Here is a 72,089-nt window from a genome sequence, read left to right on the forward strand (position 1 = left end):
GGCCATATGAAGGATATCAGCAGAGACAGAGAAAGTACAAGAAAGGACCAAATAGAAAGGCTAGCGATGAAAATCATGTTGAAAGACTAAAAACTTGGATGACTCATTAGGAGACTTTATTCAATAGGAAACATAAAGATAGGTCAGTAGAAATTGTCCAAACACGAGTACAAAGACTAGAAAGGAAGGAAGGAAGGAAGGGAAGAAGGAAGGAAAGAATGGAGAGAGAGAGAGAGAGGAGGGAAGGAAGGAAGGAAGGAAGGAAAGAAGAAAGAAAGAAAGACATAAAGAAAGAAAGAAAGAAAAAAACAAAGAAAAGAAGGAAGGAAGAAGGAAAGAAACCCAGAGGAGTTCATCTAAGAGTTGTGGGACACACTGAACTAACTAACCATCATGTAATTGGAATCCCAATAAGAAAAGAGGGACAAGGTGGCAGAAGAAATACTTAAAGAAATAATAGAGTGAGCCTTTTATCCCTCCTGAAAGAATGGAAGACTTCGCACTTTTCTTCGCTAGACTGAGATGACATTTGCAGTCTGATTCTTTCACTAATCTGGGCTACTTGGACGTAGTTGCCTCTTCAATTCTAGAAACTGAAGCACTGGCAAAGAAGCACGGATGTCATGTGTTACCCCCGACACAGTGGGCACTCAGCAAATGTTAGCATTCCTTCCATATCTACCTAAAGTCTCCTCCAGATTACAGTCTTTGCCAGACGCGGCCCTGGCATTATAGCTGATTTCCTTTTTGTTAGGCCTGGGGGTGGGGGAGTGAGTGGAGATGGAAGAGAAAAGATCGACTCAGAGTGAGTCAGAGCCAGGATGGGCTGGAGCTGCCTGAGGCTTGTTTCCCAGGAGTGTAGGAAGTTAAACCTTTATTTATTTAAAAAAAATTTTCTTAGGGATGCTTGAGTGGCTCAGTCAATTAAGCGTCTGACTTCGGCTCATGATCTCATGGTTCGTGAGTTTGAGCCCCGCGTAGGGTTCTGGGCTGACAGCTCAGAGCCTGGAGCCTGCTTCAGATTCTGCATCTCCCTCTGTCTGCCCCTCCACTGCTTGCACTCTGTCTCACACATTGTCTCAAAAATAAATAAGCATTAGAAAATTTTTTTAAATAAAAAAAATAAATGTTAAAAAATTTTTAAGTTTATTTATTTTGAGAGAGACAGAGAGAACAAGCAGAGGACAGGCAGAGAGAGAGAGAGAGAGAGAGAGAGAGAGAATCCCAAGCAGCCTCCACACTGTCAGCACAGAACCCAATGTGGGGCGCGAACTCGCAAAGTGAGATCATGACCTGAGCAGAAATCAAGAGTCAGATGCTTAACCAACTGAGCCAACCAGGCACCCTGGAGATTAGACCTTTAGAATCCCTCTCCTCAGCTTCTCTCAGCATCTGGAGACTAGGGACTTGAACTCAAGGCCACACACTTCTGCAGTATACTCTTGGCCAAAACAGATAGTGCTTCTCATTCCTCTGAGACCTAATTCAGTCTTTCCTCTGCCTCACAACAACCAAGTGCTATTTTGTTGTTGTTGTTAAAACATATACTTTAGTATATGATGGTATAAGACATAAATAAACCTACTTTTCAAAAGTCCTTGAATTGGCAAAATTTGATAATTAACTGGTGAAGGGGGCTGGATGATAGATATGTTCATATATGATGGGTTCACATATTATTCTCCATACTTTTGGACATTTAAAAAGAGTCCTTGTTGGCTTTCCTTTGTTGTCTGTATTGAATTTTACCTTTGACAGAAGAGTGATCTTGTAATATATTCTTACCACTCATAGGGAGAGGTATCCTTGAACTTGGCCAGTTTACCAACTATCACATATGAACATTGCAAAAGGATTTGGCTAATTACAATGAGTTAACAATGTAAAAAAAGTATTTAAACTTCATTTTAGTATATTTGAATGCTTATTCTATTTTTATTTGGGCTTTTTTTTTTTTTTTTTTTTTTTTTTTTTAGTTAAGTAGACTCCACACCCAATGTGGGATTTGAACTCATGACCCTGAGAGCAAGAATCTTGTGCTCTACAGGGGTGCCTGGTTGGCTTAGTCAGTTAAGCATCTGACTTCGACTCAGGTTTGTGAGTTGGAGCCCCACATCAGGCTCTGTGCTGACAGCTCAGAGCCTGGAACCTGCTTCAGATTCTGTTTCTCCCTCTCTTGCCCCTCCCCTGCTCACACTGTCTCTCTCTGTCTCTCAAAAAAAAAAAATAAATAAACATTAAAAACATTTTTTTAATAAATAATCTGTGCTCTACAGACTGAGCCAGCCAGTTGTCCCTGTTTGGGCTTTTTTGAGTTATTTTACTGATAGTCGGTGAGATAGATGATTTTTTTTGGGGGGGGGGGGTTTGGGTGAATCTGAAGGAATGTAGAGGTTTTTTGTTTTGTTTTGTTTTTGTTTTTTACTTTTTACAGCATTCACAGATTGAAGCATAGATGTAGTTTTGTGGTTGTATACTGAACCACTTGAAAGCACAGCTTCTGGGCAGGGAGTGGTAGCTCCCCAGCTCTGTGAGTTCGACACATCCCATCCTAGTAGAGTAAATGGTTTTCAGAGGCTGGAAACCACATCTTATGTTGTGGGAGAATAGAGCTAATTACTGGGGAGCTCCTGTGGGCCCCAAGCAATTTGGGTTATGGTTCTTTCTTTGTCTACCAGGCCACTTTGTTAGATTAGATTTAATTATCTCTCAAGAGGTAGTTGAGGGTAAATGGAAGATGAGACCTTCTTAACTGACACCTGGAAAGGGATGTGGTGGGGTCCCAGGGTGCCCTGGGCAGTGGGATGTCGGGTGAGGTGTAGAGGGACGCTGTGGATTGCAAGAGAGTGTGTGTACGTGTGTGCAGTAAGCTGACCATGTATTAACGCAAAAGCTTGATTAAGATGTCTTTAGTTAGGGGCGCCTGGGTGGCGCAGTCGGTTAAGCGTCCGACTTCAGCCAGGTCACGCATCTCGCGGTCCGTGAGTTGGAGCCCCGCGTCGGGCTCTGGGCTGATGGCTCGGAGCCTGGAGCCTGTTTCCGATTCTGTGTCTCCCTCTCTCTCTGCCCCTCCCCCGTTCATGCTCTGTCTCTCTCTGTCCCAAAAATAAATAAACGTTGAAAAAAAAAAATTAAAAAAAAAAAAAGATGTCTTTAGTTAGAATGAAAACTTTGAACTAACCTGAGAAAATAATGAATGGGGTAGTTTTACTAAGATGTTCAGTAGGCACATCTCCAAAGCGGCACTATTTTTTAAGAGTAAGATGGAAGAGCAGTTATCATATGGCTGACCTGTAGGAAAGAGCTTGTCTTTAATAATAGCTACTATACATGCTGCTGTGATTATCTCTTGCAATTTTCTCAACTATCCACTTTACACATGGGGGAATCTGTTCCCTAATAAGGGACTTATTATTATTATTATTCCCTAATAAGGTGAAGGAACTTGACACAGGTAGTTAATTCTGTGCCTAGAATGCAAATCCGGGCAGACCCCAGAGCCCATTCTCTTATCCACTGTGCAACAGCAGTGTCTCTGCAAAAGCATCTGTGCAATAGAAAGGAGTGTGCATAGGTGACGTATATGTGACAATAAAGTTTGTGCAAAGGTGATGTCTGTGCAAGAGCGCTTGTCTGTACAAAAGTGATGTCTGAGACTATCTCCCTGAAATGAGAGAGCTGGTCAACTTAAGTTAGCCGTGTTTACAGTGGTGGGGAGAGCAGCAAAAAATCTGGATTCTAGCCCTGACTCTCCCTGTCCCTGTGGATTGCCCCCACAGCAACGCATTTATCTTACCTGGCAGCTCCAGTTTCTATCTCTTAGGTAGGCGTATACTCACACTTGGAGGACTTGTACTACCTCTGAGGCTAAGCGAATGCCTTGCAAAATTAACTTGCAGAGTATAGTTTTGGGCAAATATACACTAGTCTACATTTTCTTTGTGACTTTGTCCTGGGCAAAGTGAGGGAACATCTGAGGAAGTGTGGAGGGGACCCTGCAGTCCAGGGGACAGGGAGGAACCTCTGGAGGGAGTGGCTGAGCACGTGCCTGAGGGGGACGTGTCTGTCTTTGGCAGAAACTGGCCAGTAGACTGGCAGTTAGGGGAGTTTCCTGCAGCGTGACTTGATTCCAGGGCTTGATTACAGCTGAGTGACAGCATGTTGACGGAGATTCTGAGGCAGTGGTAATGGCGGATGTCTCGGGGTGATGGAGACACCTGGTGTTTGTTTTGAGGAAGACACAGAACTTTTCAGTGCTTTGAATTCAAGTGCCCTTGTGGGGGGTGGGGGTGGGGAGCATTCCAAGGTGTGCCATCCCAGTTTCCTTCTTGGAACCACAGGGCTCCAGGGAACAATTGGAAAAGTTGTGATCTATACTCAGCCTCCTTAACTGGTGGATTCTGGGCTTTCATGTTTGAAGTGACTGTGAGGCACGGGGATGGATGTGTACAGAGAGGGGCCATGGGCCTTACTGTTTCAGAGGCTCAAGGGCTAGAGACAGAGGTTTGAAGATGATGACATATCCTCCCATCATAGCCTCTATTTCCTGCAGAGGTGAGAGGGGCAGGGCAAGGCCTGAAGCAGGAGCGTTTGAAATACTAATGGTTGGTGGCACAGCTTTTTCCAGGCTTGCTGGGTTTCTCTGATAGGATTTCATGCATCCATCCATAGGTTTATTCATTTATTCAGTAATTTGTGGGATATTTACTGACTTCCTATGATGAGAAAGATGCTATACTAACATTTTGTGTGGCCGGAGTGGGTTCTAAGGTAAATCAGCAAGAGACCCTTGTTTTGAAGGAGTTTAGTAAGGGAGATAAGGTAAAAATATCAATACATAAACTACAAGGTAGAAAATGCTAAATGCCAAAAACTGGACATCACTAAAACACTATGCGGTTCTGGAAGAGGAAGGAATCATGTGACAACTGTGAAGGTTAGGTAAGGAATCATGGAGGAGAGGGTTGGATTTAGACGTGTGGAGATTGGAGAGAGAGGGCAAAAGGGTCCTCCTGGTGAAGGAAAGCTCATGCACAAATGCAGGGAGGTGGGAAAAGTGTTTTGCGAATAGCAAGCTGTTGAATTTGGCAGGAGCATGAGGTAACTGGGTGCAATTAGAAGACTTTCCTCTCACTGCCTCCCCTCCCTCCCCTGCCCCATTCCACACCTTTAAGAATACAGAAGAGGACATCAGGCCTAAATCTTGCCTCAATTAGTACTACAGAAAAAGGAATTAGAGGGCCACCTGGGTGGCTCAGTCAGTTGTGACTCTTGTTATCAGCTCAGGTCCTGATCTCACAGCCATGAGACAAAGCCCCACATTTGGCTCTGCTCTGGGCATGGAACCTGCTTGAGATCATCTACTCTTTCCCTGGTCATGCTCTCTCTTACCCTCTCCCTGAAAGAAGAAGAAGAAGAAGAAGAAGAAGAAGAAGAAGAAGAAGAAGAAAAGAAGAAGGAGGAGGAGGAGGAGGAGAAGGAGAAGAAGAAGAAGAAGAAGGAGAAGTAGTTAGGGATGAAAGCCATGTCTGTCCTGGAGTCTTTAGGATCCTACCAAGGAGAGAAGTCAGTCAAAACAACAACTTGAAGTCTGCCTTCCTTGATGGTTTCCCGAATGGATTCTGACAGCAATTCTGAAGAGGACTGGCTAAGCCACTCTCAGCACAGACACCACTGGCAAACCTGCCCTGCCAACTCTTTCTGGATGTTGAAAGTCCTAGTTTCTTAAGCTAACTCCCTTCACAAACACTAGAAACATATAAAAGTAAGTGAACTGTATCTTAGAGGGAGCACTGAAACAAAAACATTCCATTTTTGGGTCTAACACTGCCTTTATTCTGGCATGAGGAAGATCTTGGGTGTGTACCAGTTTAGAGTAAAGATGGGGAGAAACAGTATCCCCACGATGGCTATCGCTAATGTATTTTCACAGGCTCTAGATGCTAATTTCCAGAAACTACGTATGTACTGCATGGCAGATGTTGAGAAACTTAATGAACATCTTTCAGAAAAAACTCATCCAGTTTGTTGCATTTAATAGTACTTCATTCCTTTATTTTTTTAAATGTTTATCTTGTGAGAGAGAGGGGGGTAGAGAGATAAAGAAAGGGAGAGGGAGAATCCCAAGCAGGCTCTGTGCTGACAGTGACATGGGGCTTGATTTCAAGAACTGTGATAGCATGACCTGAGCTAAAGTCAAGAGTTGGAGACTTAATCGATGGAGCCACCCAGGTGCTCCTAATTCCTTTATTTTAAAAAAATTTTTAAATTTTGCAGGATTTTTTATTGCAGTAAAAAAATATATGTAACATAAAATTGACCATTATAACCATTTTTAAGCATGCGGTTCAGTGGTAATAAATACATTCACATTGTTGTGCAACCTTCACAAATATCCATTTTTAGAACTTTTTCCACCCTTCCAAATTGAAACTCCATACTCATCAAACCATAACTCCCCATTCCTCCCTCCCCCAGTCTCTGGAAGCCACCATTCTACTTTCTGTCTCTATGAATTTGACTACTTTAGGTACGTCATGTAAGTGGAATCACAGTCTTCATTCTTTCATAACTGGCTTCTTTCACTTAGCATAATGTTTTCAATGTTTATCCATTTTTGTAGCTTGTGTCAGACTTTCTTTCCTCAATAATATCTCCTGATATGTATGCACCACATTTTGTTTCTCTGTTCCCCCACTGATGGCCGCTTGCTCTGCTTCTACCTTTTGGCTACTGTGAGTAATGCTGCTGTGAACATGAGTATGTGAATATCTGTTTGACTCCCTGCTTTCAATTCTTTATGTGTATACCCAGAAGTGAAATTACTGGGTCATATGATCATTCTATTTTTAACTTTTTGAGGAATCATCATACTGTTTTGCATACTGGCTGTACCATTTTACATTCCACCAATAGAGCCTAGGAGTTCTAATTTCTCTATGTCTTTGCCAATACTTGTTATTTTCTGCTTCTTTGATAGTAGCCATCTGAAGGGGTGTGAGTTGATATCTTATTTTGATATTTATTTGCGTTTTGAAACCAATTTTTTAATATGAAATTTCTATAAAGAATAAGGTCATGAAACTGGCTGAATGCTTTTTTACAATGTGACTCAAAAACTGTACACTCCAGGGGCGACTGGGTGGCCCAGTCAGTTGAGCATCTGACTCTTGATTTTGGCTCAGGTCGTGATCCCAGGGTCATGGGATTGAGCCCCACATCAGGCTCTGTACTGAGAATGGAGCCTGCTGAAGATTCTCTATCTCCTGTGCCCCTGTCCCCTGCTCATGTGTGCTCTCTCTCCTGCTCTCTCTCTCAAAAAAGTACATTCCAACAGATATTTTCATTAAGAATTAATCCTAAAGATTTTAAGCAAAGAAATAGCCCCTACATAGATCACACACTTCAATAAAACTGTGAAAAAAACTTTTAACCAAAAATGAGCATGCTTGATGTACTGTGTATGGCAGGTTGATACTTATCTTCCAGTAGTCAATCTACATCTCTGTCATCAAAATTAGGCTTGAAATGAGCATTTGGCCACTTAGCTAAAAGCTGTTCTTGTTAGGTGAGAGACGGAAGGAAAAGGAAAAGCATCAGACTTTCACCACCAATGGATATCCTAGTATCATCTGGCATTACTCACTCAACTCTTATTCGTGAGAAAGAAAATAATACAATAAATACAATAAATACAATAAATAATACAATAATAAATAAATAAATACAATAAATAATACAATAAATAATAAAATAAATAAATACAATAAATAATACAATAAATACAATAATACAATAAAATAAATAAAAATAATAAATAAATAAGAAAATAATACAATACGAATAAATAATACAATACAATAAATAAATAAATACAATAAATAAATAAATAAATAATACAAATAAATAAATAAATAAATGAGCACATTCTTTAATTCATTCAATTACAAAATTTAAGCTCTTATTAATTAACTAAACAATTAAGTTCTTATTGCCTAGCTTTCATGACCATAACATTAACCTTGGGCGTTTCTAGAATTCAATTTCCCAGACCTCCATTTCTTGGAAATTTTGATTGTCTAAAACAGAAAGGACCCAAGAATCTGTATTTTTGTTAAACACTCATGTAATATATTACTTGTTCACCTCTGAAAATTGTTTTGATAATAGTTGCCAAAAGTATGCACATGTCTTAACTCATGGCTCAGTTAAAGAAAGGGTATTTTATTTTATTTTATTTAAAAAAATTTTTTAATGTTTTATTTATTTTTGAGAGGAAGACAGAGAGAGAGCAGGGGAGGGGCAGAGACAGAGGGAGACACAGAATCCAAAGCAGGCTCCAGGCTTTGACCTGTCAGCACACAGCCCAATGCTGGGTTCAAACTCCCAGCTGTGAGATCATGACCTGAACCGAAGTCATATGCTCAACTGAGTGAGCCACCTAGGTACCCCAAGAAAGGGTATTTTAAGAAAGACAACAATTAAACATTTTAATGAGTTAAACATTTATTTTTTTAATTATGCTACTTTTTATGCTCTCAAACATGCAATTAAGACATTAGTTTTTCAAATTATCATTGAATAATTGAACATAGAGAATTAAAAATCCTGAAATGACAGGAATGTAGAGTTGGAAAAAAGTTTAAATGCTCTGTATTTCATCTTCTGTTCATAGGATGTACCTGGTCACCTATGAATTGAAGGCTCTGATTGAGAATATTCTAAATGGCTGTGGAATGTATCACAAAATGTGATGACAATGAAAGCTACAGTGTGATCAATATTCAACAGTAACCAAAATGCACAAAATCAAATTTGTCACCATTTTTCCTGTAGAGAAAGCAAGAGACAGGGGGGAGAAAAAAGTAAATTAAAAAGTTTTAGGAAAGAAATAAAGTGTGCCACATTTAAAAAATGTTAAAAAAAAAGAAGTACATTAATGGAAAAGGTTGTGGAATCCAAATAAATCCTGTAGGTTAGTTAATAGTAATATAACAATGTTAATTTCTTAGTTTCGAGAAGTTTGCCAGGGTTCTATAAGGTATTAACCTTAGGAAAGACTGGATAAAAGATATAGAAAATGATACTATCTCTTAAATTTTTCTGAAAATTTAAAGTTATTCTAAAATGAAAACTTTATTTAAAAGAGATCTTTTAAACTCCCCGGGTAGTATCACTGAAGACAATACCTTCATTGCTATAAATGTGATCATTGGTTGCACAAATTGAATCCATTTCTATGGTGCAGAAAGTCAGATGATATGCATGCAGAATATAGTTTGTATGTGAAACATGATGATAACAAAGCACTTCTCAATAGGAGGGGTTTGAACATGGAACATGATTCGGAGCCTGTGCACCACTTCCGGAAGCAGCTGGGTTTGGCTACTAGGGTCTGGCCCATGTCCTCTTCCCCTATCGGGTTGCTTGACTCTTCCTACATTCTGAGTCAGTTTTGACTCAGTCTTTGGGGATGCACCCAGATCTGAGAGAGGAGATAATGGAGACTGTCTTAATAGTTCTCTGGAAACAGAGGCCAATTTAGGGGCTTAAATGTGCAAAGATGTGTGAAAGCAAACACTTATGAGAGAAAATGAGGGGGGGAGGTGGGAAGGTTGGACAAACCAGCCATCAGACGGCAAACTTTTTCAGAGTGAGGGGGACAGGAAGGGAGATTTGATGGGAGTGTTCTAGAATGCCCTGCCCTCCAAGGAAGATATTTGGAGGCTATCCTGGAGTTCATGAGACAAACTTGGCCATCAGAAGAGCTTCTTTCTAGATGAATGGGCCCATTTTGATGGATTTCAAACTGTAAAGGTTAGTTCAGTTTCTTGCATGACTATGCTCCCTGCAGATAGAGGTCTGCAAGTGTCAGGATCATGGCCACCTCAGAGATCTAGTGTTCTGCATCTGGGCTTTGGAATTACATCATAGTGATTGCTAGTCTGTCATTAGTAATTCTCAATTAAGTTCAATTAATTGATTCATACCTTTGCACAGTATGAAGCAAAATTATAGTGAGAGCTCACATACAAAATTAAATTTCAGAAACAAGAACTTCAGGGAAAGATACAAGTGTGGCCCCTAATTTTTTACAGGCATCTTACAGTTACTGTCTATATATGTTGTGCCTAGGTTACTGTCAACATGGATTTTGCGATCCTTTTGTGATGGTTTCTTCATGCTTTTGAAGAGCAAATATTCACTATTGTGTACTTACTTCTTTTCCCTGCAGAAAGCACATGTATTTCCATAAGTTTTTCCATTGTTCGCACAGATTGGATCCCATTCTCTGGTGCAATAATCTTGCTCATCTGAATATGGTTTACATTGTGGCTGTTAAACATAGAGACACAATAGAACTTATCAGGGAAAGAATTTCTAAAATTTCCTTTAATCTTCATATGAAATGCTACACATTGGGATGCCTGGGTGGCTCAGTTGGTTAAGTTTCAGACTCTTGATTTCAGCTCAGGTCATGATCAGAGCCCGTACACCACTTCCGGAAGCAGCTCAGGATCCTCTCTCCCTCTCTTCCTGCCCCTCCCCTGCTTGCATGTGTACACTCTCTCTCCTCTCTCCCTCCAAATAAAGAAATAAACATAAAAAAGAAAGAAATGTTATGCATCAAAATAAAAAATTATAGTCTGTAGGTAGTTTTGAAAACAAACATCTATAACACTAACACCTATAAGAATGAAGACATGACACTTAAAAAATAAGATATTAAAATGTCTTTACAAACGTGTAAACAAAGTTTACAAACTTTTTTTAAAAGGGTTTAGAACTGGCTGAATGTGGTTTTCTAATTTAGTGACCACCATCTTCACTTCCCTTCACGTATTTCTCCTTCCAAACTCTAGAAGAAATCATGAAACTGAATTTTTCTATTTATCACTCCCCTGTCTTTCTTGATAATTTCACTATGTATGTGTGTGTCTGTGTGTGTGTTTGTGTGTGGGTGTGTATAAACATATGAATATAAACGGAATTTGTTTAGTATTGACAGTATTATAATTTACATAAATAAACAATATGTGTGCATGCTTATATCTGCTTAAATTTCTGTTTATTCATATACATAAATCTGTAGTTTAATTTTTCACCTCTATTTGATATTCCACTAAGTATATATATAATTATTTGATCCACCCTTAAAGTGCATATTTTGGTTATATATTTATTTGTGTCTTTAAAACCATCGTTTTGCTAAAATGAACACTTCTACTGTCAACACCATTTGACCTTTCTCAGATGCTTGTATGACATATTTGTGCACATTAACTGAATTTTTGTGTAAAGGGAGATGAACATTTTTGTGTTGTCTAGGTAATGGTTTTATGTGGCTGCTACGTTTCTATTTCTTGACTTCAGTGCAATAATGATACTTTTTTTTTTTTTTACTTTTTGAAAGATCTCCTTGTACATTTGTTTGATGAATTTTGCTATTAAAATTTATAATAAAATAAACTAATTATTTACTTTATTTTTTCCAACTTCCATCCTTTTTCACTTACCATACTTCTGGCTTCTGGCATAGGTGCCAAAGTAGTTTCTGCAACCAACAAATAGATGAAAAAATTAAAAATTAAGAAGAGGAAGAGGAGAAGGGAAAAGAGAAGGAGAACAAGGAAAGAAGAAGGAGAAGGCGGAAGAGGAAGATGCAGAGGAAGTGGGGTGGGGAGGAGGAAGAAGCAGAATGGTCTGTGGTAAACAAAGCCCATCTCTTAATAGCAGACACCTATGTGAATTGCTACTCAACACCCAGCAAGTAATGAGGCAAGACTTTTGTGCCATTAGCAAAATAAAAAATCCACTGAACATTATCACATTTGGAAATTGTTTGAAATCCCCAATTATTCTCACTCTTTGAAAAATAATTTGATGTATAATTTTTAATAATCCCTGACATCCTTTTTTGAAGATAGCATTGTTTTCCCCCCAAGTTTTGTAGATGACACATCCAAGACCGAGAAGACAATGCGTTAGAGTATGTCACTTAAATATGAAGAAATCAGTTAGTGCTTAATTAATCAGTACTCTGACCTAAATGTGTGCATCTATCCAATAGAACACAGATGTCTTCTTCTGAAATTCATGGTCTATCCTGAGCTTTAAGAAAGATAACTTTTACCAGAGGAGTCAACATGTCTCTCCTTAAACAAAGGCCTATATTCAGGAACTCAGTGAGCGGTCAAGAAGTCAGGATGTTAACCAACAGCAGACCCAGAAGAGATCATTCCTCCTCACAGTTTGTATTTATCAACCATGGAATTTGACATCCAAAAAGGGGGGAAAAAAAAAAGGATTTGGGTCATGGTCTTTAGTCATAGATGAATGAAGAGCGAACTTCTGCTGCCCATTCTAACCCATTATTCTGTCTTCACCTGTCCAAAATAGGAAGTGAGGAAAAACAATACACTGATGCAATTTTTAAAAGACATTTGTAATGTGCCTTTTATCGCTTCCTCAGTTTAGATGTTTCCAAAAAGCTCCTTCATTCCTAGATTACAGCGGTTATTTCCTGCATTTTTCTAAGATATGAAATATTTCACCTCGAATTGGAAAATATACTCACCAGAATAAAGAGGAAATGCCAAGGCAATGATGAAAATAGCTTTGATCCACGATGAGAAGAGAGACATTTTATCAATTCTGTGGAAGGAAACTTTGGCAGGTTTATAACACATGGCACAGGGATAAATTTCCTATTTCCAGATAAAAGTTTCTGACTGACCCAGAAACCCCTCCCACCCACTGAATTCCTAATTAATTAATTAATTCTTAGATTCCTAATTAAGGTAGACCATGCATTCTCATTTTCCTTTGTCCAACTCTCATATTCAGTAGGACATATATGTGAAAAAAAGGCCTTCTAGAGACATGAGAGCAATCCCAAGAAAAATCCTCTTAGCACATTCAAGAAGGAGCTGCTTATTCCCAGATGCTTTGGCACAGCCCACAAGGAACCTGGCTGCCATTGAAGGGAAAAGGTACTTTGGAGTCTCAGTTTTTCCAGAGAACATGGAAATAGTTATTACAGGAAGGAGTGACCTGGAACAATCCTCACAGCAATGCTGTGGACCACGGCTACCTTTATACATGTCCTACCTCACTGACCGGAAGCAGAGAAGGCAGTGGAGAGAATAAGGCCCACATCTCTAGGGACTGTGTCTATTTTGCTCATCTTTTTTTTCTCAACCACTGCCACCCAGCAGAGGAGTCTCCCTTATAAGCCTATTGGTGAGGAGCCAGATGGGCTAAAACAGATGATCCCTAGTAGGTAAGACCTTGAAGTATTCTGTGTTCTGTGTCATAAAGATGTCCCAGTTGTTCCCTCAGCAAGAGGCTTGGGACAATTTGATCTTGATGAATACACAAGTATGAGGATGGGAAAAGGTAATAAGAATAATCATAGATACTAAGATAGAGAAAATACATGTAAGCTTTCCAAGCTATTGAGTTGGAAAGGACAGGAGAATCAAAGCCAGCAAAGACAAGAAGTTTTGTGAACTGTAATTTGATACTTGCCTAGACCCTCAGTATTTTGCAACACCAGAGCACATAGACTCAATTGGAGATTTATTTTAAATTTAGGCTCTCCTGAAAGTTTAAATTTAAGCTTTTTGTTTTGACATACTTACAGAGTCAATACAGTTGTAAGAAATGATACAGAGTTCTCTTACATTCTCTAACCAGTTTCTCCCAATGAAAGCATCTTGTGAAACTATAGTACAAATTTCCAGCCAGGAATTGATATCAGCTGGAGACCTTTTATCGCTGTTTGATCTCACCGCCGACAGTGTGAATCAACTGTTTGTACCCAAAGCCTGCGTGATGGTATGTTTGAAAAACTGCCAGAGGAGCAATGGTGTAGCCAGCTTTGGACCCTCGCCTAAAGGATAGGTTGTGTATAGGAGGCACAGGAGAGACCGACTTCCTGTGTTAATCATTTCTCAATATATATTTGTATCCAATCATCACATTATACATCTTAAACTTACACAATGTTATATGTCAGTTCAATCTCAATAAATCTGGAAAAAAATAAAGAATATTCACAGGAATGAAACTGAGACCACTTGGGGCAATGCCTTAAGTTATATAAATAAGGTAAGTGGGTAACATTGGAGGTTTTGAAGTAGGGTAAGATTTAATCAGCCATTGTCTTCCTAATTCACTAATCTCCTTCACAATCAGATTTCTGGAGTCTTGGCAATTGAAAGACTTGATTTCAGTTCCCATCTACCATTCAGTAATCATGACACAATATTTAGATTTCCTAATATACAACTTCTTTATTTTAAGTGTGGGAGTAACAATCCCTGTGTCTCAGATGTAAAGAATAAAATGTCAAAACAGTTTGCATTCAGAATTGGGTGTTAGGCTTGCCTTTGCCACCATAATCGAACCTGCCTTTCTTAAACAGTGGCAGGGGCACCTGGGTGGCTCAGTCGGTTAAGCGTCCGACTTCGGCTCAGGTCATGATCTCACGGTCCGTGAGTTTGAGCCCCGCATCGGGCTCTGTGCTGACAGCTCAGAGCCTGGAGCCTGCTTCACATTCTGTGTCTCCCTCTCTCTCTGACCCTCCCCTGTTCATGCTCTGTCTCTCTCTGTCTCAAAAATAAATAAACATTAAAAAAATTTTTTTTAAACACTGGCAAAAGCTAGGACTCAGAAAGGAAACTTCAAGTGTAGCACTGTTCAGTTCCAATTTAATGAAAGAACATAAAATCTGGCGAGTGCAGAAAGTGCTCCATTATTCTAGTTAAGTGAAAATTATTCTGACAGTGGCTCTTTGAATTATTGACATAGACACCATCAGATGCTTCTGTGACAGATCAATTCTTCTGATGCAGGACATTTGAGGAAAAAGGAAACTGAAGCCTACAGTTGAAATTATTGTGAAGCCCTTCATGTCTCTTACACTAGACCTCTCCTCCTATATGTATTCATCTCCTGCTATTAAGAGCAGGAGAGACAGCCTGTAAATCCCAGAAGGCCACAAGACTTTTTTTTTTTTTTTTAAATTATCCAGTACAAGGGATGTTAGATGTGTGAGTTAAAAGTTCCAGTAAAAAAAAAAATGAAGATATTATTCAACTTGCATCAGAGGTAAGACAGGAAGGAGAAGACTGTATCTTTAACATAATAGAGATGTTAAGGGAGAAGGAAGGAATTAATGAGAAGTAAGAGCAATTCTCAGTCTCCCAGTGCCACAGCCCTATAAATTGTGGGCAAAGAAATCCACTATTTTGGGCAATAACAGCGAGTTACCTGAATTTTACATAAATATGTAAAACACCAACTGAGACATGTACATGAACTCCACCACCGGGTCGCTGAATAATGTTGTGTGTGTGTGTGTGTGTGTGTGTGTGTGTGTGTGTGTGTGTGTTTAAACTTCATACTGTTGAAAATAGAGTAACAAAAGTTCACATTTGCCCGTATTTCAAGGAAGACTGAATTCCTCCAGTTCACCTTCTGTCTCAGAAGAAACCGAAGGCATTTTGCAACCTATACCATACTTTAAAAGATGTCTCTGGCAATGATCAGTACAAATGTATCTGGGCCAGAGCATTCTAGTCTAACTTGTCCAGGACAGAAAACTCTTCAAATGTTAGGAGAATATTTGTTTTAATACCATGCTATTGTAATTCTAAGCCCTACATTCTTATAAGAATTTTATTTCTTTCTTTCTTTTTTTTAATGTTTATTTATTTTTGAGAAAGTCAGAGCACGAGCAGGAGAAGGGCAGAGAAAGAGGGAGACAAAGAACCCAAAGCAGGTTCCAGGCTCCGAGCTGTCAGCACAGAGCCTGACGTGGGGCTTGAACTCAGAACCATGAGATTGTGACCTGAGCCAAAATCAAGTCACTCAACCAACTGAGCCACCCAGGAGCCCCAAAGCCAAAACTTTTAAAGAGAGGTGATGACCTTATTTGGCCTGTTGAACAATTTATATTCAGTTATAACAACATCTAATCTAACACAGGTGAATCATTAATTATAAAAATACCAAAAGAGTATTACTGAACAACATTTTACTTTAAGCACATTTGGGACATAATTTTCTTGTAGGGGTTCAGAAGTGCCATCAAACACTTGTAACTGTATAGAGCCACAACTTTGGGTTGTTACACCATGAAAGTTTATCTGATAAAATTCAGCAGGCCTAGAACTTTCAAGTCTATTGCTCCAAGCTTAAAAAATTGGGGGCGCCTGGGTGGCTCAGTCGGTTGAGTGTCAGACCTCAGCTCAGGTTATGATCTCATGGCTCATGAGTTCAAGCCCTGCGTGGGGCTCTGTGCTGACAGCTCAGGGCCTGGAGCCTGCTTTGGATTCTGTGTCTCTCTCTCTCTCTCTGCCCCTCCCCCACGCATGCTCTGTCTGTCTCTCTCTCAGAATAAATAAACATTAAAAAATTGGTCTTTTTATATTAGATATAGAAAATATACCGATAGAACTCAGTCCATGAAAGACTTAAGTTGCAGATGGAAGGGCCCCATCCAGCCCAAGTCTATCCATTCATCTTGGAGCCATTGCATTAAAAAAAAAGTAAAATCACAAATTATTTAAAGCATATTTAAGTGCTATACTCTTTTTTGCCTCTGAAATGTTGGCTTCACCTGTACCTTAAAAAACACAGCAACTCCTGCCCAAACCTCTGTACAGAAGCTGTATTTCTTTCAAATGTCAGCACTTTTTAGGACTAAAAGTGTCTGTCAATGTTTGCCTTACTATGGGTTCTTGCTAAAATTTTAGGTGCAGGACATTTGTCCTGGAGATTTTGATACAACAGAACAAGGATGATCTAGGTTATCTATACTTTTTATATGTGCCAAAATCAAGGGTGGAAAACGTTGCTTTAAGTAATGTAGTCTATGTTGTGCATAATTTCCCTTCCTCCATGTTGATAGACTCTAGAAAACTCAAATCAGACAAGGGTACATTCATGTTCCTTGAGTGTAAGGCCTTTATTAAGAATAACCAAATGGGCTTTGAATATTTTTAAATGGTTATTAATCTCCTGACAGAAGCTCTAGGGGATTTTTCTCTAATTTTCATCCTGAGAATCTATTGGGTCTCCTGGAAGTAAAATACATGACAGTATGAGAGTTCCCATATGTGTGGGCACTCAGAGTTTTTCTTAACTCAGAGCTAGTTAACATTATCTCTAGCAATAAATAGGCCAATTATCCTTAGAGACCTCTTGCTAGGTGCCGGGTCCAGCAGTGGCTTTTGCCACTCAATTACAGTGGCTGTAATTCTCTACATCAGCCAGTCTTTTTGCGTTTCAGTCAGTGGTTTCCCTGTGATCTCTGACAGACCTAAGTTATTCATTTTCAGTTCATTCAGATTCTTTTCTTTTTTTTTTTTTAAATTTTTTTTTTTCCAACGTTTATTTATTTTTGGGACAGAAAGAGACAGAGCATGAACAGGGGAGGGGCAGAGAGAGAGGGAGACACAGAATCGGAAACAGGCTCCAGGCTCCGAGCCATCAGCCCAGAGCCCGACGCGGGGAGAACTCACGGACCGCGAGATCGTGACCTGGCTGAAGTCGGACGCTTAACCGACTGCGCCACCCAGGCGCCCCATTCAGATTCTTTTCTTGTTGTGAAGATGTGGGTGACACCTTCCAAGCTCTTTACATGTTGGAGCAGAATCCATCACTGATGCAATTTTTAAAAGGGTTTTTGAAGCACTCTCTTTTGTTAACCTATTGAAAATGTCAGAGCTAAGCATTACAAAATGGAACCCTCACCGCACCCCACCCCCGGTCATTCTCAAAGAATTCTGTAAAGAAACTCTTTAAAATGTTTATGACACACAGCCCCACTGTCTGTTTTTTTAATGGGCAGAAGACCTGGAACCAAAGACCATATCCTAGATCTTCCCCTTTGAGAAAGAACAACTATAATTTCCTAACTTCTGAACTCCTTATTCTCCAATATAGAAGATTTTACCTTCTTTACCCTATCTCAGAAATCATCAGAAAGTAACATGTTAACAGATATGTGTTGGCAAAGCTAGGGGATAATAATCCTATATGGAGCATTTAAAAATGCCTGTGATTTTGAATATTCAATTGATCCTTCAAAGAAGCAGGAAGAGATACTACTAGAAAGATCAGGCCTAGAGCAGTCTGGAAAGCCATCTTTTATATTTCATAATAGTGTAACATTAGATTCAGGAATACAGTTGACTGATTCACCATTTATATATAACATGCAGTGCTCACCCCAACAAGTGCCTTCCTGAATGCCCATCACCCATTTAGCCCATCCCTGCCCACCTCCCCTCCAGCAACCCTCAGTTTGTTCTTATTGTTAAGAGTCTCTCTTATGGTTTACCTCCCTCTCTTTTTTTCTTTCGCCTATGTTTATCTGTTTTGTTTCTTAAATTCCACATATGTGTGAAAATCTTACAGTATTTGACTTTCTCTGGCTGATTTATTTTGCTTAGCGTAATAAACTCTAGTTCCATCCATGTCATTGCAAAGGGCAAGATTTCATTCTTTTTTATGGCTGAGTAGTATTCATTTGTATATATGTATATACCACATCTTCTTTATCCATTTATCCATCAATGGGCATTTGGGCTCTTTTCATAATTTGGCTATTGTTGATAAGGGAAGCTATCTTACACACAAAAGTCACCATAACCTACCACAGATTGCCCATTCAGGAAGAAGAAAGGACAAAAGAAGACTGTGACTGTCTCGTTCACTCTTGCCTCATCAGCTAGCTCCACTATGTTGAGAAATCTCCTCTAACTATATTTGTGTAAGAAACTAGATGTAAGATAAACGATTATAGATAAGGCACTGGAAGTACCTTTCATCCTGCCCAGATTGTGGGAACTTGCCTTATACAGATGGCATCAAATCTATTCATGCAGCATGCAGTAGGGGACAATTTGATCTGATAGGCACAGATGAATGGGGAGGGGAGAAAATAATGTGTAGTTATAGATCCTATAACAGATATGTAGAATCTGTCCAAGCAAGTGTGTTGTGTAGGCTCAAAAGACCTAGGGCAAGAGAAAAAGAATTCTAGATCTGTAATTGCTAAGTATGACCAGATATGAGAATCATCTGAGGAGATTTATAATAATATCTGGGTTCCTTCCCTGAGATGGTGATTCAATTGTTCTACGTTAGACCCTGGGCATTGGTGGGTTGTTTTTTTTTTTTTTTTGGTGGTGGTGGTGGTGGGTGGGGGGGCACTGGCATTTTTAAAAGTAACCAAGATAGGGCCACCTGGATGGCTCAGTTGGTTAAGCATCTGACTCTTGACTTTGGCTCAGGTCATGATCTCATGGTCTGTGCTGATAGTGCAGAGCCTGCTTGGGATTCTCTCTCCTCTCTCTCTGACTTTTCCTCTCTCTCTCAAAATAAATAAGTAAACTTAAAAAAAGTAATCAAGATAAACGTGCAGCTACAGTGGGGGTAACTGGGACTTTACTCCCACAATTTTCTACTATTCCAAACCAGAACTTTTATATTTCCTAGAAACATTTTATAAACTTTTCTGCAACTAGTTTTATTTACTTAATATCAGCTGAGCTAATTTTAATGTCATTTTATGCAAATCAGTTTATTTTGAAACACTGTATGATGCATAAAGTATTAATTAAAGGATATTTATTGATAGAAATTTACTAATTTCTCCCATGCTCAGAATGATCTAATTTTTTCAATTGCCTCTAGAAAGAAATAAAAATTCTTTAAATATCATTAAAATTGTACATACAACTGCCCCTGGACTAAATTTTCTGGTGCTTCTACAAGCTCCATGAAGTCCCAGAAAATATTTACTATATCAGAAAACGCATGCCCCTTACGGTTCAAAGCCTTTGCTCATATTATTTATTTGCCTGAAAATTTTTGTCCTCTTTTTTTTTGGTATGTGATAAAGAATTACTTTTCCTATTCTCCTTTCCTTCCCCACCCCTGTGTCTTTCTGTCCTTGTCTTCCCATGACCTCTTACTGGGAAATTATTTTTTATGGAACTGGCTCATTTGCTTCTTATTAACTGTGCCAAGACTCTAAGCTTATCATTCGCTCCCAGATAGCCCTTATTAGGCAGCCCTAATAGTTGAAAGTTGTAGAGTTCATACTGTATGAGGCAATCTCTAGGTGGCAGGTTAGGGACTAGGACTTCTCAGGGCAAGGGTGATAGGGATAATGTAGAACAATGGATTGTACTGAGGTCTCTTCCAATCTTTGGGATTTTTCTAACATCTCTGTAATTTCAGTTATCCCGAAGAGAATTAATCAGGGAGTAGTGGTGTCAGTAGGGGGGACAGTACCATTCAGAAATAACTCAGGGGATATAATCTAGGCAGCTAAGTATATTTACCTAATCCTGGACGATTTCCTATCTAAGGGGACTCTTTGGCTAAAACTTCTATCTCTATCGCTTGAAAATCAATGTTATTAGGTTTTCTGAAGTGTTCATAAACACCGAACTAAAATTTGTTATTTAAAAAAAATTTTCACCTGTTTCTCTCATCCCAATTCCCCCACTTCAGGCAAACATCAATCTGTTCTGTATATCCATGAGTGCAGGGTTTTTGTTTTTGTTTTAGTTTAGATTCCACATATAAGCGTGATCATACAGTATTTATCTTCTTTTGTTTTATTTCACTTAGTAAAATTCTTTCAAGTTCTATCCATGTTGTGGCAAATGGCAAGATTTCATTCCTTTTTATGGCTGAACAATATTGTTTAAAGAAGTTAATTTGAGAAATGTAACAGAACACCATGGGGAAAGGGAAGGGGAAAAAATAGTTTCAAACAGAGAGGGAGGCAAACCATACGAGACTCTTAAATACAGAGAACAAACTGAGGGTTGATGGGGGTGTGTGGGGGAGAGGAGAAAATGGGCATTGAGGAGGGCACTTGTTGAGATGAGCACTGGATATTGTAAGCGATGAATCCTGGTAATCTACTCCCAAAGCCAAGAGCGCACTGTATACACTATATGTTAGTGAACTTAACAACAAATTATATTAAAAAAAAATGTTCCAGTTACAATCACACATGAGAATAAAAAAATGCTTCCTTCTCATGGACATGATTCAAACCATCATGGTTTTCTGTAATACTCAGGAGCACGTAAAGCTCTGATGGATTCTTTGGAAAATGCGGAAGGAAAGGGATTGTGAAAATATACACTCAGTACTTCGAAAAAGAAGCATAGAAAGGAGAGACAATACCGGGGTTAGAAACACCAGGGAAATTGAGTTCAGCATAATTGTCACCAGAGAGAGTGTCACAGAGAACTTACAGATACACCAGGCAGTGTGAAGAAATGGTCTGTCCTTTTCCAGAGGTGACCTAAAAAGCAGGAGAAAACCTATGTAAGGAATCCCGGAGGAGAAAGTGTTCAAAATCTGGTTGAGTGCAGCGTTGGTGGTATAATGGTAAACATAGATGCCTTTCAAAATCTGGTTGGGTTGCCAAGAAACCTCAAGTAAATCTTACCAGGATCTTCCTCAATATCTAGTCCCCAGTGTAGAGCTTTGTAAAGCCACAAAGCCCAAATGGATAGCAATTATCAAGATCAAGACAGAAGGATACAGGACAGAAAACTATCAGACTTTACAGACCTTAAGTAGGCAATGACATTACTTGATTTTGAGGCAGAGAAGGCTGGCTTTTATTCTCACAAGCACTCTTTTTTTCTGGTCAAAATGTGTGCTTTTCTAGAAGTGCTTTGAGCAAGCAAGTATGGTTTAAAGAAAAGAAGGATAACTATCGAGTCTGGACATAGGCAGTTCCTGATCTTTTAAAAGATTTCGGGTGCATCTGGCTGGCTTATTTGGTGGCGCTTGTGACACTTGATCTCAGGGTTGTGAGTGTGAACCTACGTTAGGTGCAGAGTTTACTTAAACAAATATAAGAAAAAATAAAAAATAGATTTCAGCATGTGTAGGTGCTTAGATAAAACCCTCCTTTTGGGGGATCATGGTGGGCTCATGCATGATTTCTTATGTATTAGCCTACATGCTTTCTTTCTATTTTTTTAGACAGCATCATGACAACCTTAAAATAAATTATTCTTCATGATGTTTGCTTGTTGTAGCTTTATATGAAATGACTCCTCTTGTCCTTCCTATTTTGTTGAAAGCATCTAGGGTTTTTTTCATGCTTTTTACATATGGTAAAGAAAGTCAGCACACATAAAATCAGATCTGTATGTTCTTTGGATATTAAGTTCAGAAATTTTTAAAATCAGTGTATTTCCTTTATATATTTTTAACAAATCTCCTGCTTTAGAAAACATAGGACATAAATAATTTTCTATGAAAACAATGATGCGATAGATAAAAAGGTTTAGCCATGCAGAACTTTCATGTCTCTTGTATATTTTTGCCATTTCACTCTGGCTTCCTAAGTGGCTGAAGAATGCCATGGATTCTTAAGAGATCTGTCTACAATTAAATGAGAACCAGTCTTTGTACACAGCTCTTATGAGAAAACAATATTGAAAAAGGACTTCTATTTCCAGAAACATTATAGTCATTCAGAAAGCGATACAAATGAGTTTTGTAGTAATGAATGCTATAGATTATTGAAGTTCTATTTTATGTTAATCACTAATATAAAGCCATGAATCACTTTATCTCAGGGTAGGAAAGTAGTGCTCTGTTACCTTTCCGTTGTATTATTTTGTTATGGAAACTGGTCTGGATCGCCCAGTGGAAGGACCAAGTGGCAATCGTAATTCTTGGAAGGCAGAAGGTTTATTTTACACTGGCGGGCTCAGAGGACATTGCTTTCCAGAGGCCTGAGTCCCCAGCATAAGAAGAGGGGACAATTTATAGTCTGTTCTTGCGTGGCAAGTGGGGTGGGAAGAAAAACCTAGAAGGGGAGTCTTCAGGCAGGGACTGGAATTCCCCTATCAGTCCTGTTGGCCATCTTGTAACATATTTTTCCCTGTCACTTTGCCTTTAAGAAGGGGTAGTGCCAAAAAAAAAAAAAAAAGTAATGTTTTTTTAATTTAATGTTTATTTATTTCGAGAGAGAGAGAGAGAGAGAGAGAGAGAGAGAGAGAGCGCGTGAGCAAGGGAGGAGCAGAGAGAGGGAGACAGAATCTGGAGCAGGCTCCAGGCTCTGAACTATCAGCACAGATCCCAACGTGGGGCTCGAACCCACAAACTGTGAGATCATGACCTGAGCCGAAGTTGGGCGCTTAACTGACTGGGCCACCCAGGCGCCCCTTAAATGTTTTTTTTAAACAAAGGTAGGGAAATTCTTGTTAATTAATATGTAATAAGTTAATGTAAGAAATAAATCAAATGAAATTAATTGATGTGATGAAACTGTGCTGAGCCTTTTGAGACTTGTTATTTCTCTTAGTCTTCATTCATATATGTATTAGGTTAAATAAAAACTGTTTTCTTAAATAATGAAGAGTTGAGTCTTAAGGATTTTAAATATACTAAATGTGGCGAATTAGCTTAGGAATTCCCTGAACCTGCACTGATGGGTTAACAAGGCATAAAAAACTACAAAGCCATAGGATGCTCACACCCAAGTTTGGGTAAACAAGATTAGGTAAACAGGTATGGAGAGGGCGGGGCAAAGTCCCCAGTATAGAACAAATGTATATAAGGTAAACAAGATTAGGTATTCAGGGCGGAAATGCCCCCCAACTTAGTACTATAGCAGAAAGCTGCTTTCACAGGAAGGAAGGACCAAATTAGATAAACAGGTAAATAGGGCTATAGACCACTGCAGGGCAAAGTTGACTAGAGTGGAGCTAATTAACAAAAGAAAGGTGCCTTGTTGACCCTGAGGTAGCTTGCTCAGTCTTGTCCCCTAGAGCAGTTTAGGGAAATAGAGGTGGTGTCTCTTATCTGCTGTAAAAACCTTCTGCCCACCAGTGCCAGGATTTTGCTTTTATTAACCCCAAACCCTAACCCCGCATATTTTCAAAACCCCCTTTCTCTCACGTCCATGAGTTAATGTTCACGTTTCATTGTCTCTTTGTGCACGTCCATCACTATGTTTGTAAGCCTTCTGATCCTAATAAAAATGGAGCAAGGACCCTTAATTGGGGCTCTTGTCTTCTCCCGGACATTAGCCATCTCTCGAATTTTAATCCTGCGTCCTGCTTTCTTGCTAGAAAAGAAAGAACTCTAGACCCAGAGTCCACTACAACAAAAACATTCTATTCTGGTATGAAAGATAATTTTCTTAGCATGACTCCTCCTATGAAGTTAAGGAGCAGAAAGGCTTCCCAGAATGAGATTCCAGGTTGATCAGCTGAATGCCTTAGCAGGGAAATTATGCCAGAGTGTGCATACAGGAGCAGAAGGAAGGTTCATATAGAGCCTCTTTAATGAATATTTTTTAATTTAAGGAGGTTTTTATCCCCCCACCTTAGTGATTCAGATAAATACTTCAATGATCTCTTTTATGCCATTTTAAATTTTTTTTTTCAATGTTTATTTATTTTTGGGACAGAGAGAGACAGAGCATGAACGGGGGAGGGGCAGAGAGAGAGGGAGACACAGAATCGGAAACAGGCTCCAGGCTCTGAGCCATCAGCCCAGAGCCCGACGCGGGGCTCGAACTCACGGACCGCGAGATCGTGACCTGGCTGAAGTCGGACGCTTAACCGACTGCGCCACCCAGGCGCCCCTCTTTTATGCCATTTTAATTTTCTTTTTTCCCTCATCTTAATCTGAAATGGCATTTTTCTTCAGAACCCCATCACTTCTTGCACAAACCCAAAAGGCATAATCATCAAACTTGCCTTTAGATCCACACATACTACTTCACTTCCTACAAACTGGATTCCGCTTAGCTGGGCCTACAAAGCCATTTCTTCATTCCCCAGCTGGCATCTGTCTATCTTTCTGGCCTACCAGAACCTTTCAGGGTACAAGATCTCAGAACATTCACTGTGTTATAGCATTCTAAGATATGGGGAAGGTGGAAGTATTCAGTCTTCTGTTTTCCAAATTTTCTGCAGTCCAGATATTATGGAGACAAGCTGAATCCGGGTGTGGGTGGCAAGCAAGAGGCTAAGGTTTTCTCAGCTCTGCTTCAAGCAGAGCAGACTATATTTTGTTTGTGTATTTTTTAAAAGTTTTTTAAAGTTAATTAATTTACTTGTGGGAGGGGGAGAGCATGAGTCGGGGAGGGGCAGAGAGAATCCCAAGCAAGCTCTGTACTGTCAGTACAGAGCCCAACACAGGCTTGAACCCGTGAACCTTGAGATCATGGCTTGGGTCGAAATCAAGAGCTGGATCCTTAACCATCTGAGCCACCTGGGTGCTCTGCTTTGTTTATTTTAAAAAATATGAATCTAGGGGCACCTGGGTGGCTCAGTTGGTTGAGCATCTCACAATTGATTGTGGCTCAGGTCATGATCCCAGGGTTGTAGGATCGAGCCCCACATTGGGCTCTGAGCTGAGTGTAGAGTCTGCTTAAGATTCTCTCTCTCTCTCTCTCTCTCTCTTTTCCCTCTGCTCCTCTCCCCTGATCATGCTGTCTATCTGTCTCTAAAAATAAAATAGAATAAAAATATTAATCTAGTGTGTGGCTTCCAAAGTTGGATGCTTAAAGATGGTCCAACAGAGACACAAGATTTGGGAAAGTCTAGAAAATAAACAGTACCAGAAATCAGAAGTAACTCTGGAACTGACTTTATTTGTTATGGAACAAACTTGAAAATTATGTAAGATCCATCATATCTGTAAGACTCTTGCTGACCTCAGTGGAACTTCCAAGGAAATCCATGGTTTAAAGAAAACTGAAAGTAGGTTTTGAGGTTCCAGGTAATGTGGTTGCTGTCAATGCTTAGCATTTCCCTTCATGGTACAGATTTAGTTTTCCATTATTTATCCTAAAAACAAGGTAATGGAAGACATCAAGGATCAAGAAACTGTGGCACCAACATAGAAAGAAAATGGGATTATTTAAAAATAACATGGGAGGAACCTCCACACTGGTTTCCAGAATGACTGCACTGGTTTGCACTCCCACCAACAGTGCAAGAGGGTTTGCTTTTCTCCATATCCTCACCAGCATCTGTTGTTTCCTGAGTTGTTAATTTTAGCCACTCTGACTGGTGTGAGGTGGTATCTCAGTGTGGTTTTGATTTGTATTTCTCTGATGATGGGTGATGTTGAGCATCTTTTCATGTGTCTATTAGCCATCTGGATGTCTTCTTCGGAAAAGTGTCTATTGATGTCTTCTGCCCATTTCTTCACTGGATTATTTGTTTTTCAGATACTGAGTTTGGTTAAGTTCTTTATAGATTTTGGATACTAACAGTGTGGAGGTTGCTCAAAAAAATAAAAATAAAACTACTCTACAATCCAGCAATAGCACTACTAGGAATTTACCCAAAGGATACAGGATTGCTGATCCATAGGGGCACATGTACCCCAATGTTTATAGCAGTGCTTTCAACAATAGCGAAATTATGGAAAGGGCCTAAATATCCATCAACTGATAAATGGATAAAGAAGATGTGGTTTATATATACAATGGAATACTATTGGGCAATGAGAAAGAATGAATTCCTGCCATTTGCAGCAATGTGGGTGGAAGTGGAAGGTATTAAGCTAAGTGAAGTAAGTTAGTCAGAGAAAGACAGGTATTATATGGTTTCACTCATATATGGATCTTGAGAAACTTAACAGAAGACCATGGGAGAAGGGAAGGGGAAAAAATAGTTACAAACAGAGAGGAAGGGAGGCAAACCATAAGAGACTCTTAAATACAGAGAACAACCTGAGGGTTGATGAGGGGTGGTGGGGCAGAGGGGAATATGGGCGATGGGCATTGAGGAGGGCACTTGTTGGGATGAGCACTGGGTGTTGTATGTAAGCAATGAACCACGGGAATCTACCCCCAAAACCAAGTGCACACTTTACACACTGTATGTTAGCCGATTTGACAATAAATTATAATTTTTAAAAAAGAGAAAAAAATCACATGGGTAAAAGCAGCTGTAGTCTTGGGCTTGCCTGTTTCACACTGACCAGCTTTGAGAATTGTGACTTTCTGCCACTACTTTCTTGGCTCAGATCTAGGTGCCTTATATATAAAGTGAGAGAATGGGTATCTGATGTTTTTTCCAGCTCTAACTTTTATGGCTACAGGGCACACTTACCTTTAACATTCATTTATTTCTGCAGTAATGGTTTATTGAGCTCTTAGTATAATACTGGCACTATCAAAAACAAGAGAGGTATAATTTTTACCTCCTCACTACCTTAAGAGGTGAGCAGTCATTAATTTTGAAAGCGGAGACGTCTAACTCTTTCTTAGTCACACATTCTAATTTTAAGCAGCCTTATAATCATCTTATTTCTTGTGGATGGACAGGAGTTCAATTCTTCAATGTTTGCATGGCTCACCAAATCCAATCTTTCAAGTTGTTACTTAAATTTAAAATACATTTTAATGGTCAATACTAAGTAATCTATAGGACTCACAGCCCTCCTTATCCTCTGATGCATTTTGTTTGCTGTCATCTACTGCAAAAACGAAAACCCCATGGAAGCAGGAAGCAGGAGGCAATGCTGTGTGTTTCCCTCACCAACTTACCTCCATGTGAGCAATTCCTGGTACACAGTGAATGTTTAATAAATATCTGGTAAATGAATGATTCAATAATAAATTTATTCCTACTTAAAAATCTGAATGTATCACATTCTTTCAGAAAATGATTGAATTTATTGTTCAAAGGTTAAGTACCTTTTATGTTTTCTTTGGACAAACACCCAAGGCACTACTGAGAGAAAACTACAGAGACACATGGAAAAATGTTCTTGTATTCCCTGTGGATCAGAGTGAGAGTTCCTGATACAAATAAAGAGAAAGTCATCTTACCTTTTGGCTTCATTAAATACACAGAGGTTACCATAGGTTTTTCCATCAGAACCACAGACTGGTTTGTAGATAGACTGACATTTTGTATTTCCACTTGGGTTCTTGCTGCTGGTACTGCCAGTCTGCAGTCATGTGAAAGACCATGCAGTAAATACAGGGAACTCAATTTAATTCTGATATTGTGATAAGACAATAGTCATTGCTCATTAGTTATTGATGAAGCATTGCACTAAACCTATCATTTTATTAATCCCTTTTTTTAAATTTAAACTGCACAACAATTCTGAAAGAAGGGTAGATTTTGCTCCATTGTATAATCGCAGGCATACAGTGCATTTAAGTGACAAGTCCAAGACCAGATATAGATTAAATACCCAAGTTGGGGTTCAGAACCTGAATGATGTGACTGCAGAGCCCTTGCTCTTATTAATGTCACACTGCCTCCACTTTAATGCTTTGTAGAAAAGCCTTCTCCTGCCCAAGAAAACAACAATTCTGGAAAAGTCATAGTGGCAAACACAAAACACATGTGATCATCGTTTATTGAAACTTTCTTTTTCTTTGACCCATGAAAGCAAATGAGGCAGGAGGTAGGACTGTGCAGAGTGGAATTAAGTCCTACCTGAAGCACTTCCTTGGAATCAAGTTATAGAATGACAGAAGTCTGTGAACGGAAAGGAGTTTTGACAGCAGATGAGAACAGAGACACTAAGTGAAACTGTGAGGATCTTCAGTAGGTGGCTCAGTCTTCTCAGGACCAAGGAAGATGAACAGGTAGTTCAGTCTTTTCCATTGGTTGAGACTCCACTACCATTTTCATACCAATTGAGAAAGTTTAAGTGACAATGTAAACACCCAGAAACACGCTGGTGGTGGCAGTAAGGTCTGAATGGCAGGGGTGTCCTTGGAAGATTACTACTTCATGCCAGCCTAGATGTAAAAACCAAGAGGGACAGGCGATTTTCATTTGCAAGAGTGCTGAGTAACGACAACTTATGATGTAAAAAATGAAGTTCCCGGGGCGCCTGGGTGGCGCAGTCGGTTAAGCGTTCGACTTCAGCCAGGTCACGATCTCGCGGTCCGTGAGTTCGAGCCCCGCGTCGGGCTCTGGGCTGATGGCTCAGAGCCTGGAGCCTGTTTCAAATTCTGTGTCTCCCTCTCTCTCTGCCCCTGCCCCGTTCATGCTCTGTCTCTCTCTGTCCCAAAAATAAAAATAAATGTTGAAAAAAAAATTAAAAAAAAAAAAAATGAAGTTCCCATTAAGATAATGAGATTGAAGAAGTGTTCTACAAAACTGTTTTGGATGTACTGAGTGTTCAGGGTCAGGGTTAAATGGAATTAGGAGGAAGACAGTTGGGAGAGAGAGAGACTGGCAAGGCTTCACGGCAGGACTCAAAGGGAGTATAGGAGTCATGGATGTGCACCTGATTACAATGATGTCTCCCGTACATCATTTATTCACCTATCTGAGAAACAGTTCAAAAGAACCTATTATATGCCTGTCTTATACTAGAATCGGGGGATACAGATATTTTTTAAAAAAAGGTATTTTCTTTAAGGAGTTCATGTGGTGATTGAACATAATGAAGATCCATTACAAAGCAATATGGTATATTCTATGATAAAGGCTATCATTGGTATTAGAAATACATTTGTGGAAAATCAGAGGATTCTGTAAAACATGGATGTGTGACTAAGAGTGCCATGAAATGTCCAATCATACACGGACATGGGATCCAATCATTAAAAAAAATCCTTAAGGCCATGCTCAGGAGTTTGGGTCTTATCTTCTAGAGAGTATGGTGCTACTGAAGAATCTCGAGCAGGGGAGTAATAGATCGGGTCAGATTTGTGATTTAGAAATAAACACCACTTGAGTGGCTTGTAGATTATGGATGGGATGGAAATGGGCATGAATGTTAAATCTGGCAAGGGTAGGGACTCTGTTCACAAAGGTCTGATCTAGTCCAGTATAGGTAGAAAGGGTGGAGTGGAAGACAGAAGAAAGGAATGAGAAATGGAATCGAAGAGCATGACACTCATTAATGACCATAGGTATGAAAATAACCACCCCCAGATTCCTTCGCATTTTGTTGAATCAGTGTCATCACAAAGTGTGGGTCTTTAGTAGAGTATATTCTGTTAACAATTGTAAGTCTTGGAAAATGGAATAGTTGAGGTAAGTTGACCAAGGGGGAAAAAAAAAGAGATTAACACCAACCTGAATCTCCATTATATTGGTATTCAAAGGGTTGCCTGCATTTTTTCTTTCTTCTTGATTGTAAAAAGGCCTTGATTTCCCTTGTTGGCTAGACAATCCCGGTCTTCCTTGGTGGTTAGATGACCCTGGCTTTCCTTGCTGGCTAGATGACCCTGGACCCCCTTGCTGGCTGGAAGACCCTGGCTTCCTTTGCTGGCTAGATGATCCTGAAACTCCTTGCTGGCTAGATAACCCTGAGCTCCCTTGTTGGCTAGAAGATCCTGGTTTTCCTTGTTCATTAGAAGCTTCTGAATTCCCTTTTGGATTAGAGTCTCCTGAATTCCCTTGCAGTCTTCCAGGCTGATTGAAAACTCCTGGCCTTCCTTGCTGATTAAAATCCCCTGGTTTCCCTGGCTGGTTAGAATACCCTGGTCGTCCTTGGAAACCAGATATTGCTTGTTTTCCTTGGGTGTTGCCTCCTTGCTTATTAAATTCCTTTTGTTCTGCTTGATGGTTAGCTTCATGCTTTCTCTGTCGAATAAATGCACGTTCTGAACCCTCTTCTGGTTTAAAAACACTTGTTTTCAAAGCCTGGGTTGAAGACACTGAAATGATACCATAAGCACAAAAATAAAAGTAAAGTCATTTAACTTTAAGAGTTTTAATTTTTTTTTTCAATGTTTATTTATTTTTGGGACAGAGAGAGACAGAGCATGAATGGGGGAGGGGCAGAGAGAGAGGGAGACACAGAATCGGAAACAGGCTCCAGGCTCTGAGCCATCAGCCCAGAGCCTGACGCGGGGCTCGAACTCACAGACCGCGAGATCGTGACTGAAGTCGGATGCTTAACCGACTGTGCCACCCAGGCGCCCCATTTTAAGAGTTTTAAATCAACAGCATTCATCCCAAGTTGTAGTATGTATTTAACACCTCTTTCAGTTGTTTTTAATCAAACCTCAAGACAGAAGCTTCCCATAACTTCTTACAACCTTAATATTTTGGGTCCTCTATTTTTTTCTTAATTGTATTTCATGGTTTCTAAAAATCACGGCGTTGGGGTGCCTGGGTAGCTCAGTGGGTTAAACATCTGACTTTTCTTGATTTCAGCTCAGGTCATGATATCGAGGCCCATGTCGGGCTTTGCTGACAGCTCAGAGCCCGCTTGGAATTCTTTCCCTCTCTCTGCTCCTCCCCTACTCATGCTCTTTCTCTATCAAAATAAATTTAAAAAATAAATAAAAATCGTGGGGTCAAACTGGCTTATCCCATTTCTAAATCAGAATCTGAATTACTTGAACTGAACTATCTGAGCTTCATACTACTCCAAATTCCTTGTAATGATTTCCTGATTAATCAAATAGACTCTGAGTTATGCTTATTATAAACTTTCCCTACATCACAAAACCTTTTCCCATATTCCCGAGCTCACCCTACAGAAGGTGCTATCAGCAGTTTTCCAGACATAAAAACTGCCAGTCGTGAGCCCTCATTCCATATTCTTTTCTCATCTCTATATATGCTTTCTGTAGCTGTTTTCTTCCCACCTTGCCCCTGTTCCAAAGGGAACAGTCCACCATTTCCCATAGGGGTCCCAGCATCAACCAATCAGTCATACTCTCTCCAGTGGTTATTTCTTTCTTTCTTTTGTGCTCAAACTATTCAAGGAAATGGTAGATATTATATGACTATTTCTTAATACCTACTTTTCATAACTCATCTATTCTGTTTCTTGAATTTATTTTGGAAGTTCATCCATCACTATATATATGTATATGTAAATATATATACATCACTATATATATATGTACATATATACACATATATATAGGTACATACATACATACATATTTCCAGCAGGGGAGTAATAGATTGGGTGAGATTTGTGAGATATAGATATAGATAGATATAGATATATAGATATGGTTTATTCAAATTTCTACTCCCAAATAAGCAGGGTTTAGACACCAATCCATGAGCAAATGGAATGGTTTTATAGCTGTTAAGTGCAGTGGTATTCTACTGGGTCTTATGTTTCTTGTCCTTGGTTTGGTACAAGTGTTTCTTTTTGACTTCCTCGCCTTTTCTGTTTAATGATTTTCTTTTCCCCTTTACTTTCTCAATTTGGGGTTTCTGAAAAAGCTTTATTCAAGCTTGCATTGTTTTTATTCACAGGCTTTCTCCCTAAGTTTTTCATTTTATACAACCTGAAATAATATCAGGGTAGGTAGTTCCAAATCTATGCCTAGAGTCTCCGTTGTATTTGCATTTGATCCTCTTTATATTTCCACAAGTGTACACACTTGTACCTTCAGATAAATTTAACTAAAATCAAATGCATCATTAATTGTTACCCGTTGAGCATGCCATTGTCTACTATATCACTGGTGGTTAAGGTCTTAGCCCAGGCTCAGGAATTTAGGACTTAGTAACCTGGTGTACTAACTGTGGTGTAGCGTGTGGTAGGACGGTCATGGGTGTAATCTAGCCATCCTTTCAACTTACCAGAAGTATATTTGAAGGGTCCATTACCATGCCAGAGCTATAGAAAGATCTAGACACACAACCATGAATAAGGGATTGTTATTCTACCCTGAAGAAGCTGGAAAGTCTAATAATGCGTGTAAACAAGCAAACGGGCACTTATGGTAGCTTGATGAATGCTATCATGTGAAAAATAAATTAGACAATAGACCCAGAGTCAAGATAGCAGGTAGTAGGGCATCATGTCTCCATCCTGGAGGAGGTGACACAGATAAGAAGTATAGGCTATAGCCAGAAAAATGGATAAGGAAATAATTATTTTCAGCAGAGAGAAGAGCATTTGCATGAGTTCTAAGACCCAAAAGTATTCCTTAACAGGCACTAACTTTGAGCAGAAATCACTTAAAATAAGGTTGTGGATGAAATGGTAAAAAATAGATCAGCTGATCTATATTCTTTGTTAATTATGTTTTTCATTTTTAAATAGGTCTTACAAGCAAATTACATCAAATTTCAAAGACATAAAAGGGTAAATAGTTTAAAGTAACTTTCCCTTCCTCTCCTGTCCCAACCTTCCTTGGACACAATTACATTTAACAGGTTTTTCTGTATTATTCAAGAGATGTCTTCTGTATTTACAAACATATTGGGATATATTTTTTCACACAATTAGCACATTGTACACTGTTCTAATCCTTATTTTCTCCCTTGACAGAACCGTGAGGTTGTATCAATACATATAAAGGCTCTATATCAATACATATAGAGCACCTTTATTATTTTCCCTAATGGCTGCAGAATATTTCACCTGTTAAATTACCATAATTTACCTAAACAGTCTTCTAACAATGAGTAGTGATTGTATTTCCTTCTTTTCCTAGTACAAACAATAATATAATGAAAATCTGATTAATATATCATTTCTCACATGGCTAAATTTGTAAAATAAAAATCAGGGGTGGAATTTTTAAGTAAACAAGGTAACTATAATATCAGAATATGGTATAACTGTTTTTTTTAAATCTTTATTTATTTATCCTGAGAGAGAGAGAGGCAGAGAGACAGGGAGAGAGCAAATTCGCTGTCAGCACAGAGCCTGACATGGGGCTCGAACTTATGAATTGTGAGCTCATGACTTGAGCTGAAATCAAGAGTTGGATGCTCAGGCACCCCTAACCATTTTTTTAAGTTAAATTTTTGTAAAATAGTTATCTGTTCTGTATTTTTGTCCTCTGATGTTACATTCTGAATATACTCTTGGCATTGCTCTATATTGTAATAGGCATTCCCGAATCCTCTCTTTTTGTCACCCTCCAAATCCATATAACCACTACATCTGGCATTAAGGGACTTTCTTCCATCAACAAATGCCTGCTTAATGCGTACTAAACATCATCTAGTAAAGCACTGAAGTACAAAAGAGATATGTTACCTGCCGTTATGGAGCATATATGTTCTAGGGAGGAATTTTATGTATCTATCTATATATTTTTCTTGCAAACATACATAAACATAATAAGTATATGCATAATATATATTTTTCTCTGATATATATTATAAAAATATAGAATATCTGTGTCATTTATTATCTAGAGAAATTTACATCCTTAGCTGGAAATTTCATCTCTGAAAACAGACCACCTAACTGTATTGAGGTAGGGAACACAGAGAGGTCTGCTGAGTGACAGGCACCTAAGAACTCAAGTAATGGTAGCTAATGCCAGAGTATACGTGATTCTTATGGCAGCCTGTGGGAATGTCTACTTATTTCCATTTTATAAAGGAGAAAACTGAGGCTAAAAAATTAAGTTATCCAAAATAACATAAACAGAGAATTGAAAAGTCAGGGTTTGAACCTATTTCTCTGTGACCACAGAATTTCCTGGATCATCACACAAAACTATATATTTATGGAATGTGGACTTGTGAGTATTCACAAACTCCCATAATCCTTTTAGACTGAATTATCTTTCCAGGATAATGCCTTGCTTTTCCCATTCCTTTGCCTCTGCTTCTCTTCAGTCGTGTCAAACTATTCACTGTTGTCTCACCTTGTCACTATTTTTATGCCTTTGGTCTATATTTATGCTGTCTGAAATTAGCCTCTTCCCTTTCTCTGTCTGATGGAGATTTATCATTTTTTTTTTCAACGTTTATTTATTTTTGGGACAGAGAGAGACAGAGCATGAACGGGGGAGGGGCAGAGAGAGAGGAAGACACAGAATCGGAAACAGGCTCCAGGCTCTGAGCCATCAGCCCAGAGCCTGACGCGGGGCTCGAACTCACGGACCGCGAGATCGTGACCTGGCTGAAGTCGGACGCTTAACCGACTGCGCCACCCAGGCGCCCCGGAGATTTATCATTTTAACATTTTCTGACAAAGTATTACTAAGTCACTCAACATTTCTGATTCTTTACTTTGAGAGTTGGAAGGAAAGTCATCGAATTTAACTTTTCTTACCTGAGAACATGGCCAAGAACATGAAGGGAAGGAAAATGAAAGCCTTCATGTTAGAGTCAGCTGTTTCAGACCTGGTTGTCGGATGGAGTTAAGGGTAACTCTTCAGTAGATGCTTTCTGAATAAACCGTCCTGATCACTACCATGTTATATATTTGAAAAATCCTCCACCCTAATTGCTAAACACTGTCACTTTGTTTTAAAAAAAATTATAGAGTAATTTTCACAAACTGGAAGGTGTTCCTCCTTGAGTGGATTGCCATTTTAAAAATTAGCTCCACACCCCAACTCCCATAAATACCCCAAATTTAATATGCTTCTATCAGATATCTGTCTTACAGAAAAAAATAAACATGGCGAAATCCAGCTGGGAAAGTGGTAAGCTCAGTGTTTAAAATTTTTTTTATTGTTGAGGGATAACTTGTCTTCTGTCAGTGCTGTTACTGACCTTGCATGTTTATATGTCCACAATAGGGATTCCCATGACATTTTCCCACAAATAAATCATGTGCTAAGTACTTACCTCAAATTATATTTTAAAAGCAAGTAAAAATGCATCATTAATAAGTGATGAATGCATCCAGTGGGGAATGATGAGGTGTAATGCATTTTTATGAGGTAACAAAAAACAATAGATCTTATGTTTGAGAATAACATCACGCTATTGACTTTCTTGCCTCAAGCTGTTATGCCAAACGGAAGCTCATATGACAGTCACCTTGGGAGTTTTAGTCAGCCATAGACTCAATATCATGAAACAGTGGAATATTGTGTTCAAGGTTGGCTGCCCTATATGAGATAAATTTGAATTAATTGAGGCCTGTCTAAAAGAAAATGACCTTGATAAAGTGGGGTCTAGAAAGCACAGAGCAGAAGGTTGGTTGATCGTAGCAGAGAATATAAACTTGAGCAGACAGATTTAGGATGGATGTCGCCACTGGATTCATCTTGTGAAGGGCATTAGCATGGGAGAGGATGATATTGTTTTTTCTGTGTAGTTCCACATGGCAGATCTAGTTCCAATATAAGAAAGTGCAGGATAAACATTTTTGAATTCTAAGGGAAGTGAAATAGGGGCTTCTTATAATTCCTTCTAATTCTAAGATCTTCAGATTTAGGGGTTCTGGATTGTGTTTGATTTTCATTTTAGCTTCTTTAGAAGGGCAGTTCTGAAAATGATGAATGATTTCTTTTAATGAAGCCAGCAATTGTAGGGCATCAAAAATTTAAAATTTTTCTGTAGTAAATCAAAAATTTTAAATTTTTCTATAGTAAAAAGGCAACTTCCCCCCTCCATAATTGTTCTCTGTACTGACTAGTATTCATATGAATGTCAGAATAAGCTCAATGAACCACAAGGCCTGATTATGCACATATATACGTGTGTGTGTGTGTGTGTGTGTGTGTGTGTGTATCTCCCATATAATATACCCCATATTATATATACACATATATATATTTAAAGATCAGATCATTTTTAACAAAATGTCACTATGAATTGTTCAAAAATACAGTAAGTTGAAAGAACTGTGCAGTGAACACCCATGTACACAACACCAAGATTCTTCAATGAACATTTTGCTACATTTGCTCTACCATTTATTGATCAAAATGGCTGAATTTGATGCAAGTTATTTTCACATGCAGATACTCAATGCAGTGAAATCCCAAATATCAACAAAGGGACCATAATAGCTGCATTTGCATTTTGCCTAAACAACTGTTTTGTACATACTTAGTGCCATCATCTGTCCTACCCATGCTTTTCTCCTAGCTCCAGTGTTATCACACTTCAAAATAGCATACGAAAATAACAAATATGATTGACTCCCTGTATCTGAGGACACGGCAGTGAGAAGATGAAGTCCCATGAAACCTCTGCTCTGAGGTCTCAGAGACTGTCTCATGAATTAGTAGAAAGTATTGTTTGTTGCACTGAGTAAGGCAGCCGTTTTCTCTATATCCCTGTTCTCCAAACCATGCCAAAGGGTGCTTTGAATAATTGCTTTTAATCCTCTAATTTTCTTAAATGGAACATTTAATTTATCCTTTGATGATCGGATTCCTCCACCTTTAGAATTGTCTTCCATTATTATTTTCCTTTACATTTGGGAGTCAGGGCAGAATTCTGTGTTGGAGTAGGCTCAAAAAATGCTCGGCACAGCCACCTGCTGGGGAAAGGGAGGGGGGCATCCCACATGTCTTAGCGTGCGATTATACATCAAGGCTATTCTTTTAGTGGTCGTCATATTTGGGTGGAAATAACAACAGCATTAGAGTCAGATGACATGAAGTGTCCGCCACTCCTCATTTTAGCTGTGTAATCTTACGCGAGTTAATCTCTGTCTCTCTCTCCATCTGCCTCTTTTCCTATCTCTCTTTCCTCTTTATTTCTAAAATCATGATGATAATACCCTACTAAAATCGAATTTTGCTAAGTATTTTCTTGTGGTTTGGAAGACAAAGTTTATACCTGCAGTTTAGTGATCCTGGTTTCTGATTGTGAGCTGTCTTATAGCATCCTGTGTCCAGTTACCTGATTTAGACTCAAGCCATTCGTCATGCAGCTAAAGGGAAGGAAACTCTGAGCTCTTTCCTAGCTTTCTTCCACGGAATACTTTAGCAACTATGTTTCCTTTCAATTGTTCCTCAGGGGGAAGTAGCACATGTCAAGTTTTGTTCTTTGAACCCCAGATGTGTAAAGATTGAGCACAGTATAAGGTACTGCTACATAGCACTCACTAGGATTTTCAGACATAGATGCCAATAGGTTGAACTGAATCAGGCAAACAAATGGAATATTTGGTCCGGTTTTTAAAATTCATATTACATGGAAGACATAATGCCCCTTAAATTCAGTTTCATGTTGCTGAAACTGTCAGGGGGAGACTTGCCAGTTGCTTACCAAGTCTCATTAAATACTTCACAATATCAAGAAAGAGGCCAAAGTTCAAGCACTAGGTAATCACTATTTCACTGAAGGCCCTTTTTCTATTTCTCAGTTGACTTATTAATTGATCGTTTTACCCAGTCTTCACCCACGCAGAGGCATTAGTTTCAGAACATTGAGTCCTGCAGGGTGCAGATGCTTGAGATATAATCTTGGGTAACTTCCCTGTTTTAGATGTCAGTTTCTTCACTCAGCACACAAAGTACTGACACAAACCAAAATTCGAATAGATCTAATTTCATCATTATTTATTGAGATGATGCATCTGTCTGACACACACACTAAAATGTTCCATTAATGTTGTCTCTGTTACTATACCCATGTGAGCATTTGAGATTAGAGACATGACGTCTTCCACCTTCACTTTAGTTGCATACACGTGAGGTTACCAGAAAACAATAAAATGCAAAATAGAGCATAATTATAATAGTTATGGACTAAGTTGGTTATAAATGGCATTTATTTATATGCCTGAAATCCTGAAATTTTTCATTATGTGGAAAATTTTGGTGTACAAGTTTGCAAATTGTAGGGATAAAATTTGAAATATAATTAATGTCTTTCTCACCCCCAAACTAACCTCTTTATCACCATCGCTATAAATAATTACAGTTGCTTTTTTAAAAGCCTTATCTTCATACTTAAAAGAAAATAAGTTACACAGTTTGGTCCCTTGTTGATCATCAGATTTGTTATTTTTAGCCATTCAGTTCCCGGTTTTCTGTAACTCCTTTCTCAAACATCACTTATAGTCACCAGTCATATAATGTCCACTTATAATTCATCTTACAATTATTTCTTAAAAGAAGGAGCATATTTGTAGAATATTGTTTATAAAGATTGCCACCAACAAATCCTCACATTGTACAAGTAAATTCTCTCCTATAGAAGAGTCCATGTCCCCTCCCCTTGAATCTGAGCTGGTCATGTGACTTTCACTGACCACAGAATGCCGTGGATGTGACAACATCCCATTTTTAGAACCAAGCCTTAGAGTCTGGCAGGGCTGGAGGAGAGACTATGGAGGGAGCTAGAGACATAGAAAGGTGGAGACAGAGACGGAAACAGGAAGGAACCTCTCTAGCCCCACTGAAACATCAGAAATATGACTGAAGTCATTCTGGATCCCAACAGAGCCACCCAGCGAAAGCCGTATGGAACAGAGGCAGATCATTTCTGCTGAGCCTGCAATAAGTGGCAGACTTGAGGGCAAATGAATGACTGGTTTTGTTTTAAGCCATCAAGTGCGACATGATTTGTTATGCAGCAATAGATAATCATTATAATTTTATGGACAAGACTATGATTACTTTTTGACACTGATTCAAGACCCCATGAAAACTATAAAGTTACCATTTATTGAAGCACATTATATGGATGATCTCATTTAATACTTAAAACAATGCTTTGGTAACATCCTAAATATGTGATGAGGAAACTCAAGCACTGGGTCATTGAATAACTGTTTTCACACAGTTAACCCTAGTCAAGATATTTTACATGATTTATTTTTTTAAATTTTTTTGCTTGACATTTATTTATTATTGAGAGACAGAGAGAGACAGAGCATGAGCATGGGAGGGGCAGAGAGAGGAGGAGACACAGAACATGAAGCAGGCTCCAGGCTCTGAGCTGTCAGGACAGAGCCCCACATGGGGCTTGAACTCACAAACCTTGAGATCATGACCTGAGCTGAAATCAGACACTCAACCAACTGAGCCACCCAGGCACCACCCCTATTCAAGATATTTTAACATATCTGCCTTAGGAGACCCATTCCTGGCTATCTAGAAACATGGGAATTCCCTTTCCAGAAAGAGAGACTCAGAAAATAAATGTTTGGGTTAAAGATCCGTCCCTCAGTTGGAGATCAATCCATCTTTGGCGTTATAGAAGTAAGATTCCAAATTCAGAGCTGGGAAGAGATCTCAGTCCAGCCATATGGAGATTTCTGAGTCTTCTCTAGTATACGCTGGGTCATACTTCACATGTAATGCTAGATCAACAGCCTACACTTCTGACACCAACATCAAGTCTTTGCTCAGGAAAGATATGGGGAAATCTACCATATCTCCATTTTGATTTTGAGATTGGTGGTTCCATTAGTCTGTGGGATAACATTTTATGTATATGTGTATATTTCCTGAAGGGCAAGTTTGTGGATCCCACTATATTTTAAGAATATCTTAATATAGCCATAACCAGACCAAAAAATTAATCAGCTGTATAATCTTTGGTTTGGGGTTTCCAAAAAGAAATCCTTCCAAAAGATTCTTGAACAAAGTCTATAGTTTTTTGGCACATATACATACTACTTGTTCTATTTGAAATTTACATTTTTTTCCTTTGAATTGATTAGCTATTTATATTTAGGGTCATTGTGACCAATACTATTTGTTTTATGGGCTACTATTATTTTTCCAAATCCACCTTAAAACAAATGTATGGCTATTAGCTTTTTTCAAAAGATCATATTACATACCTTATAACAGACCTACAAGTTCATTGCTTTAAAAACATTATATTAATACTTCTACCACCACATTTTACATGAATTTTAAGATACTGCTTTTTTTATTTCAATGCTCCATATGCTGATGAACACCTACTGTATGCAAAGAAACTTGGAATATATATTTCAATCATACACTATCACAACTCTAAAAAACTTCAGAGAATGTCTAGCCCAAATCTTTCATTCTACTCTTGGGAGAGAGAGGATCAATAGAGTCACTGGAATTCTAAAAACATTGGCAGAGTTTGGACTTGATTCCAATTCCAGTGTTCACTCTTCCAAATATTTGCTTATTATCTAATGGCCACAGAGTATAACTGGCCACCTCTATGTGTATGTGTATTATGAGTATATATGGCCAGTTATACTCTGTGGCCAGATCAGATACAGACAGCCTGTGAGATCTGATGCCATCATATACTTGAGGCTGCTTTCTAGACTCTTTCGTTAGAAGACTCAAAGATCTTGAAATTGTGAGCTCAGGCTACATGGGACCTTATAGTTTCCTACAAAAGGGAAAACAGATTGCCCCAGGACATAAAGCCTGTTTATCCACATCTCATCTCTGTCACACTGGTATCCTGGTTCACCGGTCTTTTCAAAATATCTTCCAACATATACCTTATATTAACAATAACCTTTATCTGGGACACCAGGGTGGCTCAGTCGGTTGAGAATCTGACTTCGGCTCAGGTCAATATCTCACAGCTCATGAGTTAGAGCCCTGCGTCAGGCTCTGTGCTCACAACTCAGAGCCTGAAGCCTCCTTCTGATCCTGTGTCTCCCTCTGTCTCTGCCCTCCCCCTCTTGCGTTTTGTCTCTCTCTCAAAAATAAATAAATGTAAAAAAATTTTTTTAAATAACCTTTATCAAACACCCAGAACCAGACTCTGCGCCAAGTGTGTTATATGAATTATCTCATCCAACTCTTAAAACAACCTATTTTATAGATATCACCTATAATAATATAGATACTATTACAATAGAAATATACTATTTCGTTTCTCCGATGAAAAACCAGACACGGTCACAGAATTATATTGTAACAGAGTCCATATTCTAAATTTTATCTCTTACTTACTATAAAATATCTTCTTCCTGTATTAAAACTCAAACAATACAATAAGCTCTTCTTTATTGGGTGCCACCCACCATGGTGTAGTATGAGACTGCAGAGTATTTGGGGGGAGTCCTCGAAAACTTCATAATTGGCATTGCATATTTGGTAATGACAATTCAAGTATCAGGTCTATTCATTCCCTTTGCTTTTTATTGGTACCTCAGAACACTTTGGACACTAACTTGTTAATAAGTCCATAGAAAGAATATTTATACAATTCCTACATTAATGGACAGTTTGACTTCTGTCTCTGTCTCTTTTTAACTTGGTGACTGATCACATGTTTCTGGGTTTCAGATTCCTCTCATGCAAGATAAGTATAATAACAATGCCTATTTCATTGGGTTGTTGTGAATACTTAATGAGTTAATATATGTAAAGCCCTTAGAACAATGTCTGACACACAGAAAAAACTCAAACACTCCATGAATGTTAGCTATAATCTTGTTTTAAAATCTAGATTTGTACTTTGATCACTACTATAAACTGATACTATTGCAACAAGAGATTTTAAATAAAGCTTTGCTGAGACAGCTGATGATATTCTATTGAAAGAAGGTAAGATGGGAATGCAAGCTGGTGCAGCCACTCTGGAAAACAGTATGGAGGTTCCTCAAAAAACTAAAATGGAACTACCCTACGACCCAGCAATTGCACTACTAGGCATTTATCCACGGGATACAGGTGTGGTGTTTCGAAGGGACACATGCACCCCCATGTTTATAGCAGCAATATCAACAATAGCCAAGATTTGGAAAGAGCCCAAATGTCCATCGATGGTTGAATGGCTAAGAAGATGTGGTATATATAGACAGTATTACTCGGCAATCAAAAAGAATGAAATCTTGCCATTTGCAACTACGTGGATGGAACTGGAGGGTATTATGCTAAGTGAAATTAGAGAAAAACAAAAATCATATGACTTCACTCATAGGAGGACTTTAAGAGACAAAACAGATGAACATAAGGGAAGGGACACAAAAATAATATAAAAACAGGGAGGGGGACAAAACAGAAGAGACTCATAAATATGGAGAACAAACTGAGGGTTATGGGAGGGGTGGTGGGAGGGGGGATGGGCCTAATGGGTAAGGAGCACTAAGGAATCTACTCCTGAAATCATTGTTGCACTATATGCTAACTAATTTGGATGTAAATTTTAAAAAATAAAAAATAAAACAAGTTAAAAAAATAAAAAAAGAAAGAAGGTAAGACTGGGAGATATTTCTTTTTTTTTTTTTTTTTTTTTTTCAACGTTTATTTATTTTTTTGGGACAGAGAGAGACAGAGCATGAACGGGGGAGGGGCAGAGAGAGAGGGAGACACAGAATCGGAAACAGGCTCCAGGCTCTGAGCCATCAGCCCAGAACCTGACGCGGGGCTTGAACTCACGGACCGCGAGATCGTGACCTGGCTGAAGTCGGACGCTTAACCGACTGCGCCACCCAGGCGCCCCAAGACTGGGAGATATTTCAAGGAAGAGAATATGAAAAGGAAAGTACAGGTTGTATGTGTGTGTGCCTGTGTGTGTGTATTATAAAAAAGTAGGAAGCCATTTTTTTGTGTGTGGTTTTGAAGCAAAAAGAAGTATTACCACTTGGTGCAAGTACTAAAGAGGCAAATACTAACTTGCTATAAAGAAATTGTTCTCTGTTGATGGAATGGGCTGCTTCTTCACATTGTGAATTTTCCAAAAGCAAGAGTATCAATGAGGTGGTCAAAACTATTGTGCCTTAAAGTGAGATACAAAGCTCATATGCCATCAAGAACCAGAAGCTAATGTGAAAAAGCAAAACTGATTCTGGGGCACTGTGGGAATAACTCATCCAAAGGAGTCAGGGGACCCCTGAGTGGCTCAGTTGCTTTTGGCTCACATCATGGTCTCATGGTTTGAGTCCCATGTGGGGCTCTATGCTGGCAGTGTGGAGCTTGCTTGGGATTCTCTCTCTCTGCCCCTCCCACACTTGTGCACACACACACACACTCTCTCTCTCTCTTTCTCGCAAAATAAATAAATAAACATTCAAAAGAGTCAAATTAATGATTGTTGTTATTAAGGAACATGAGTGGTGGGTAAGCAGATCTTTTGACTTTTCCAGAGTTTCTAGAAATCCAGTTTCTTATTTGATCTTTTTCAACTTCTAAATATTGCCATCTATGAAAAGAAGTGACTGTGTATGGGCTAAAGAAAATCCCTAAGTGACAGCCAGCTTGTTTGCCATTTGTTGGAGATCTCTGCTTTAGAATCACTATGTTAAGAAGTATCTAATACCGGAGTTCCCTGTCTGAGTTCTTATTTTGTCCACATGCTCAATTTGAGACTTTGAAAACAACCTTCTCAAAGATACCATTATTCACAATGTTTCTGTTTTTATCCTCTACTTCCTTCCTTTTCAACATGGCGAATTTCTTATATGTCACAGATCAGCTAAAATGCCATCTCTGCAATGAAGTCCTCTATTGATGCCCTGCAATAATTTTCTATAATTCTTGGGATATGAATTGCTTTAGCTTGGCTCCCAAGGCTCTTTATGAACTGACTCCTTTCATCCTTGATCATGCCAACATTATTTCCATTTCTGGGTTTTGATTTTTGAATTGTGCGTTGTTGTTTCTTAAACGTTTATTTATTTACTTATCTATTTATCTACTTTTTGGATTGTGTTGTTTTTCTGTTTGTTCTTCTCTTTGCTTGGAACACCCTTCCTCCGAATTTGCATCAAATCCTTTTAAGCTCTCAGGACTCAGTTGAAAGTAACCAATTTTAAATCATTCCTCTCTCCAAAACGTACTTTGTTTCTTCCATCTTTTGTGTCAATTTGATTTCCTTTATAAATTTATTAATAACTGAAAAAATATTTAAAAAATATTTTTGTGTACCCTCTCAAATCTTAAAGCATGATTCTTTGAAGCAGAGATCTTGTCTTCACCCCATTCTTGGAATAGCATCTGGTATTTTATAAGCATTGAAAAATTATTTGTGCAATTAATAACTGGCATAATTCATTCGTTAGGAACTTATAAAAAGCAGGAACATATCAAACTATATCTTAGGTAGTTGGGATACATTTGTCTTTCCAGATAGTCTATAAACACTCTGAAGATGCCAAGCTTGTCTGTCCATCTTTAGATTTCTAAGCACTGACAGCATGCCAATAAAGTTATAGTTTCAAGGTTTTTCACAATTTGCCACACATGGAAGCTTATCATATCTTATTTAGTACACTGTAGTACTATAATAAGCTGATAAAACTGATAAAGTCAGAGACAACTAGTCCAGAGGTTTCAGCTGTTCCAGAACCTTTTTAGTGTCTGGATGACTGAAATGACCAACATTCTGTCTCCCATGTTACTTATTTCTTGTCTTCGCATACAACTGAGAAGCTCTAAAACAAACTCAATGTGTCTCTTAGGGCAAAATACTTCCCCCAATATGCTAAAGAATGCTAATTTGAGTCAGAGAATACATATTTTCTTGGACTGAGCTTTATTAATCTTGAGGTCTTCTATGTAAATCTGAAGAATGGAGATTCAAAGCACCGATTGGAGAATTCTGGATGTGGAAAGCATGGAAATATTCTATGACCTGTGCTTGTTTTCAGGTTGTATCATTTCATACTCAGGTGGTCTAACTAAATCGAACAAAGGTGGCCCCATTGTGACCTAAAAAGAACATCAATGTAGAAAGTCTGCTAAGAGACTTTATTCAACTTTATTGAAATTGTTGTCTTTTATGCATAATAACTGTGGGAAATACATTGCAAAGGCTATTGAGCTACAGGGAATAAATCTTCCAATGCCAAAGACAAATGGAACGTGTTTCTAGCCTTACTGCGTCAGAGGAATCAACATTTCCCATTGTGTTTGAAACCAAGCTTTCCATTTTTTTTCCTGAAAGAAAAGAGATGGTGCTGAGAATGAAATGTAGTGGAAATGGGTTAAGCCCAGGCTGGATGAACAGGGAATGGGTACTTATCCTTTCTAGGTCTGTTTGGGGATAATTACATTGGGTTATTCTAAATAAGAGTTATCTGTACAATACTTAGCACAGTAAAACCTTAATAAGTAATTTCCCTGACCCACACGCCACTGGTACAAACTAAGTGTGCTGTTCTAAGAGCTGCCTGCATGTGCTTACTCAGCTGCTTTGCAGAATTCACAGCCATTGTGGTAAGTTTACCCATCAGAATCACACACTGGCTTGTGGACCTTGGGACAGGGTTTTCCTTGTGTAGCTGGTTTCTCATAGTTGTTGCAAAAAGCCTGTAATTTAAAAGAAGTTCTTGCTTTACTTCATGAATAATGGCATTGACATCATTAGCTCTTTCAAGGAACAAAAAAATATGCTAAATTTACATTTAAAAATTATTTTAAGAAGCATATGTTTTATTATTACAATTAAGATACATGCTGAAAATAAAAAAATAATAAAAGTTATATGTAGTCCTAGCACTCAGAGGTGTCCTTTGTGAGCATTTGTTTTTCTTTCCATTTATTCTCTAGGCATTGTATTTCTGTTTTTATATTAAAAATAAAATCACACTGTATTATGTTCTATTTATTCTTTGTTATTTACCTTTTCTGTACCATTATGCATATCCTGCAAAGTATGATTTTTGTGGTATAATACTCTACTATAAAGATGTAAAATGATTTCTTTTACTAATACCCCATTGTTGTATATTTCTTCTTTTTTACACTGAGTTGAAATCACCATTTAAAAAAAAAAAACTTATTTTGAGAGAGAGAGTGGTTGCACATGTGCATGTGAGTACTGGAGGGGCAGAGAAAGAGAATCCCAAGAAGGCTTCGCACTGTCAGCACAGCGGCTGGTGTGGGGCTCAAACTCATGAATCGTGAGATCATGACCTGAGCTGAAATCAAGAGTCAGAAGCTTAACCAACTGAACCACCCAGGTGCCCCTGAAATCATGATTTTATATATAAAATACTTGTACATATTCTGATTACTGTCCTAGAATCTGTTCTTTGGAGAATTGCTATCTCAAAGGTTGTAACTTGTAGGGCTCCCAATACTGGTCGCCAAACTGCTTTAACGTAAATGTGTATGCAAGTATAAGTTCCTTATCTCTTTCTTGGAATTTCTGGAGAAATTGGTCTATACTCCTTTCTTATGTCACTCCTCAACCCAGCTAGAAGTGTCTTGACATAATTAGCCACCTCAGATTCATCTTTTTATCCAATTCCTAGGAAAGGACCTGGTAAAAGTTGAATTTTGAAAAATATCTGTTGAATGCGTGGGAAAAGGGAACAGAATTTAGAATGTAGATTGGAGGTACTGGTGCTACAACCAACTTGCCCAATTGCCAGTGATTCTTAGAAAGTCTGCACCATGTCCTTCAAAATCTTAGGCAACATGGCTCCTCTGGGCTTTTCCAAATATGGCGCCACTCTGCTCATAATACATGTCTAACATTTGCTGAGTGCTTGCTATGTTTCAGCCTCAGTACTAAGTGCTTTATTTTTTTCTTCTTTCTTTTCAAAGTGTTTTAAATGAAACTATTCATTTAACCCTCTTGAGCAGTCCTATGGAGTTAATATTATCATTATCTTCTCTTTACAGGTAAGGAAAAAAGTTAAATAATTTGTTCAAGACCTCATAGTTATCAAGTTGTAAAAATCGGTGTCAAATGAGGACAGTTTAACTCCAGAGCCTATGTTCTTAGCCATTTCACGTTGATCAAACAGAAAGCCACTAACATAGTCAAATGGGTGCATTACTAACATTTGAAAACACTTTGCTTTTCCCCAACACTACACTACTCCTCCTCCTGGAACCAATTTTCCCTTTCATATCATTCTTTAATGTACATCTCAAATACCATCTGGTATTCTAAAATCTTCATAGTAACTCAGGCAAAAATGGATTGCTCATGTTTCCAAATGCCTACAAACATTATTAAAAAATTTTTTTTTAAATGTTTATTTATTCTTGAGAGAGCAAGAGCAGGGGAAGGGCAGTGAGAGAGGGAGACAAACAATCTGAAGCAGGCTCCAGTCTCTGAGGTGTCAACACAGAGCCCGACGTGGGGCTCGAACTCGCAAGCTGTGAGATCATGACCTGAGCTGAGGTAGGATGCCCAATCGACTGAGCCACCCAGGCACCCCCCACTTTTTTTTTTTTTTGCCTGCAAACATTATTTGATATCAACCTTCAATAATGCAAACATGCTTTATTTAAAAAAAAAAAAATTTTTATCCTGGATGCAAACTCCTTGAAGAAAGGCCTATTAAAATATGTGCATATATAATTATGTTCTATCATTGATCTCTTCATTAGCTATTTATCTCTCTGCCTACCAAACATTCAAACAGTGCATGTTTATAATAGAACCTTTAAAAACAGAACAGTACAAGAGAGATTTACTTTAAAAACCCATAATACATTATCCAAAAATTTGCACTTTTAACAAATTTGTATGTATCTTCCCTAACATTTTCTTTCTTTTTCTTTCTTTCTTTCTTTCTTTCTTTCTTTCTTTCTTTCTTTCTTTCTTTCTTTCTTTCTTTTTGGAGAGAGAGCAAGTAAGCAAGTGGCAGAGAGAGAGAGAGAGACAGAGAGAGACAGAGAGAATCCCATGAGGGGCAGAGAGAGAGAGAGAGAGAGAAGTGGAGCTCACCCGGAAGTGGGGCTTGTGTTTTTACCCCAAGCGGGACTTATGCTCACCTGAAGCAGGGCTGGAGCTCACCCACTGCGGGACTCGAACTCAGGAACTGTGAGATCGTGACCTGAGCTGAAGTCAGATGCTTAAGGACTGAGCAACCCAAGCACCCTTCTCTAACATTTTCTAAGCTTATGTAATTTTTAAATGTGATCACTCAGTTGATAGCATTTTATAAAATGCTTTTTAAACTTGAAATATACTTTCAGTATCTATCTCTGTCAAGTAACATATTTTATATTACTATCTCGAATAGTTATCACACTCTATATAGCCATTTTGAATAGTTACCATATGTTGTACAAATTATTAAGCAAATCCAATTTGGAAACATTTAGTTTGTTTCCATGTTCATTTGCTAATGCAAACCATATTGTCAGGAATATCTGTATAAATGCATCCTTGATACAATCCCCATTCTTCCCTTGGACTGCATTTCTAGAAGCAAAGTCTCTGTGTTTGAATTTGCCTTTCAAAAGACTTTTGATGCAAGTATCAAAGAAAAAGTCAGGAATTATTTTTTCATATTTCTATTTCCTGTATGCCTTGAACATAATAGATGTTCAGTAAACTTTGTTAATAGTAGGGTGGATAGGATAAATGTTATTAAGTAATCATAGAATTTAATAGATCGACTGCGATAAAGTCTGCTTACAAATCTTCCTCATAAGAATAGAGGACAAGCTTTCAGTGCCTACCTTTCTATCCTTCTTTCTTTACCACTACTTCAGCCAGGGAAAGTCTGCATTTTATCTGCATTTATCACTTGTATCTGCTGAGATTTTGCTTTTACTTAATCAAGGGCCACGTCTTTGAAAAGTAACAAATCCAATGTTCTTATTTTGCAGGTGGGGGCACTGAGGCTCACTTCCTTTTGGAAGACATGCTTTCAACATTTCCATGGCCTGGTAACAGAGGTAGAGCTAGAATTTGGCATTTCATTACGTTGTGATTTTTCTGGGTTGCTTCTACTCTTTATCTATCATGTTGATGACTGGAAACAATTTTTCCAAGAAACTACTTTTGAATACTGAGTCCCTCCTCTCAAGAAGTTCCTATTCATACTTATATATCTGCTTGCAAGTTAGTTGGTATTAAAAGTTGCATCATAGAAATAATGCAGTTTATAAAGGTGAAGTCATGATTTCATTGCAATAACCTTCAAAATGTAGTTCTAGGCCTAAAATTTCAGTAGGAAAATATGTGCCTCCACCTGCCACCCAGAATATTATTTTCTCCATGTGGTAGAGAGGGGAACAAAAGAGAATACTAGAAATATCACCCTAAGGATTAGAAATACCAGAGTTAAGTAGACTATCATCAATCCTATAGGATAATTTTGTCATTGCCTTTGATCAAGAGTCTGACTTATTATCTTTATGCTTTCTGCAGTCACCATATGGGATAAAGGATATCCATGTGCTATCGAAACACACTAAGAATGGAGATTTAAGTGAAATATTTAGTCCTGTCACTAAGCAAAATAGCTTCAAAAACCCAAAGTATTTAATATGATGTAGTTTAAGCAATGACTGAATTCGACTATTTTTTCCAAACATTTTCTGTTGCAAAAACAGTATCTGATTCAGAGAACATACATTTGATGGGACAGACAAAAATTATTTACTTTATCATATTTAAAAATAATGAAATGCTTAGCTTTCTTTTTAAATTCTCCTTTGTATGATTCCATGGAGAAATCAATTTTATTTCTTTACTGTGTACTCAACAAACATTAATTGACTACCTATGTTGTGCCAGTAATCTGAATTTCCAAGGTAGTCTAATCAAATTTCTAATTAAAATTTTACAAACAAATTTTTCCTCAAGAAAGAATCCCTTTCTTAAGAACAGTTGAAAAGATTGAGGACATAAAGCAATTACATTTGAAGGACCCATAACTGGCTGGCTCAGTTGATAGATAGTGTGACTCTTGACTTTGGGGTTGTGAGTTCAAGCCCCACAATGGGAGAAGAGATTACTTAAAAGTAAAATCTTAAAAAAAAACAAACCCAACAATCTACATGTCATTTAGATTAGTTGCTATACTAGAAAATGGTATTTCTGGGACAACTGGTGAAGTTTGAACAAGAGAATAGATACGTTACCTAACAGTTACATATCACTGTTAATATTCTGATTTTCATGACTGTACTAAAGTTACATAAGATATTAACAGTATTTCTTTGAACTATTTTTACTGCTTTTTAAATTTCAAGATGAAAAGGTTAAAAAATTACTTTAAAAAATAAAGTACAAAAAGTCCATTTAGACCTCTCCATCAACATATTTTAAGCTAAGTTTTTAGATAAGATATGTAGATAAAAAATGCACATCTCAAAATTTTTGTAGCAGGCTAATTTTCAGAAAGTAGAAATGATGTGATATTTCACATCTGATAGTTTTCTTATATATTTTCTATCATTTGCTAAATCTTTCATTCATTCTTAAACTAGGCTTCAAAAAGGAGAGAAAACACTTTTTCTGACCTTGAAGAGCTCGCATCCTAATAGTGAAGACTATCTGTGAAGGGTACCACAATAGGATAAATGTTGAATTAAGTACATCAATAAATTTCAACAGAAATACAGATGAGAAAGCAATGACAATAGATAGAAGGGATTGTGCCCATAGGAGATTTCTATATATGTAGGGTACCTGAGAGGGGATGTAAGAGTCCTTCCAACTGAGAGAATGGGCACAATTAATAATGGCGCCCACAGTGGCTGGCAGTTGTCCTTCAGACAAACAGCAGCATCAGCAAAGGCATCTGAGAGGTGGGCAGAGCATTGGTCACGGCGAGGGTGGGGGTGGGGTATAGAATGAATGAGGCTAATCAAGGAGACTGCTCACACGTGGGAACGGACTTCAATGCAAGGCTAAAGAAGTTAGATATTACCTTCTTGGCAGGTGAAAAGTATCTATGATTTTAAAATAGAGAATCCTGTGGCAAAAGTTAAATGTTAGACTATTCTCTGGTATTTATCAGTGTGCAGAATATTTGTGGAGTGGATTACATTTTTAAAAGCCCTGAAGTTGTTTCTCCTTCTTTCTCTTTAGAAACATTTTGTTAAAAATATTTAATATTCAATTATAAAGTGAAATTATAAATGTAACTTAGTTATTAACATTTAATCATGAAAATTATAATAATAGCTAATTTGTGTTTAGCATTTTTTTATGTGCTAAACACTCTTGTGGGTGGTATATAAATTAACTCACATAATATTGAACTAAGCACTATTATTAGTTGAATTTTATTGATAAAGAAACCGGGGTGGGGCACCTGGGTGGCTCAGTCGGTTAAGCCTTTGAGTTCAACTCAGGTCATGATCTCACAGTTCATGGGTTGGAGCCTCGTGTTGGGCTCTGTGCTCACAGCTCAGAACCTGGGCTTCAGTTTCTGTGACTCCCTCTCTCTTTGTCCCTCATCACTCATGCTCTCTCTCTGTCTCTCAAAAATAAATACATGTTTGGGGCGCCTGGGTGGCGCCGTCGGTTAAGCGTCCGACTTCAGCCAGGTCACGATCTCGTGGTCTGTGAGTTCGAGCCCCGCGTCGGGCTCTGGGCTGATGGCTCAGAGCCTGGAGCCTGTTTCCGATTCTGTGTCTCCCTCTCTCTCTGCCCCTCCCCCGTTCATGCTCTGTCTCTCTCTGTCCCAAAAATAAATAAATGTTGAAAAAAAAATAAAAAAAATAAATAAATACATGTTAAAAAATTAAAAAAAAAAAAAAAGAAACTGGGGCACAGAATACTGAAGTAAGTTACCTAAAATCAAACATTCATTGAGTAATAGGGCTGTAATATGAGCCTAAATATTCTCTTTCTCAAAGCTTATATTTCAAAAAAATAAGCCAAACTCCTTTACTATATATTTTTTATATTTCAAAGTATGTATTTATTTTTTTTTCAATATATGACATTTATTGTCAAAATGGTTTCCATACAACACCCAGTGCTCATCCCAAAAAGTGCCCTCCTCAATACCCATCACCCACCCTCCCCTCCCTCCCACACCATCAACCCTCAGTTTGTTCTCAGTTTTTAACAGTCTCTTATGCTTTGGCTCTCTCCCACTCTAACCTCTTTTTTTTTTTCCTTCCCCTCCCCCATGGGTTTCTGTTTAGTTTCTCAGGATCCACATAAGAGTGAAAGCATATGGTATCTGTCTTTTTCTCTATGGCTTATTCCACTTAGCATCACACTCTCCAGTTCCATCCATGTTGCTACAAAGGGCCATATTTCGTTCTTTCTCATTGCCCTGTAGTACTCCATTGTGTATATAAACCACAATTTCTTTATCCATTCATCAGTTGATGGACATTTAGGCTCTTTCCATAATTTGGCTATTGTTGAGAGTGCTGCTGTAAACATTGGGGTACAAGTGCCCCTATGCATCAGTACTCCTGTATCCCTTGGATAAATTCCTAGCAGTACTATTGCTGGGTCATAGGGTAGGTCTATTTTTAATTTTTTGAGGCACCTCCACACTGCTTTCCAGAGTGGCTGCACCAGTTTGCATTCCCACCAACAGTGCAAGAGGGTTCCCGTTTCTCCACATCCTCTCCAGCATCTATAGTCTCCTGATTTGTTCATTTTGGCCACTCTGACTGGCGTGAGGTGATATCTGAGTGTGGTTTTGATTTGTATTTCCCTGATAAGGAGCGACATTGAGCATCTTTTCATGTGCCTGTTGGCCATCCGGATGTCTTCTTTAGAGAAGTGTCTATTCATGTTTTCTGCCCATTTCTTCACTGGGTTATTTGCTTTTTGGGTGTGGGGTTTGGTGAGCTCTTTATAGATTTTGGATACTAGCCCTTTGTCCGATATGTCATTTGCAAATATCTTTTCCCATTCCGTTGGTTGCCTTTTAGTTTTGTTGGTTGTTTCCTTTGCTGTGCAGAAGCTCTTTATCTTCATAAGGTCCCAGTAATTCATTTTTGCTTTTAATTCCCTTGCCTTTGGGGATGTGTTGAGTAAGAGATTGCTACGGCTGAGGTCAGAGAGGTCTTTTCCTGCTTTCTCCTCTAGGGTTTTGATGGTTTCCCCTCTCACATTCAGGTCCTTTATCCATTTTGAGTTTATTTTTGTGAATGGTGTGAGAAAGTGGTCTAGTTTCAACCTTCTGCATGTTGCTGTCCAATTCTCCCAGCACCATTTGTTAAAGAGATTGTCTTTTTTCCATTGGATGTTCTTTCCTGCTTTGTCAAAGATGAGTTGGCCATACGTTTGTGGGTCTAGTTCTGGGGTTTCTATTCTATTCCATTGGTCTATGTGTCTGTTTTTTGTGCCAATACCATGCTGTCTTGATGATGACAGCTTTGTAGTAGAGGCTAAAGTCTGGGATTGTGATGCCTCCTGCTTTGGTCTTCTTCTTCAAAATTACTTTGGCTATTCGGGGCCTTTTGTGGTTCCATATGAATTTTAGGATTGCTTGTTCTAGTTTCGAGAAGAATGCTGGTACAATTTTGATTGGGATTGCATTGAATGTGTAGATTGCTTTGGGTAGTATTGACATTTTGACAATATTTATTCTTCCAATCCATGAGCAGGGAATGTCTTTCCATTTCTTTCTATCTTCTTCAATTACCTTCATAAGCTTTCTATAGTTTTCAGCATACAGATCTTTTACATCTTTGGTTAGATTTATTCCTAGGTATTTTATGCTTCTTGGTGCAGTTGTGAATGGGATCAGCTTCTTTATTTGTCTTTCTGTTGCTTCATTATTAGTGTATAAGAATGCAACTGATTTCTGTACATTGATTTTGTATCCTGCAACTTTGCTAAATTCATGTATCAGTTCTAGCAGACTTTTGGTGGAGTCTATCGGATTTTCCATGTATAATATCATGTCATCTGCAAAAAGTGAAAGCTTGACTTCATCTTTGCCAATTTTGATGCCTTTGATTTCCTTTTGTTGTCTGATTGCTGATGCTAGAACTTCCAACACTATGTTAAACAACAGTGGTGAGAGTGGGCATCCCTGTCATGTTCCTGATCTCAGGGAAAAAGCTCTCAGTTTGTCCCCACTGAGGATGATGTTAGCTGTGGGCTTTTCATAAATGACTTTTATGATGTTTAAGTATGTTCCTTCTATCCCGACTTTCTCAAGGGTTTTTATTAAGAAAGGGTGCTGAATTTTGTCAAAGGCCTTTTCTGCATCGATTGACAGGATCATATGGTTCTTATCTTTTCTTTCATTAATGTGATGTATCACGTTGATTGATTTGCAAATGTTGAACCAGCCCTGAATCCCAGGAATGAATCCCACTTGATCATGGTGAATAATTCTTTTTATATGCTGTTGAATTCGATTTGCTAGTATCTTATTGAGAATTTTTGCACCCATATTCATCAGGGATATTGGCCTGTAGTTCTCTTTTTTTACTGGGTCTCTGTCTGGTTTGGGAGTCAAAGTAATACTGGCTTCATAGAATGAGTCTGGAAGTTTTCCTTCCCTTTCTATTTCTTGGAATAGCTTGAGAAGGATAGGTATTATCTCTGCTTTAAACGTCTGGTAGAACTCCCCTGGGAAGCCATCTGGTCCTGGACTCTTATTTGTTGGGAGATTTTTGATAACCGATTCAATTTCTTCGCTGGTGATGGGTCCGTTCAAACTTTCTATTTCCTCCTGATTGAGTTTTGGAAGAGTGTGGGTGTTTAGGAATTTGTCCATTTCTTCCAGGTTGTCCAATTTGTTGGCATATAATTTTTCATAGTATTCCCTGATAATTGTTTGTATCTCTGAGGGATTGGTTGTAATAATTCCATTTTCATTCATGATTTTATCTATTTGTGTCCTCTCCCTTTTCTTTTTGAGAAGCCTGGCTAGAGGTTTGTCAATTTTGTTTATTTTTTCAAAAAACCAACTCTTGGTTTCGTTGATCTGCTCTACAGTTTTTTTAGATTCTATATTATTTCTGCTCTGATCTTTATTATTTCTCTTCTTCTGCTGGATTTAGGCTGCCTTTGCTATTCTGCTTCTATTTCCTTTAGGTGTGCTGTTAGATTTTGTATTTGGGATTTTTCTTGTTTCTTGAGATAGGCCTGGACTGCAATGTATTTTCCTCTCAGGACTGCCTTCGCTGCATCCCAAAGCGTTTGGATTGCTGTATTTTCATTTTTGTTTGTTTCCATATATTTTTTAATTTCTTCTCTAATTGCCTGGTTGACCCACTCATTCGTGAGTAGGGTGTTCTTTAACCTCCATGCTTTTGGAGGTTTTCCAGACTTTTTCCTGTGGTTGATTTCAAGCTTCATAGCATTGTGGTCTGAAAGTATGCATGGTATAATTTCAATTCTTGTGAACTTATGAAGGGCTGTTTTGTGACCCAGTATATGATCTATCTTGGAGAATGTTCCATGTGTACTCGAGAAGAAAGTATATTCTGTTGCTTTGGGATGCAGAGTTCTAAATATATCTGTCAAGTCCATCTGATCCAATGTATCATTCAGGGCCCTTGTTTCTTTATTGACCGTGTGTCTAGATGAACTATCCATTTCTGTAAGTAGGGTGTTAAAGTGCCCTGCAATTACCACATTCTTGTCAATAAGGTTGCTTGTGTTTGTGAGTAATTGTTTTATATATTTGGGGGCTCCCGTATTCAGCGCATAGACATTTATGACTGTTAGCTCTTCCTGATGGATAGACCCTGTAATTATTATATAATGCCCTTCTTCATCTCTTGTTACAGCCTTTAATTTAAAGTCTAGTTTGTCTGTTATAAGTATGGCTACTCCAGCTTTCTTTTGGCTTCCAGTAGCATGATAAATAGTTTTCCATCCCCTCACTTTCAATTTAAAGGTGTCCTCAGGTCTAAAATGAGTCTCTTGTAGACAGCAAATAGATGGGCCTTGTTTTTTTATCCATTCTGATACCCTATGTCTTTTGGTTGGCGCATTTAGTCCATTTACATTCAGTGTTATTATAGAAAGATATGGGTTTAGAGTCATTGTGATGTCTGTATGTTTTATGCTTGTAGCGATGTCTCTGGTACTTTGTCTCACAGGATTCCCCTTAGGATCTCTTGTAGGGCTGGTTTAGTGGTGACAAATTCCTTCAGTTTTTGTTTGTTTGGGAAGACCTTTATCTCTCCTTCTATTCTAAATGACAGACTTGCTGGATAAAGGATTCTCGGCTGCATATTTTTCCTGTTTAGCACACTGAAAATATCGTGCCAATCCTTTCTGGTCTGCCAGGTTTCAAAAGAGAGATCAGTCACGAGTCTTATAGGTCTCCCTTGATATGTGAGGGCACGTTTATCCCTTGCTGCTTTCAGAATTTTCTCTTTATCCTTGTATTTTGCCAGTTCACTATGATATGTCGTGCAGAAGATCAATTCAAGTTACGTCTGAAGGGAGTTCTGTGTGCCTCTTGGATTTCAATGCCTTTTTCCTTCCCCAGTTCAGGGAAGTTCTCAGCTATAATTTCTTCAAGTACCCCTTCAGCACCTTTCCCTCTCTCTTCCTCCTCTGGGATACCAATTATGCGTATATTATTTCTTTTTAGTGTATCACTTAGTTCTCTAATTTTCCCCTCATACTCCTGGATTTTTTTATCTCTCTTTTTCTCAGCTTCCTCTTTTTCCATAACTTTATCTTCTAGTTCACCTATTCGCTCCTCTGCCTCTTCAATCTGAGCCGTGGACGTTTCCATTTTATTTTGCATCTCGTTTAAAGCGGTTTTCAACTCCTCCTGACTGTTCCTTAGTCCCTTGATCTCTGTAGCAAGAGATTCTCTGCTGTCCTCTATACTGTTTTCAAGCCCAGCGATTAATTTTATGACTATTATTCTAAATTCGCTTTCTGTTATATCATTTAAATCCTTTTTGATCAGTTCATTAGATGTTGTTATTTCCTGGAGATTCTTCTGAGGGGAATTCTTCCGTTTGGTCATTTTGGATAGTCCCTGGAGTGGTGCAGACCTGCAAGGCACTTCCTCTGTGCTGTGGTGTATAACTGGAGCTGGTGGGCAGAACCGCAGTCAGACCTGATGTCTGCCCCCAGCCCACCGCTGTGTCCACAGTCAGACTGGTGTGTGCCTTCTCTTCACCTCTCCTAGGGGCGGGATTCACTGTGGGGTGGGGTGGCCTGTCTGGGCTACTTGCACACTGCCAGGCTTGTGATGCTGGGGATCTGGCGTCTTAGCTGGGGTGGGTAGGCAAGGTGCACAGGGGCAGGAGGGGCAGGCTTAGCTTGCTTCTCCTTAGGTGATCCACTTCAGGAGGGGCCCTGTGGCAGCAGGAGGGAGTCAGATCCGCTGCCGGAGGTTTGGCTCCGCAGAAGTGCAGAGTTGGGTGTTTGCGCGGAGCGAGCAAGTTCCCTGGCAGGAACTGGTTCTCTTTGGGATTTTGGCTGGGGGATGGGCGGGGGAGATGGCGCTGGCGAGCGCCTTTGTTCCCCACCAAACTGAGCTCTGTCGTCAGGGGGCTCAGCAGCTCTCCTTCCCTTTGTCCTCCAGCCTTCCCGCTTTCTGAGCAGAGCTGTTAACTTATGACCTCCCAGACGCTAAGTCGCGCTTGCTGTGGGAACACAGTCCGTCTGGCCCCTCCGCTTTTTGCAAGCCAGACTCGGGGGCTCTGCTTGGCCGGCGAGCCGCCCCTCCGCCCCGGCTCCCTCCCGCCAGTCCGTGGAGCGCGCACCGCCTCGCCGCCCTTCCTACCCTCTTCCGTGGGCCTCTCGTCTGCGCTTGGCTCCGGCGACTCCGTTCTGCCTATCCTCTGGCGGTTTTCTGGGTTATTTATGCAGGTGTAGGTGGAATCTAAGTGATCAGCAGGACGCGCGGTGAGCCCAGCGTCCTCCTACACCGCCATCTTCTGAACGTCTCCCTGTATCTATTTTTTAACATAGGTCCTATTATTCCTATTAGTATTATTTTGATTACAGACCTTCTCAAGAATGTAGATCCTGTAATTACTAAATGGCAACACAAACTACCAGGGGATTCAACATTTGTGAGCCTGGTAAATACTTACTCTGTATACTCGAGTATGTTTAGTAAAATTGAGAACTGTGATTCTCCAATTTTAAAGGCTACCAAAATGTCAGCGGGTTTCTTAAAATGAAGATTCCTCAGCCTCAAAATCCCTAGAGGTCCTGACTCAACTGATAGGTTTAAGATGTTTGTGTAAGAAGCAGGAACGTGCATTTGATGAACAAGGTACACACACCCAGAGTTACCGTATGTTCTGAATTGCTTGGGATCCTCTCAATTTTTTATTATCTTCTTGTTACAACTCTTGTAAGCACGACTTTCACTTTCAAAATTAACCTGATTTGGAAAATAAAGGATATTGACCCCATACTTTTATAAACATTGCCTATAAATTCCTTATATGGAAATGGGACGTTTGCCTGATTTAAAGAAAATAGGAGATGGTTTTCAAGTCCTTTGGTGCATCTGCACCAGCGATGACATTTGTCTGTATCAGTGTGTCATGCCACCATTCTAGCTTCTCACCAGCCTTGCCAAAGAAACTCTGAAGATCTTAATAGAACAGCTACTGTACCTCTCAGCTCAAGATCTGCTCTTGTTGGGGTAGCCTGGATGGCTCAGTCGGTTCCACGTCTGACTCTTGATTTCATCTCAGGTCATGATCTCACGGTTCACGGGATTGAGCCCTGTGTCAGTCTCCACACTGAAAGCATGGAGCCTGTTTGGGATTCTCTCTCTCCTCTGTCTGCCCCTCCCCTGCTTGCATGCATGCACACGAGCATTCTCTCTCTCTCTCTCAAAATAAATAAACATTAAAAAAAAAAAAAAGATTTGCTATTGTTGTTAGACAACCTCTTGTGATAGAAAAGGACCCATGATAGAGAAGTACGTACCTGAGAGCCTCCTTGGCTTACAGCCTCTGCAATGATAGAACGCACACAGGTAAATCTCAACAGCTCAGAAGAATTCTAGAATATAACAGCTAAAATTATCCTTAGAGATTGTCCATTACAACAGTCTTGTTTCATGGATGAAAAACTGAGGCCCAGAGAAGGGAAGAAAATTGCTCAGGACACACAGCTTGTTAGCCACACAACCGAGCTAGAGGCCAGGTTACAAAGGCCCAGTACAGAGCTCTTTTCACTACATTTCCTATTTATGATTTATGTGGCTTTTATGATTCATGTGGTTCATTTGTTTAAGGTTTACTTTAAAACTAAGCTATTCCTGAAGAAAGGAAGGCAGACTCTAGATCTATTCTTTATCAAAGAAGCATATATTTAACCAGAAAGAAGTTGAAAATTCCAAAATCCATTTGTTTAAAGGCCAATCAAGACAACTGGCAACCAAAGTGCTAATATATAATATAACAAAATAATTTTGAGAACACTTGAAAAAAAATCATGATTCACCACTTTTCCCACTAACACAATATCTACCATCTACTTGGCAGACTTCTGTATTTTAAGCAAGCACTGTATTAAATCTTATATACACATTAAGGCATTCCAACAATCCCAAAGATAAGGAAGCTGAGCGCTGGGGCAAATAACTTGTCTAAGGACGCACACTTTGTAAATGACAGAACAAGGATTCAAACCCAGGTCTTTCAGACTTTAAAGCTAATGTACTTAAGCATAATCTTTTATTAAAAAGAAGTCTTAGAGCATGTAAGGTTTGCACTCTATTTTCATGTGATGAAACAGAAGCCAGACAAAAGGAGTTGCTCAATATTAAAGAAAACGATAGTAGCATAGTGAGGGTTAGAAACCAAATCTTAAAATCCTAGTTGTGGGGGCTTTCTCCTTCTCTCTCTCTGACTCCCTTTTTCTAATTATCTCTTTACTTTGCTTACCTACAGGGTAAGTAAGAAACGAAATCTTCTCAAGAAAATTCTGGCAGTTGATCCCCCCTAGATAAGAATTTCTTGAAGGTGACTTTAAGTGATAATTTCTAATTTCAATATAAATTTTTTCCTTGAAGAATGTGGCCTATGTTGTTCACTGTGGTCTGCTGAAGGGAACATAAATTAATTGCCTTGGAGCTCCTAGATTAGCCACATCGGGCCCATGTGAGCTAGGATAGGTCATCTCATCCTATGAGACATAATACTGTTTTTACAGTGGGATAAAATCATTTCTTGTGTGGTATTATACTGATAATTAAAGTAGCTAATTTATAAACAAAAGTTCCTTCTGAATTAAAAGTGTGATGGACAGTCACCATCATTAACCATCCTTATCATCATAATTATTATTGTCATCATAAACAACATACATCAGGAGATGACATTAACCAGTCTGGTCCAGAACGTCATTTCTTACACATATAGTACTCACCTGCAAAGAGGAACAAATAGGCCACAGTGACCAAAAGCAGGAGGCTGCCTGATGGCTGCATGGTCAATGAGGTCTGCAAGGCCTGTAGGGAATGTGTTAATAGAGTCCACTTCTGTGGATGATCTACAAGCTTTATTTATAAATGGATTCATATGCATGCATCGAAGTATATACATTTGTCAGCCAGCCAGATTCTCCACCCTGATTGTGTAATCTATTTCCCCAGTGATTAGAGACACCAGAAACCAAAGAAGCTTATTTCATGCCTTTTCCAACCAGTCAGGGATAATGGCCAAAAATGGTGTTTAGGCGGAATGAAGTCAATTACGCGTAATACACACAGAGTTTGCTTCCACCAGCAGCACACGGTGATAATTGCAATTGAGTCATTTTATTCTACTTTGCATATTTTGATCTGCTCCCAGACAAACCTTGGGCCAGAAAGCTTCCATCTGGTGGTAATCTGTAGGACGGTCTGTACAATATATGCACATTAATAATGTTTGGAGTCACAACCACCAGGAAAGTAAAAATACTGATGTGAGGGGTTTTGAGGTTGAGGAATTTGTTAGGCAGACTAAGAATGTACCCTAATAGTCATTAAATTAAAAATCTAGACATTCAAGGTGAATGTGAATTGGAGGCTGTGTCCTTCAACCCCTTGCTTTTAGGCAGCACGTGCTTGTTGGTTCCTATTTAATATTTTTATTTTAGCAAGTTTTTCACAGGTAGGTTTTAGTCATTGTACATAAATGCTATCTACACTTGCCTTCTCTCTCTTTTTCAAATATGTAATGTACTCTTCACTTCAGGTTTCTTGCACTTATTGTTTCCTCTTCTTGGAAAAATCTTGGCTGAGAAACTTGAATGGCTAGTTCATTTTTTTTTTTTAAATATCAGTTCACATATACTTGCTCAGTGAAGATTTTCCTGACAATTCAAAACACACCTATCCCAAATCAGATTACTTGCCTTTTTAGTTCTTTTTGATATCTAAAATTATCTTTATCATTTAATTATTTACTTGTATATTTTCCCATCCAATAAAGACATAGGTAAACACAATCGTACACACAAATGCATGCACATGCATGCTAGGATAAGGGCTCATGGATCTTTTTCACTATTGTGTCTCCATGTCTCCATGCATAGAACAATGTCTTGCACATGGAAGCTTGCAGAATGATTCTGATTTTGCAAATCCTAACCTATAAAAATTCCTTCCTTCCTTCCAAGATAATAATTGAGTACCAATTAGTCCAAATATTACCAGATGCTGAAAATGTAGTGAAAACAAAGAAGGATTCACCAGATGCTGAAAATGTAGTGAAAACAAAGAAGGATTCATAGAGCCTACATTCTTCATTCTTTTCTCAGACACTTGCTGGGTGGAACCCACTGATTCCAGAAAGTTTATTGGACTCTGGGAATTTAAAGATGAATAAGAGAAGCTCACAGGTAAGAGGAGAAGAAAGCAATTTGATTTACGTTATACACAAATAAGTAGGGGAGCCCGGAGGACAGCACATTCGTGGGAGTGGGGTGAGGAAAGGCTGAGAAGAGTCATCAGGATCAGATATCACAGAGGATCTAACTCTCAGACTTATTAGAAAACAAATAAAAACTAAGGTATATTTTGAGAAATGGTTAGGCTCAGATACAGAGACAGGCATTAAGATGAAAGGTTTATAGGCAAAGCTGAGTTTTTTTTTTCTTTAATTTTTTTTTATGTTTATTTATTTCTGAGACAGAGACAGAGCATGAGTGGGGGAGGGGAAGAGAGAGAAGGAGACATAGAATCAGAAGCAGGCTCCAGGCTCCAAGCTGTCAGCACAGAGCCCAATGCGGGGCTCAAACTCACAAACTGTGAGATCATGACCTGAGCCGAAGTCGGTCGCTCAACTGACTGAGCCGCCCAGGCACCCCTGCAAAGCTGAGTTTTATCATCACTCTTGTACTTGGGGTTCATTAAGATCCCTGGATCTATGGGTTTATAGTTTTCATCAAATTTGGAAATTTTATTAACTATTATTTTTTCAGATAATTTTTTCACTCCTTCCTCATTCTTCCCCTGTCTCACTGTGGGAAGTTGTCCCACAACTTATTGATATTCATATATAATATATACAATATATTGATATTTTACTTATATAAATATGTAAATATATTTCCTGTGTTTTATTTTTGCTCATTTCTAATGCTGTGTCTTCAAGTTCATGAGTCTATTCTTCTGCACTAGCTAATCTACTCTTAATGCCATATAGTGTATTTTCCTTCTCAAACTTTTTGTTTTATCATCTTTATAAATATACTTTAATTCTTTCTTTCTTTCTTTCTTTCTTTCTTTCTTTCTTTCTTTCTTTCTTTCTTCCATCTATTTTACTGAACATGCTCTAGCTTTCTTCTTGAGATAACTGGCTTAGTAGCCTCATTTATCAATGATATCACTTGTGTCATGCCTGGATCTGTTTTTATGATTGATATTTTTCCAGATTCAGGGTCATGTTTTCCTGTTTTCTGTTTTTCTGTTTCCTGTTTTCATTCTCACCTGCTCCTTCTTTAGATGTTATTTATCCTAGAGAATCATTAACTCCTTGTCCCTTATGGAGGAGGACATACACCATTTACCAGGTATGTGTGAGGTGGGGTGGGGGTGCAGGTCCTAGCAAAAACAGAAGCGGGAAAAGGAGGAAGAAGCAGATTTTTATGGAGTCCTTCAGTTTCCCTGTCTCAAGAGTTTATTAAAATTCAAAATTTCTTCATTGCAGAAGAGAACTGTCAAGAGAATGAGAAGGTAAGCCACTGACTGGAAGAAAATATTTGCCAAAGATGTATATAACAAAGGACTATTACCCAAAATATCCAAAAATTTCTTAAAACTCAACAATAAGAAAATGAACAATTCAAGTTAAAGATGGGCAAAAGACCTGAACTTCCTTACCAGGGGAGATATACAGACAGTAAAAAATATATGAAAAGTTGCTCAAAATCATATGTCTTTAGGGAATTGCAAATTAAAACAATGGGATATCACTACACACCACCGGAATGGTTAAAATCCAAAGCACTGACAACATCGAATGGTAACAGGATGTAAAGCAGTCACAAAAAGACAAGGAGGAAATTTAAATGTATATGGTTAAGTAAAAGAAGTCAATCGGTGAAGGCTACTGCAATATTATGATTTATTCTTATATGTATTTGGTCTTTTTCTGTGGTTCCTGCCTCACAGCTCCCTAAATCCTTGGAATTTTCTAAGTGTTGAGGGTGCTAAAGGTATCTTTGGTTATGTTAATGGTGACTCTTGTAAAGGGCTTAGGGATGGGGGTTCGTTGCCAGAGGAGACAACCTTGTAACTAGAGGTTTGGAACTTTCAGTTGCACCCCTTCCCATGCCACCCCCCCCCCCCCCCGCCCCGTGACCTCTGAGGAGGGGAGAGGGGCTAGAGGTTGAATCAATCCCCAGTGGTCAATGACTTTATCAGTTATGCTTTGCAATGAAGTCTCCATAGAAACACCAAAGGAGGCAGTTGGGAGAGCTTCTGGGTTGGTCAGAAGTTCAGGTAACATGCTGGATTTGCAATTGGAACCTCTCATCTGTAGCCCATCAGTCAGAAGCACAGGTGACAATCTGAGCTTGTGACTGGCTTCTGAAGTGGGTGAGGGGTTCCTTAACCTGTGGGATCTAATGCCATCTCTGGGTAGATAGTGTCAGAATTAATTTGAATTACGGGACACCCAGCTAGTGTCCGAGAATTGCTTGGTGTTGGGGAAATCCTCCCTCCCACGTTGAAATTGGGATCCAGAAACCATAAAGAGTTATATAAAGTGTGATTCCAACTAAATGACATTCTAAAAAAGGCAAAACTATAGAGACAGTGATGCTGAGTCATGGAGCGAAACTGTCAAGAAAGAATTCTTGAGACATTTTATGGTGCACAAAAGTGCTTTTATTATATAAATAGTTCAAAGACAGGACCCATAGGCAGAAAGAGCTGCACTGGATTGTGAGGAGTGACTAGTTATATACTTTTAAGTTTGGCAGAGGAAGGGTAGAGATAACCTAAGTCTCTAAAGGGATTTCTGCATGTTATAGGAGAGTTATATGATCCTGGAAATTTGGCTATTTTCAAAATAAAGTTGGTTTTAGTCTCTAGCACATTAACCATAAGGCAGCCATAAGTTCCTTGAGGAATGTCACACTCTGCATGTCTCAGGTATTTATCAGTGGGCTGCAAGTTGTAAGAAATTTTAATTTTGGCTACATTTCTCTTGCCTTTGTTCTCCTCATCAACAGTAAAAAAAAAAATCAGTGATTGTCAGAGGTTCAAGGGGAGAGAAGGATGAATAGGTAGAGCACAGGGGATTTTGAGGGCTTTGAAACTATTCTATATGGCACAATGATAGTGATCCATGTTGATACTTTTGTCAAAACCCAGAGAATGTACAACACAAAGAGCAACCCTATTTCCAACTATGGCCTTTGGTTAATAATGATGTGTCAATGTTGAATCGTTGTAAGTAATGCCCACTGGCGGGGCATGTTGATGGTGGAGAAGGAGGGGAGGGTATTTTTAAGAATCCTATGTATTTCCTGATCAATTTTGCTATGATCTTAAAAGCGATCTAAAAAAAATACCTATTAAGTTTGAAAAAGAAGAAGGTAAATATACCAGAAACTAAAGACAAAACTGACAAATAGCAAGAAGCTCCAGTTCATTCTCAGTAAGCCTACTGAGTGCATTTCAGGGCTGTGTCCCCAGGACTGGATAGTATTTTCCTTTGACACTATTATCATTATTTTTTATTTTTTATTTTTATTTTTTTCAATGTTTATTTATTTTTGGGACAGAGAGAGACAGAGCATGAACGGGGGAGGGGCAGAGAGAGAGGGAGACACAGAATCGGAAACAGGCTCCAGGCTCTGAGCCATCAGCCCAGAGCCCGACGCGGGGCTCGAACTCACGGACCGCGAGATCGTGACCTGGCTGAAGTCGGACGCTTAACCGACTGCGCCACCCAGGCGCCCCAACACTATTATCATTATTAAAAACATATTTCCTTATAGGTACATGATGCCTCACTTTACAGTTTGCATGGAGACTTTATACACATTATATTTATTCATTTTTCCTGAATCTGTCAAGTCTTACCGTCATCATACATGTGACAGTATTGAGGCTTAGAAAGTTAGGATTTAATCCACAATTGCTAGTAGAACACAAACCGAAGACATCTATGTAACTTCAAATCCAGTTTCTTCCAAGGATTCAGTACCCCTGGAGAAAATAGACCATTGATAGGTGTACCAAGAGCAAAGATTTCTAGTACAGAGACAGCTGGTGAGGAGCACAAAGGTTGCCAGGGTTCCCATTTAGGAGATGACATTTTCACTGGCAAAGCAAAGGAGGAAATCTATGAAAAAGAGTGATTATTTCCTTTGTTATCTTTTTGTGTTAACCTGCTAGCCTGCACACTTCTACTCAACAGAAGTTTCCTCTCGGTGTGTTTCTACAGCAATGTCTTTCTAGGTAGCATGGTACAACAGTTTCCTTCAAACGACCCATGTGAAGAGCATATTAGCAAGAAGAAGCACATCTCTTCCCAGGTTCTAGGATTTGAGAAACAAAAAGTTTAGTGTCCGTAGGAAAGTGGTAATGAAGTCATAGGCGTTGATGTGTTCTTGAGATTGTGCCGGTTTCACTTGCATAAAAGAGTATGAAGGTTTTCAGTAAGTCCCAGAAATTAACCTATAATTAGTTATGACACCTGTAGGAGGGGCTCAGTGTCTCTTGAAATTCTCAGTAAGAAAGTATTTAATGATGTCTGCTCTAAGCTATAAAACTGTTTTCAAAGTACTGCACATCTAACAAAATTGTTACCTCAAAATAGGTTAGATTTTATTAGGTGAACAAACAGTTTTCTGTGTAATGAGAACTTGAGGACTGTAATTATGAAGTCAAACTCTTCGTGTGAAAAATAAAACAATTCAGGTAACTGCCATTGTTGTTCTAATGTGAGAATTGGGTGGTTTTCTCCCCTGCTACTGCTCCCTTTTCTCAGCTGATTATCTTACATAATTTTCAATTCTATGTTACTAACTTGAGTCACCATACCGTGCAATAGATCTCCAGAACTTACTCACTTATTCATCTTATCATTAAAAATTTGTGCCCTTCGACCAACATCCTCCCATTCTGCATCCCCCTCCCCATTCCTGGCAAACAACATTCTTTTTTCTGGCTCTATGACTTTGACTTTTTTAGATTCTACATATATGTGACATTATGCAGCACTTGTTTTTCTGTGTCTCCCTATTACATTTAGTATACTGTTCTCTGGGTTCATTCTTGTTATTACAAATGGCAAGATATTCTCCCTTTTTTGGGACTAACATTCATTTGTGTATACTGTTGAAGTAATTAAACTAGGAAGATGTTGGATTGAAGTGGCTCTAATGCCTTGGTAGCCTATGTAGTAAGCAAACCCAAGTTAAGCCAAAGTCCATGCACTTGAATCTGAGGAAATGGAATGTAAGAGAAACTAATCACAAACAGCCAACTACGCTTTTCCAAATAAAGCAATTGCTTCAGGTAGAGCCAAACAAATAATTGCTTTGTTTTGCTTCCACATCTTCTGTGTAAAAGCCTTTCCTCTAGCTTCTGTCCATGCTCCTAACTACTTTAAGTTTCATGCTGCCTGATTTGAATCGATGTTTGCCCAAATAATGTGTAAATTTTAGGGTGCATCAGTTTATCCTTTAACAATATACACAAAATTTTCTTTAACTATTCATCTGTCAACAGCCACTTAGGTTGTTTCCATATCTTGGCTATTGTGAATAATGCTGCAATAAACATGGGAGAACAGATAGCTCTTTGAGATCAGGAGCGTAATTCCTTTAGATACATACCTAGAAGTGGGATTGCTGAACCACATAGTAGTTTTATTTTTAATTTTTTGAGAAATTTTCATACTATTTTCCATAATGGCTGCACTGATTTACAATCTCACCAACAATGTATTAAGGTTCTTTTTCTCCACATCCTCAACTAACTTTAATTTTTTTTTTTTTAATTTTAAGTAGACTCCATGCCCAACATGGGTCTTGAACTCACAACCCATAGATCAAGAGTCACAAACTCTACCGACTGAGCCAGCCAGGCTCCCCATGTTTTTACTCCACATCCTCTCCCAAACTTGTTACCTTTTGAATTTTTGATAATAGCCATCCTAATAGGTGTGAGGTAATATCTCACTGTAGTTTCAATTTGCGTTTTCCTAATGATTAGTAATATTCAGCATCTTTTCTTGAGTCTGTTAGCCATGTATAGGTCTTCTTTGGAAAAATGTCTATTCAGTTCCTCTACTCATTCTTTAATCAGATTAAAGTTTTGAAAATTTTTAGTTCTATGAGTTCCTTATGTATTTTGGATACCAAGCCCTTAACAGTTACATGGTTTCCAAATATTTTCTCCCATTTAGGTGATCATTTCCTTTGTTGTGCAGAAGCTTCTTAGTGTGAGGTAGTCCTGCTTGTTTAGTTTTGCATCTGTTGCTTGTGCTTTTGATGCCATATCTAGAAAGTCACTGTCAAGGCCAATGGCATGAGATTTTTCCCTTTGTTTTCTTCTAGGAGTTTTACAGCTTCAGATCTTATGTTTAACTCTTTGATCCATTTCAAGTTGGTTTTCATAAATGGTGTAGGATAAAGGTCCAGTTTCATTCTTTTGCACGTGGATATCTAATTTTGCCACTGCCGTTTACTGAAAAGACTATCTCTCCTACTTTGTATTCTTGGCATTTTTGTTGAAGATTAGTTGACCATATATGTCTGAATTTATTTCTGGGCTCTCTGTTCCATTGGTACCTGTGTCCATTTTTAAGCCAGTATCATGCTGCTTTGATTACTGCAGCTTTATAATATGACTTGAGATCAGTGTGATGCCTCCAGCTTTGCTCTTCCTTCTCACAAATGGTTTAGCTATTCAGGGCCTTTTGTGGTTCCATATAAGGTTCAGGGTTGTTTTTTTCTATTTCTGTGAAGAATACCATTGGAATTTTGGTAGAAATTGCATCGAATCTGTAGAACAGTTTAGGTAGCATGGATATTTTAACAATATTAATTCTTCTAGTATATGAATACAAGATATCTTTCCTTTTATTCATGTCTTATTCAATTTCGTTCATCAAAACTTTAACAAGAGACAAAAGAAGGTCATTATATAATGATAAAAAGATAAGTTCATTGAGAGGATATAACAATTGTGAACATACATGCACCTGACATTGGAGCATCTAAATATATAAAGCAAATATTAACAGAAAGGAGAAATAAATAACAATGCAATAATACTAAGGGACTTCAATATCCCACTTCAACAGTGGATAAATCATCTGTACATAACATTAATAAGGAAATATTGAATTTGAACTACATTTTAGACCAGATGGATGAAGTGAAACAGAACAGTGCATCCAAAAGCACCAGAATACACCTTCTTCTCAAGTGCATACAGAACGTTCTCTAGGACAGATCATTTGTTAGGTCTCAAAACAAGCCTTAACAAATTTAAGAAAATTGATGTCATATAAATATCTTTTCTGATTACAAAGCCATGGAACTGGAAATCAATAACAGGAAGAAAACTGGAAAACTCACGAATATGTGGAAATTAAATAATACATTTCCACAAAAAAACCTACTATGGATCAAAGGAGAAATCAATAAGGAAATTAACAAAACAAAACATAACAAAACACTTGAGACAAATGAAAATGGAGACACAGTATGCCAAAATGTATGGAACTGTGCTTTATGATGTGTATTCTTTTAGTGTATATGCCTTATCACATCTAAATAGCAACAATATCTTACTCTAAACAGTAAGATAAAGGGGGCCATGCAAGGATACCCTTCTCTTATTAGGTTAGGACTAAATCTTCTCACATGAAAGGAGGAGAAATATGCTCTGTTTATTTTCCCTTAGGTCAAACTACAGAATTGAAATGCACCAAAATTCTGTAAAGTCACAGATACCAACTCTGGGGAAGAAAAGAAGAAAGTTGAAGAAAGACCAAGAACATTTCACAAAATGCCTAGTTTGGAGTTAGTAATCCCTTTGAAACAGGCCTTGTCAGGCTATGGCTGTAGCCCCAACACAAAACTGACATCATTGTTTGTACACTGGGAATTATGGTAAATACTGTCACCCTCTTTACATATTCTTTTAAGCTTTTGCTTAATTTATTTATTAATTTTTTTTAATTTTAGAGAGAGAGAGAGTGTGAGAGTGAGAGTGTGAGTAGGTGAGCAGCAAAGGGAGAGAGAATCTTAGGCAGGCTACATGCTCAGCATGGAGCCCCATGTGGGGCTTAATCCCACAACCTTGGAATCATGACCTGAGCCAAAGTCAAGAGTCAGATGCTCAACTGACTGAGTCACCCAGGCTCCCTGAATACTTCTAATTCTGATGTCTTTAAATATACAGGACTAATCCTTCCGATTCAACACTTATATCCAAGTGACTCAAATTACTAGGATTGTGTGAAAAGTAGTTTAAGAGTATGGGATTGACATGACCATCTCAAGGCTCTGCAACTCCCTGGTTATGAGATCATGGACAAATCCTTTATATCTCTCTATCTTAGCCTCCTCTTCCATAAAATGTGGCTGCATCTTCACAACTATAGCTAAATTTAAATGTGATAATGTTTGGGTCCTTACCACTGTGAACATGAATAATCAGTAATAGATTGGTTAACCTGATTTGTTAGTGGTGAATTATTTCAGTCTTTTATCTTAGTTACTATTTTCTCTAGCCTTTTCCCCCTGTTTTTCCCCTTTCGATTTTAGAGCGTGTGTCTGTGGTGCATATGTTTATGAAACTACTTCAGGAAAACTTTCCATAAGCACAGACAAGCCTCCAGACAAGGTGTCCCCACTCAAATCTAATCATTGACATACCACATTGTTTCTGCAATGAATTTAGCTTAAAAAAAAAAAAACAGTAAGAGGCAAATATATGAGAAAGACGTGACTTGGCAACATCTGGCGTGGAAAGAAAAATGCCTGAGGATAGCTAGTGGTTATTGGTATGATCCAGTTTTGACAAAGTTCCCATGGTCATTTGAAGGTATAATGATAGATGTGAGTGTTCAGATCAAATAAATTATTTTTTTATGCTTTGAAGAGAAGAGAACAAACCATACCTGGAACAGTATGTTTTGTCCTGGCTATCACAGTGATGAGGAAAGTAGACAGCATTATTAATATTTGCATCTGTTAGAAGAACCTCATATTAAAAAAATATTCAAAAACATTTTTAACAAAAAATTTTAAACGTACAGCAATATTAAAATAAATTTTTAGTGAACCCCTTTAAACCCACTGGCTAGATTTTACCATTACTATTTTCCTTTGCTAGTTTTGTTGGATATCTGTCCATTAATCCATCTTTGACACAATTCAAAATGAATTGCAGGGATCGGTACCCTTCCCTCTGAACAACTTCACTATGCATATCAGTTAGGACTACACGACTTGTTAAAAAAAAAAAATAGTACACTACATGCTTACATTCTTTTCTTTTGATGTAAGCTTTGCAAACTATGATATGGATAAATTTAAGTGTGGTTTCACTGTCAAACCTCAGTTTGAAAAGCGTATACATCTCTGAACCCAAACTCCTGTGTTTTGACCATTAATTATTTTATATGTGACTTGCTTCTTCTTTCTAAGAAATACCAGATTTCTGGCTTTCTGTGGTTTATTTTTTATTTGCTTCCCTTTCATCCCCAAAGAATAGCTCATAACTATACAAGAGATAGTAATTTAATTATTTACTCAGTTATGGCACCTGAAATAAACCTTGAAGTAAATGGTAATCTTAAGATATAAGTAAAGGATGTGTTTGAGGAAGAAAGGGTAGACAGAGTGGCACAAGGTGGTCCAAGAGGCATTCCAGGTCAGACAGAATAGTGTGGTGGAAATACACATTTTGTGTGGACAGCTGACAGGAATCTGGCCTGAGGGGAGGGGACTGCTCCAACAGGGAGAGAGGAGAAGTGGACCACATTGGGAGGGATACGTTTAAAGATGTACAATGACTCAGTTTCCCAACTACACATAGTGTCTTCATGCCTCCGTTAGAAATAATACATTACTTCAGGGAGTAAGAACTAAAAAGGAGAAAAGAACTGAATTTCCCCAAGAAGCAGGGCACTTAGAATACAGATAAAAAAAGGACAGAGAAAAAAACTCATGTGATGAGAATTTTCAAAAATGTTAAAGGAACAGAAGGTAGAAAAAAACTGTAAATACTGAGAAAAAGAGCAAAAATATCCTGGGCAGTGAAGAAGTATAATGCTGAAATTGAAAACAGAACATAATAGCAAAATCTACTGATTTTTGACCTCTTGTTACACATCAGAGATCATTTAACTGCTTACATGCTTCATTTTCTTAATCTTCATGATAAATTTAGGACATAGATACTAGTGTCTCCATTTTACAGGTGAATACATCATAAATCGAAGAAATCAAATG

The 72,089-nt window shown here is 38.5% G+C and overlaps 2 protein-coding genes across 3 annotated transcripts; both read right to left on the bottom strand.

The window, feature by feature from the left end:
• Positions 1 to 10,092: 10,092 nt before the first annotated feature.
• Positions 10,093 to 12,644, bottom strand: LOC112861721 (sperm-associated acrosin inhibitor-like). The gene is made up of 3 exons (XM_025925079.2): positions 12,578 to 12,644; positions 11,517 to 11,554; positions 10,093 to 10,335 (listed from the first exon to the last, which is right to left on the bottom strand). Exons 1-3 carry the CDS (start codon positions 12,642 to 12,644, stop codon positions 10,216 to 10,218), a joined length of 225 nt encoding a protein of 74 aa, XP_025780864.2. The 3' UTR covers positions 10,093 to 10,215.
• Positions 12,645 to 25,649: 13,005 nt separating this feature from the next.
• On the bottom strand, positions 25,650 to 35,133 carry MARCOL (MARCO like). Of its 2 annotated transcripts, XM_086700996.1 has the most exons (4): positions 35,005 to 35,133; positions 30,084 to 30,667; positions 27,863 to 27,984; positions 25,650 to 25,865 (listed from the first exon to the last, which is right to left on the bottom strand). In XM_086700996.1, exons 1-4 carry the CDS (start codon positions 35,051 to 35,053, stop codon positions 25,820 to 25,822), a joined length of 801 nt encoding a protein of 266 aa, XP_086557122.1. In that variant the 5' UTR covers positions 35,054 to 35,133; the 3' UTR covers positions 25,650 to 25,819. The 2 variants fall into 2 exon arrangements, with proteins under 2 accessions (XP_086557122.1, XP_086557125.1); XM_086700999.1 differs by lacking the exon at positions 27,863 to 27,984 and having other exon boundaries at positions 25,795 to 25,865.
• Between the last annotated feature and the right edge of the window lie 36,956 nt (positions 35,134 to 72,089).

The sequence above is a fragment of the Puma concolor genome, chromosome A1 (assembly GCF_028749965.1).
Source record: "Puma concolor isolate L17-30 chromosome A1, mPumCon1.1.hap2, whole genome shotgun sequence".
Lineage (NCBI taxonomy): Eukaryota > Metazoa > Chordata > Mammalia > Carnivora > Felidae > Puma > Puma concolor.

Excerpts from the sequence above, each read along its gene's own strand:
- LOC112861721 (XM_025925079.2), bottom strand. The coding sequence starts at position 12,644 with ATGTCTCTCTTCTCATCGTGGATCAAAGCTATTTTCATCATTGCCTTG. Across the intron at positions 11,555-12,577 it reads GGCATTTCCTCTTTATTCTG|AAACTACTTTGGCACCTATG; the intron begins GTGAGTATATTT and ends TGTTGGTTGCAG. Across the intron at positions 10,336-11,516 it reads TGCCAGAAGCCAGAAGTATG|CCACAATGTAAACCATATTC; the intron begins GTAAGTGAAAAA and ends TATGTTTAACAG.
- MARCOL (XM_086700996.1), bottom strand. The coding sequence starts at position 35,053 with ATGAAGGCTTTCATTTTCCTTCCCTTCATGTTCTTGGCCATGTTCTCA. Across the intron at positions 30,668-35,004 it reads GTTCTTGGCCATGTTCTCAG|TGTCTTCAACCCAGGCTTTG; the intron begins GTAAGAAAAGTT and ends GTATCATTTCAG. Across the intron at positions 27,985-30,083 it reads CCAATATAATGGAGATTCAG|ACTGGCAGTACCAGCAGCAA; the intron begins GTTGGTGTTAAT and ends ACATGACTGCAG.